At 34.5% G+C, this 72,089-nt stretch overlaps 5 protein-coding genes across 5 annotated transcripts; 3 read left to right on the forward strand and 2 right to left on the reverse strand.

Moving 5' to 3' along the window:
* Positions 1-22,771: 22,771 nt before the first annotated feature.
* On the forward strand, positions 22,772-24,697 carry LOC140877338 (uncharacterized). The gene has a single exon (XM_073280875.1). It carries the CDS (start codon positions 22,772-22,774, stop codon positions 24,695-24,697), a length of 1,926 nt encoding a protein of 641 aa, XP_073136976.1.
* An 8,816-nt stretch (positions 24,698-33,513) lies between these two features.
* On the reverse strand, positions 33,514-37,381 carry LOC140881823 (double-stranded RNA-binding protein 2). Its single transcript, XM_073287421.1, has 3 exons — positions 36,863-37,381; positions 34,461-34,680; positions 33,514-34,389 (listed from the first exon to the last, which is right to left on the reverse strand). Exons 1-3 carry the CDS (start codon positions 37,106-37,108, stop codon positions 33,773-33,775), a joined length of 1,083 nt encoding a protein of 360 aa, XP_073143522.1. The 5' UTR covers positions 37,109-37,381; the 3' UTR covers positions 33,514-33,772.
* Positions 37,382-48,729: 11,348 nt separating this feature from the next.
* LOC140885535 (aquaporin PIP2-2-like) lies at positions 48,730-52,104 on the forward strand. The gene is made up of 4 exons (XM_073292520.1): positions 48,730-49,054; positions 49,604-49,899; positions 51,436-51,576; positions 51,673-52,104. Exons 1-4 carry the CDS (start codon positions 48,757-48,759, stop codon positions 51,784-51,786), a joined length of 849 nt encoding a protein of 282 aa, XP_073148621.1. The 5' UTR covers positions 48,730-48,756; the 3' UTR covers positions 51,787-52,104.
* A 7,522-nt stretch (positions 52,105-59,626) lies between these two features.
* LOC140884479 (uncharacterized) lies at positions 59,627-60,522 on the forward strand. The gene has a single exon (XM_073291252.1). The coding sequence runs from the start codon at positions 59,844-59,846 to the stop codon at positions 60,324-60,326; it is 483 nt and encodes a 160-aa protein (XP_073147353.1). The 5' UTR covers positions 59,627-59,843; the 3' UTR covers positions 60,327-60,522.
* Positions 60,523-62,922: 2,400 nt separating this feature from the next.
* LOC140880198 (4-hydroxy-3-methylbut-2-en-1-yl diphosphate synthase (ferredoxin), chloroplastic-like) lies at positions 62,923-69,948 on the reverse strand. Its single transcript, XM_073284422.1, has 20 exons — positions 69,763-69,948; positions 69,120-69,369; positions 67,378-67,535; positions 67,086-67,192; positions 66,899-66,999; positions 66,730-66,806; positions 66,408-66,527; positions 66,081-66,311; positions 65,768-65,884; positions 65,593-65,667; positions 65,422-65,499; positions 65,203-65,262; positions 65,056-65,118; positions 64,746-64,890; positions 64,522-64,660; positions 64,350-64,427; positions 64,058-64,217; positions 63,874-63,972; positions 63,678-63,782; positions 62,923-63,244 (listed from the first exon to the last, which is right to left on the reverse strand). Exons 2-20 carry the CDS (start codon positions 69,331-69,333, stop codon positions 63,143-63,145), a joined length of 2,229 nt encoding a protein of 742 aa, XP_073140523.1. The 5' UTR covers positions 69,334-69,369; positions 69,763-69,948; the 3' UTR covers positions 62,923-63,142.
* Between the last annotated feature and the right edge of the window lie 2,141 nt (positions 69,949-72,089).

Here is a 72,089-nt window from a genome sequence, read left to right on the forward strand (position 1 = left end):
TTCTGATTCTTTACTTCCAATCTTTTTTAAAAACACAGACATAAATATGAATATTAAACAATTTTACTAAATGGAAAAGTTGCACCAAAATAATTGTTCCCTTTTACGAGGATTCGGTATAAAGAAACATGGATTCAACTCAAACGTCAAAAGGAAAGATTTTCCCAATATCCCCCCGCTCCCCCGTAATGTCTTGCTAAAATATGCCAATAAAATTCCCCCAAAAAAGAAAAAGAAAATGACAATAAAAAGATTCCATGACGCCGAAGTCAAAGCTCATTTTTCATCCTCTTCTCAATTTGTTTGGGAGACTGAGAATTTTTTTTTTTGTTGGTAAATCTTGTAATGTCTAAATCTTTTCATGTTTAATAATGTTATAATTTCTTACTGTAAAAAAAAATTCAAATGGCTCAAAATATTATCGAGTTGATTATTTTGAAATTGATAAAGGTCATCACTATCAACAACGATACACCATATTTGTTATCAAACCCTAGGATCAAAGACGGAACCAAGATTTTCATATTGGAGGCGAAATTGTATAGTGCAATATAATTAATTATTAAAATTATAAATATAATATTTAATGAAAAATAAATAATGTTTGAATCATCATAAAAAAATGTTACTAATAAAAAAACAAATTTTTTTGTGAGACAGTCTCACGAATCATTTTCGTGAGACGAATCCTTTATTTGCGTCACCCATAAAAAAATATTACTTTTATGTCAAAAGTATTACAAAAAAAATATAAATTCGTTTAGCAAAATTTAAATTCTAAACTATTTTTTAATAATAAATTACTTAGAATTTAGAAGTAACTATGTCAACATTTTTAAATATTTAGAATACTAAAATTAAAAATTTAATCATTAAAAAGAAAATATTGACGTAAAATTAAAATTAGAAAGGATATATAAAAAATTTTCATTTACATGTTGTTACAATTATATATTTTATAATATGCTCGAATTTTATAAAATTTTGGAAAAAATACGTGTAAATAAATATATATTACCAAATAATTAACTATTAAGCATAGGGTTTTTTTATTTGTAATTTAAAAAAAATAAAAGAATATAAAAAATAATGTGTGCCACAGCGAATTGCAAAACTACTGCAATCCGCTGTGGCAAAGAGCGGACACTGACGCTGACAACATATACATAGGAACTTGCAATTTGCACGTCCCCATGTGCAACCTCTTTTTTTTTTTTTTATTTTATAAATCAATTATATAATTAATTATATTTTATAAAATTATTATTTATTAAATATCGGTATGATAATTTTTTCCTCAAAAATCTGAATTTTAATTATAATTTTCGAATTCGATGATGGGGCTGAAAAATTATTAAGAAAAAAAAACAAAAAAAATTATGGTTAAAAAAATTAGATTGATTAAATAATTTTTTTTAAACATATATATTTATAAAAAAAATTATTTAATTTAAATAAACATATTTTCATTAAATATATTTTATTTTTTAAATATAAATTCTATTTTTAACTTAAATTTGGATAGCAAAGTTATACATATTCTGCCGTTAGAAAATTTTTCAACCCGAACTCGAGATGAAACAAAATCATTTAGAAAAATATGAACTCAAAACCGACCCAAATATATCAGAATTAATCCTTTAGGTCTGTCCATATAACTAAAGGACTTGCAGAGATCCAAACGAATTAAAATAAGTCAATAAATTCGTTAACCAATTATTAATACAAAAAATAAAATTTCTATTAAAAAATATGATATAAAATAAATTTATCAAAATATGTTTATTTAATTTAATTAATTTGTTTTATAAATATAACTGATTCCAAATAAATTTATTTAATCAATTGAAATTTTTTTAATCATAATTTTTTTATTTTTGACTCTTAATAATTTTTCGATGTCGTCAAATTCGAAAATTAGAATTGAAATTTAGACTTTTGATAAAAAAAAATTTATTATACAAATAATAAATAAATAATAGTTTTGCAAAATATTATTAATTATATAATTTATTAAAAAAACAAAAACTAAAAAAAAAAAGAAAATGGTGTATATGAGTACTTTGTGATCAAAAAAATTAGTTAACCTAAATAAACATATTTAGATAAATATATTTTATATCATATTTTTAAATATAATTTTTATTGTTTTATTAAAAAATTGATTAGCAGAGTTATTGACTTATTTCAATTTGTTTGGATCTACGCAAGTCTTTTAGTTCTATGGATAGACCTAAGAAATAATTCGAATATATTGGAGTTTACAATTTTTGAGATGATTTCGTTTCGGGAATTCGGGTTTAAAAATTTTCTAATAGCATTTTTGAATCAATTCGATCCGAATAGATATGAATTAACTCCTCTAGATTTATCCACAGAACCGAGGGACCTCCACAAATCCAAACGAATTAAAATAAATATATAACTTTACTACCCAAATTTAAGTTAAAAATAGAATTTATTTTAAAAAAATAAAATAAATTTAATGAAAATATGTTTATTTAAATTAAATAATTTTTTTATAAATATATATGTTAAAAAAATTTATTTAATCAATATAATTTTTTTATTTTATTTTCTTAATAATTTTTCATCCCCATCATCGAATTCAAAAATTAGAATTAAAATTCAGATTTTTTAGGAAAAAATTATATATCGGTACATAATAAATAATAATTTTACAAAATATAATTAATTATATAATTAATTTTAATAAAACAAATCAAAAAACAAAAAACAAAAAAAAAAGGTTGCACATGGGGACGTGCAAATTGCAAATCCCCATATACATGTTGGCAGCGGACGCTGCCAGCATAAGAGGACGCTGCAAAATATTGCAACGTTCGCTTTTTCCCATAGCGGATTGCAGTAGTTTTGCAATTCTTTATGGCACGCATTATTTTTGATACTCTTTTATTTTTTTAAATTACAAATAAAAAAAACCCATTAACATACATCTTCTACTGTATTATGTACGTGATTTCATATTTAAAATTTTAAAAACTAAAAACTCACTCTATTGTTATAATGAATACCGAATTAGTTAAATAAATTTAATTAATATAATGATAACATACTAAGTAAATATGCTTAATTTATATAATAGTCGTTATAATTTTAATAGTTTAATACATTCAAAATTTGGAACTTTGTCACCCTTGGCAAAATACATTCAAAATTTCATAAAACCAGCAGCGATCTACGGATGTTACATGCACAAGAGGATCAAAAGAGAGAACTCGAGAGAGTGAGCATGACTGAGATGGAAGTACAGCCTGCCCAGCTAGAACCTGGAACCTTGTCACCCTCTCAGCCTAAAAAAAAAAAATTATCCCTGAAGGGACCCCATCCCACATGAGTCAAAAGAGCACGAACAGTTGGGCTCAAGCAACGATAAGTTCCGAAACTTACTTGATAGAGACTGAAATTGGTAGGAAGGGGTTGGATAATGCACAAATCAGTAAGATCCCTAAGAAGAAACGATCCTTTGAATAGGCTGAGGAGTTGTCAGATATTTTCCAAACGGTGGCGCTTGCTAAGCAACTCCGCCGACAGTTATGAGTTGCATAATATGGAATGCTCGTGGGCTCTGGAACCAGCGAGCATTCCGAAAGCTAAAACGGCTTTGTGCCGAAAAGAGCCCAACCCTATTTTTCTCTCAGAAACAAAAATGTGGGTTTCAAATTGTGAATGGTAGAAAGATTTGTTGGGATTCACTGGTATGTTTGGGTTTAACTGTAACGACAGAAGTTGGGACTTAATGCTCATTTGGAAGGACCCTCTTGACGTAACTGTACATTTTTACACATCCGGGCACATTGACATTACGGTAAAACACGAAGGAAAATTTTGGAGATTTATGGGGTTCTATGGACATCATCCAGATCCTTATTCTCAACACCTCTCTTGGGATCTCCTTTGCCACCTGGGAGGCATGCGAGAACTACAAGATAACCCATGGTTAGTGGGTGGGGACTTTAACGAAATTTGTTATGATGGAGAGAAGCGAGGAGGAAACTCAAGGCTCTTTCACCAGACACAAGCTTTTCGGGATACTCTAGATGAATGCTCACTGCAGGACTTGCATGGGCCTGGAGAATTTTTCACCTGGGTTAATCGGAGATCTACTGAGGATCTAATACTTGAACACCTAGACCGGTTCGTGGACACGTTTTAATGGAGATTGATTGTAGTAGCCCGTACCCGAAATCAGTGATTAAGGTGTTAATTAATTCATTAATCCTACTAATTAAGAGAAAACATGATTAAGGAAACTCTTAATGGGTTAACGGAGTCCGGAATTTGATTCAGAACACTTGAAAATGGTTTGAGGGTCATCGAGTTCGGAGGCTCCGAAGTCAAGGTTCGGACGGTCCGAAGTTAGGGTTCGGACAATCCGAAGAGTGTTTCGGACGCTCCGAACGTGCTGCCGACAGTCGTCATGGATGACGTCATTGTGCTGATGTAAGAAATGATGTATTATTGGGTTCGGACGACCCGAAGTCGAGATCGGACGGTCCAATTGTGTTCGGACGCTCCGAAGTCCAGTTCAGATGATCTGAACTCCGTCTATAAATAGGAGGGCCGAGATTCAGATTTAGACACACCAATCACCTCTTCTCTCTCTATTCCTTAGCCTTCTAACTCAGATCTAGGGAATTCTAGGCGTCCTATCGGGAATCCGGAAGTGACATAGCGATCCAGGCGTCGTAGCGGAGATGTGGCCTAGTTTTGAGGCACTCGACAGCAAAGGGCTAACGACGGACAAAGGTATAACTTTTGCTTTCTAAAAATATTGAAGAGTATGCTTTAGCTTAGTTAAGGTTTTTAGAGCGCTATAATGATAGTAGTATCATTTGGCAGTGTAGCGCGGATTATAGGCGTGGACCTAGGGCTAATAGCACTTGCCTAGTATTTGAGGTACAAAAGTACTGTTCGAGATATCCTGACTGAGTATGCATGTATTATGTGACTGCATGATTTATATGTCATTGATTTATGCTGCATTCATTTGCATACTGAGCTTTCTCCTTCAAGATGTCTGTTAGTAGGGTTTTTCCCTATCCTGTTAGTGGTTGGACTTCCATCGATTTGGGTTCGGCATATCCACTGGTATTATGGTATGGGAGCCACCTCCTGAAGCGACGGCACAGCGTGCTACATACCAGGGCCCGGTCTGTCTCTGTTATCTGATCCTTGACCTCGAGTTTATAGGGAGTTCACTTTGCATGCATGTATACTTATACTCTCGTACTAAGCGTTTTATGCTCATGTCTTGTACTCTGTGTTTTTGGACACCCTATTCCATGGGGCAGGTTTGCGATTGGATGAGGCGGGTGGATCCAAGAGGGGCTAGGCAGTGGTTGACCAGCTGGAGCTTCGCCTAGGTTTTATTTTGTTGTTATTGGATTGATACAACTATTCGATTTGGTTGTATTATATTTGGATATTTACAGATTCCTTTACTTGAGATTGTATAATATTTATGGTTTCCGCAGTTTTATTCTGATATCCATTTAATTAAGTTAATTTCATGCCTAAGTTCTGTTTAGTAGGTGATCCAGGTAAGGGTCACTAAATTTATGGTATCAGAGCATGCAAAGTATTCTTGGGATTTAGATTCTACATAAAGATAACCGTTAGGTTAATTTTGTAGATGGCAGATCGTGACGACCAGAGTTCTCATGGCAATATTGGTGGGCGTTGGGGTGATGCCGACCGGGAGCCTCGTCGGGAACGCCGCCATCGTCATCGAGATGAGGACCATTTCAGTGTTCGTCGATTCTTGCAGATGGCACCTAAGCCCTTGGTTGGAGGTGAGTCTCCGGAGGATGCGGAGAATTGGTTAGACCACATGGAGATGACTTTTCAGACTTTCCAATATACCGAGGAGCAGAAGATGGAGACACTGGGTTATCTTCTGGATGGACGTGCACGCAGGTGGTGGAGATTTACTTCTGCACCTTTTGTTGCGGCGAGAGGAGTGGCCACCTGGGCCGAGTTCCGCACAGCTTTTCAGAAGCTGTATTTTTCTCCTGCACTCCATCAGTCGAAGGCGGGCGAGCTACTGAGTCTGCGACAGGGAGCCATGTCTATTGATGAGTATCAGCAGAAGTTTTTTGATCTGCTATCCTATTGCCCCAAGATTGCCGACAGCTCCGAGATGAAGTATAATCTATTCCTTCAGGGCCTTAACCTTGAGATACATGACCGTGTGGCAGTTGGTGATGACATGTCCTACGAGGGTTTGGTGAGCCGTTGTCACCAGGCGGAGGACAGCATTCGACGGAACAGGTCTTTCTCTCATTCGAGACCTGCTAGTTCTTTGGGTCCCCGTGCCCAATCTTTCAAGAAGTCTGGATCTACTTCTTCTTCCTCTGGCTCTGCTGGTGTTGTCCGTTTCGGAAAGAAGGACAAGTGTGATCAATGTGGGAAGAACCATCCATCCGACAAGTGTCGTAGAGCTTTTGGAGCTTGTTTCCGTTGTGGAGAGACTGGTCATATCCGGAGGGATTGTTTACTATCTGGGGAAGGCGGTTCTGGTTCTGGTTCAGGATCTGGTTCTCAGGCCACCGTTCAGCAGAGGTCGCAGGGACAGCCTGCTGGGAGTTCTCATTTGAGGCCACGAGCTTCTGGCCAGGTGTTTGCCTTGAGGCATGATCAGGCAGTGGAGGAGAATGAGAAAGTCATCGCAGGTACATTTCTGCTTTATGGTATACCTGCTCTTGTACTTATTGACACTGGTGCATCTCATTCCTTCATTTCTGCACGTTTTGTTAAGAGGCATAAGTTACCATTCATTGCACTAGACGTAGTGATGTCTGTTTCTACTCCGACGGGTCAATCTGTTTTGGCTAAGCGTCTAGTGATGGGTTGCTCTTTAGAGTTCGAAGGAAACATTCTGTTAGCAAATCTCATGATTCTTGCGATGGACGACTTTGATTGCATTCTGGGAATAGATATGTTGACTACCTATCGAGCTTCAGTGGACTGCTATCAGAGATTAGTACGCTTTCATCCGGAAGGGAGTGAGAGCTGGTTTTTCTATGGGGAGCTCCTGTTCTTTTTGTGAAGAAAAAGGATGGGTCTATGAGGCTGTGCATTGACTATCGGCAGCTGAATCGAGTCACTGTGAAGAACAAGTATCCATTGCCTCGTATTGATGACTTGTTTGATCAGCTGCAGGGCACTTCAGTTTACTCCAAAATTGACTTGAGATCTGGGTATCATCAGTTAAGAGTCCGTGATCAGGACGTAGCCAAGACTGCATTCCGTACTCGCTATGGGCATTACGAGTTTCTAGTGAGGCCATTTGGTTTGACTAATGCGCCGGCTATATTCATGGACCTGATGAACCGTGTCTTCAGGGAGTATTTGAACAAGTTTGTCGTGGTCTTCATTGGCGACATCTTGGTGTATTCGCGTAATACGGAAGAGCATGTTTCTCACTTGCGGTTGGTACTGCAGACTCTTCGGGATGAGCAGTTGTACGCCAAGCTGAGCAAGTGTGAGTTCTGGATGGATCGAGTGATATTTCTTGGCCATATCATATCTAGGAAGGGTATTTCTGTTGATCCAAGCAAGATTGAGGCAGTGCTTAATTGGTCGCGTCCGACGACGGTTGCTGAGATCCGTAGTTTTCTGGGTCTAGCAGGGTATTATCGTCGCTTCATTCTGAACTTCTCTCAGTTAGCTCGACCTTTGACGCAGCTTACCCCCAAGGGTGTGGATTTCGAGTGGTCCTTCGAGTGTGAGGAGAACTTCTGTGAGCTTCAACGGCGGTTGACTTCTGCGCCAGTGTTGGCATTACCGTCAGGATCTGGAGGGTATGTGGTGTACACTGATGCTTCTCTTCAGGGGTTAGGTTGTGTCCTGACTCAGAATGGGCATGTGATCGCATACGCTTCTAGACAGCTGAAGCTTCACGAGGACAACTACCCAGTCCATGATTTGGAGTTAGCAGTCATTGTGTTCGCTTTGAAGATCTGGCGTCATTATCTGTATGGCGAGAAATTTGAGATCTTTACCGACCACAAGAGTCTCAAGTATTTGTTCATTCAGGCGGAGTTGAACATGAGGCAGAGACGTTGGATGGACTTGCTTAAGGACTATGATTGCGAGATTAAGTACCATCTGGGAGCTGCTAATCTCACCGCTGATGCATTGAGTCGTAAGGTGCGACTATCCGCACTTCAGACTTGTTCGATGTCTATTGCGATCAGTGACTGTTGTACTTCGGGATATACCTTCAAACATAAGAAAGGTATGCAGAGTATCCAGATGTTTGCGATATTATCTGAGCCAGCTTTGTATTTGATAAGTGCATTTTGTATGCATTATTTCATGTTATTTTTATGTCTATTTTGTGTGCATTCATATTATTTTTATGTGTTTTTATGTGTTTTAGTGCATGTGTGTATATTTCACTCCTTGGGTTAATTTTGTAAGAAAATGGAATTTTGAAGAGTGAATTACGGAGCAGCCTTGATCGAAAAATCATATTTAATTTTAGAGACATTGAAATCCAATCTCTACCGTTTAGATTAAAGTAAAGATGTTTTGAAGCTGCTGTCCAAATTTCAGCTCAATCCGACGGCTAGATCTCGAGATATGAATTTTTTAAAATTGTCGCTCGGCACAGATTTTTTGTACTGCGCGCGCGCGAGAATCAAGCTCGCGCGCGCGCGAGTCCGACGTACAGGCCTCTGTTTTTATGTGATGCGCGCGCGCGAGGCCTATGCCGCGCGCGCGCGTGTTCGGGGGTCATATGTGTTCCGAAAAATCCTTGTTTTGAGAGGAAATTAACTGATAGGCGTTCCGGACCATATATATATACAAGATATAACATATTTTTGAGGGGTTGGGAAGCTCCAGAGCGCAGACAACGCAAGAGGAGGCGGCTACAAGGCTTGGGAGAGAAGATTTCTTCTTTCTTTTCTTTTTTTTTTATTTTTATTTTTGAATTATTGTTTTTAATTATTGAGTAGTTTATTTTCAACCAAGACGGCGTGATTGGGCCGAACAAATTTATGTAGAAAACTTGGATGTTTGTTTGGGATTTTTTAGAGTTGATTTTATTTTATTGATTGTCAGATTTATATTTGTCTTGTGAATAGTCTGATCAACTGTTTGCTTGCATGTTAATCAATTCCAAATCGACAGAGGAGGTTTTGATTTTGATCACTCTGATAATTAACATATTGTAAAACCGACTAGAAATAGAATTCGGTTTCAGTGTGCGGTTTAGGTGTAAACTGAATTTTCACAAATATTTAATGCATTCAAATTTGATTAGAACTACGAAAGATTAGTTCATCAATATTTGAATAGGTTTGATTGTTCTAGAAATAGACCTTTGAACAAATTAGAAGAATTCCCGTGAATTAAGATTAAATCTGAGTCCTGAATTGACTACATGTTACAAGATTTGTTCGGTACCTACGTGTGTCTTGGTTGTCTTTGTCTTGATTATTTTTATCTTCAGTTATTTTTATTCTTATTTCTTAATCAGTTTTTATTTTATATTCTTATTTTATTTAATTCAAAATCCTTCTATTATTTTGTCTAGATTAAGTAAAATAATTAATTCTTGAGAATTGACTGTAGTCCTTGTGGGATCGATACTTGGACTCTCAATCCACTTTACTATTACTTGACCTGGTGCGCTTGCCAGTAGATTTTTATCAAAACGATTTAGCCGGTCAAGTTTTTCGCGCCGTTGCCGGGGACTGTTTAGTTGATATTAGGATAGATTATTTGCTTGAGGCTAGACATTTTTTTTTATTTCTATCTTTTCGTTCTTTTCGTTTTTTTTATTTTATTTTAATTTTGATTTTTTTTCTTTTCTTTTGCTTGTGAGGTACTTGGAGATGGATCATCATCAGGTGTTCACAAGATTTGGCCAGCAATACTTGGAGCCATTCTATGCTGTTTGGGGGAGATTCAATGATTTGGCGAACAAATTTCGATGCCATAAATTTTCGAGCTACACCCTCACTCAAATTTTTTATGGTGGTTTGGATGAGATTACAAGAAGTTGGGTGGATTATGGAGCGTTGGCCACTGGCAGTCAATTGTTTAGAAGAGATGAAGACAGTGCGATGCACTTGTTAAATGATATGGCAGATTTTGACTACCATTGGCATTGTGATCCTTCACTGCAGGGTTGGAGTCACCAATATCCTCCAGATATCAACTCTAAAAATTTTGCGAACCAGCCACCGGAGCATCAAGAAGACTGCATAGGGCGTTCCGAAGATTATGTGGCTCAGTTGGAAAATCTTGTGCGACAGCAGACAGAGTCAAATCAATTTTTAGAAAGCCGCATAAGTCTTTTGGATGAACAGATTGCGCTTATTAGAGAACCAATTTTGGATATCTGCCAATTGAGTGAAGTAACTGAGCCAGAGCATGAAGAAATCATTTTTGAGGAATCTTCTTGTGAGGATGAGCCAAACATGATAGTGGAGGAGGAAGAACCATACAAGGAGAGAGATTTTACCTCGTCAGTGGTCGTTTTATGTACACCGTTAGAAGATACTTTTTTGCCATTGACGCCACCTCCACAGTATTACATCCTCTTTGAGCTTCAGCCTAGAATCAGAGTCTCTTTCCAAAGGAAAAATTTCATGCCGAGTACTGTTGGACCGACAAGCTTAAACTGCAAATATCACGCCAAGCTTGAGGGCGAAGAAATTCAAAACCCATACGTAGAATCGTATGATTCTTACTATGGGCGGCAGCCGCTCTTTGATGGTGGCTTCTGCATAGTCGGGCTATAGACTATAATTTTAGTGCTGACTGGGAGGCAACCCAGTGTTTTTGCTTTTGTTTTTATTTTGTTTTTTTTTATATTTTGTTTTTATTTGATTTTGTTTTCTTTCCCATGCCAGTTGGTCATGCCTGCCGATATATCTAGACTGATGCTACTGTCCCAGCTGATGCCGTCAAGAAGGAAGAGAATGAAACAAAAACCAGGGGAGTGTTATTTCTGTTTTCATTGTGTTTTTGTTCGTTTTGAATTTTGTTCATTGTCTGAAGCATTGAGGGCAATGCTTTGGATAAGTATGGGGGGTAGACTAGTTTATTTCATTATGTTTTGTGTTTGTGTTGCATAAAGCTCGTTTCATGTCTGTTTGTATATAGTGTGTTTTTGTTGTTGTTTGTGTTGTCCTGCATGGGTAGGATGAGTCATGATAGCCAATGATGATGAAGTTTATTTGAAAAAAATGGATTTTTGAAAAATGAATGCTCTTGACTGGACATGAGAAACTGTAGGTTGAACCGTGAATATTTTTAAGCACTAATGTTAGACCAGTGAATTGTAGCGAAAGATTTGATGAAGTTTCTATCTGTTTGACCATTGCACGACAATAGATGGTTTGTGAATCTTGATTGTGTTCTATGAATTTTGATGAGGCTCTATTTTACACTTATGATCTTGGGCGCACCTAGAAAAAATTTATATACAATTCCATCCGGGCCTTGAAAGGATTAAAATCCTAAAAAAAATTAAATTAAATTTAAGGCTAAGTATGCGGATTCAATGGGATTGATGCTCCATCCGGGCTATAGACGAGGGGATTAGAAAGAAAAAATAGAATGATTTTTCGTATCCTAGCCAGTTATAGCTAAGTCAGCGGGTAATTATTGGGGCTAATGCAATACTGGGTGCAAAATCCGGAGGTGTGTAATTCATTATCTCAAGGGAGGTGGGTTTAGTCTAGAGGTCGTTGGAAGGAATGGGCACTTAAAGAGTGAAACTTGCACTGATTTGTCATAGGTCGCTAAGCAGATTTGAGACGAATTCGGTCTAAGTTGTATGAAACTGGAATGACATTTCACACACACACGTTCACGTTCAATCGAATGTGTATTATGAAAAGTTGAGAGCATGTCTGTGTTTTATGTTTTGTGATTAAACTTCTCGGAGGCTGTGCACTCTCATGAATCATCCTTACTTATGTTTTTGTTTGCATTTTGTTTTTTCATGTCTTGCTCGAGGGCGAGCAAAGTTTAAGTATGGGGGTGTTGATAAGTGCATTTTGTATGCATTATTTCATGTTATTTTTATGTCTATTTTGTATGCATTCATATTATTTTTATGTGTTTTTATGTGTTTTAGTGCATGTGTGTGTATTTCACTCCTTGGGTTAATTTTGTAGGAAAATGGAATTTTGAAGAGTGAATTACGGAGCAGCCTTGATCGAAAAATCATATTTAATTTTAGAGACATTGAAATCCAATCTCCACCGTTCAGATTAAAGGTAAAGATGTTTTGAAGCTGCTGTCCAAATTTCAGCTCAATCCGACGGCTATAGATATGTTTTGAAGCTGCTGTCCAAATTTCAGCTCAATCCGACGGCTAGATCTCGAGATATGAATTTTTGAAAATTGTCGCTCGGCGCAGATTTTTTGTACTGCGCGCGCGCGAGAATCAAGCTCGCGCGCGCGCGAGTCCGATGTACAGGCCTATGTTTTTATGTGCTGCGCGCGCAAGAGGCATATGCCGCGCGCGCGCGTGTTCGGGGGTCATATGTGTTCCGAAAAATCCTTGTTTTGAGAGGAAATTAACTGATAGGCGTTCCGGACCATATATATATACAAGATATAACATATTTTTGAGGGGTTGGGAAGCTCCAGAGCGCAGACAACGCAAGAGGAGGCGGCTACAAGGCTTGGGAGAGAAGATTTCTTCTTTCTTTTCTTTTTTTTATTTTTATTTTTGAATTATTGTTTTTAATTATTGAGTGGTTTATTTTCAACCAAGACGGCGTGATTGGGCCGAACAAATTTATGTAGAAAACTTGGATGTTTGTTTGGGATTTTTTAGAGTTGATTTTATTTTATTGATTGTCAGATTTATATTTGTCTTGTGAATAGTCTGATCAACTGTTTGCTTGCATGTTAATCAATTCCAAATCGACAGAGGAGGTTTTTATTTTGATCACTCTGATAATTAACATATTGTAAAACCGACTATAAATAGAATTCGGTTTCAGTGTGCGGTTTAGGTGTAAACTGAATTTTCACAAATATTTAATGCATTCAAATTTGATTAGAACTACGAAAGATTAGTTCATCAATATTTGAATAGGTTTGATTGTTCTAGAAATAGTCCTTTGAACAAATTAGGAGAATTCCTGTGAATTAAGATTAAATCTGAGTCCTGAATTGACTACATGTTACAAAATTTGTTCGGTACCTACGTGTGTCTTGGTTGTCTTTGTCTTGATTATTTTTATCTTCAGTTATTTTTATTCTTATTTTTTAATCAATTTTTATTTTATATTCTTATTTTATTTAATTCAAAATCCTTCTATTATTTTGTCTAGATTAAGTAAAATAATTAATTCTTGAGAATTGACTGCAGTCCCTGTGGGATCGATACTTGGACTCTCAGTCCACTTTACTATTACTTGACCTGGTGCGCTTGCCAGTAGATTTTTATCAAACCGATTTAGCCGGTCAGTATTCGCGGATTCGAGATGCTCAGATGTCTGATTCGAAGACCCAGCATTTAGCTCGTCTAGCTAACGAGGGTAGCTCGTCTGGATTTTACTATCAGTCAGATGGCTTTCTGTGTTTGTCTGGTAGGCTTGTGATTCCGCAGGATGTAGAGTTGCGAGAGGAGATTTTGTCTCAGGCGCATCGCACTAAGTTGAGTATTCATCCTGAGAGCAACAAGATGTACAAGGATCTACGTACTCGTTTCTGGTGGAAAGGAATGAAACGCAGTATTTATCAGTTTGTTTCGAGATGTTTGGTGTGTCAACAGGTCAAGGCGGAGCACCGACGACCTGGAGGATTGCTTCACAGTCTGCCTATTCCTGAATGGAAATGGGAGTTTATCACAATGGACTTTGTGACCCATTTGCCGATATCCCCGAGGAACTGTGATGCTATCTGGGTTGTGGTGGACCGACTCACCAAGTCAGCGCATTTCATTGCCTATAGCCGGGAGTACAATGTGGATCGTATGGCTCGGTTGTACATTCAAGAGATCGTTCGACTTCATGGAGTGCCTGTGAGCATTGTCAGCGATTGAGACCCCAGGTTTACTTCTAGTTTCTGGGGGAGTGTTCAGCGTACAATGGGTACTACTCTCAGTTTGAGTACTGCCTATCATCCGGAGACTGATGGTCAGTCAGAGCGCACTATCCGTACTTTGGAGGATATGCTTAGAGCGTGGGTCATGGATTTTGGTTCAGCCTGGCAGGATCATTTGCCATTGATCGAGTTCGCGTACAACAACAGCTATCATACTAGTATTGGGATGTCACCTTTTGAGGCGTTGTACGGGCGACGTTGTCGTACTCCACTCTTCTGGAAAGAAGTGGGGGAGAGACAGGCTGAGGGACCGGAGTTTATCCAGCAGGCGATTGACATTGTTGATCAGATCAAGAGACGGATTAAGACTGCACAGGATCGTCAGGCCAGCTATGCTAATACCAAGCGTAGGCCTTTGCAGTTCGATGTCGGGAAGAAAGTGTTTCTGAGAGTGTCACCTTTCCGCAAGATTCTCAGATTTGGCCTTAAGGGCAAGTTGTCTCCCAGATTTATCGGTCCGTTTGAGATCTTGGAGAGCATTGGCGATTTGGCTTATCGACTAGCTTTGCCACCGCATCTTTCCAGTATTCACGACGTGTTTCACGTATCTCTGTTGCGACGGTATGTGGCAGATTTGTCTCATATTCTGCAGCGGTATGAGGTTCAGGTGAGCAAGGATTTGACCTATGTTGAGAAACCTATTCGTATCCTGGATTATAAGGATAAGGTTTTGCGGAACAAAGTCATTCCTTTGGTTTTAGTTCAGTGGCAGCGCCGAGGCACTGAAGAAGCTACTTGGGAGCTTGAGGACAGGATGCGTGAAGACCATCCTGAGTTGTTTTGATTTCATTCTTAAGTTGTATTCAGTTACAAACTCTGTAAACGTTTGATTTGAATAAAGAATGTTTCTGATTTCTGTTTTACATTCAGTACTTAAAATCTGTTTTCGAGGACAAAACATCTTAAGTGGGGGAGAATGTAGTAGCCCGTACCCGAAATCAGTGATTAAGGTGTTAATCAATTCATTAATCCTACTAATTAAGAGTAAACATAATTAAGGGAACTCTTAATGGGTTAACGGAGTCCGGAATTTGATTCAGAACACTTGAAAATGGTTTGAGGGTCATCGAGTTCGGAGGCACCGAAGTCAAGGTTCGGACGGTCCGAAGTCAGGGTTCGGACGATCCGAAGAGTGGTTCGGACGCTCCGAACGTGCTGCCGACAGTCGTCATGGATGACTTCATTGTGCTGACGTAAGCAATGACGTATTATTGGGTTCGGACGACCCAAAGTCGAGATCGGACGGTCCGATCGTGTTCGGACGCTCCGAAGTCTAGTTCGGACGATCCGAACTCCGTCTATAAATAGGAGGGCCGAGATTCAGATTTAGACGCATCAATCACCTCTTCTCTCTCTATTTCTTAGCCTTCTAACTCAGATCTAGGGAATTCTAGGCGTCCTATCGGGAATCCGGAAGTGGCATAGCGATCCAGGCGTCGTAGCGGAGCTGTGGCCTAGTTTTGAGGCACTCGACAGCAAAGGGCTAACGACGGATGAAGGTATAGCTTTTGCTTCCTAAAAATATTTAGGAGTATGTTTTAGCTTAGTTAAGGCTTTTAGAGCGCTATAATGATAGTAGTATCATTTGGCAGTGTAGCGCGGATTATAGGCGTGGACCTAGGGCTGATAGCACTTGCCTAGTATTTGAGGTACGAAAGTACTGTTCGAGATATCCTGACTGAGTATGCATATATTATGTGACTGATGGTTTATATGTCATTGATTTATGCTGCATTCATTTGCATACTGAGCTATCTCCTTCGAGATGTCTGTTAGTAGGGTTTTTCCCTATCCTGTTAGTGGTTGGACTTCCATCGATTTGGGTCCAGCATATCCACTGGTATTATAGTATGGGAGCCACCTCCTGAAGCGACGGCACAGTGTGCTACATAACAGGGCCCGGTCTGTCTCTGTTATCTGATCCTTGACCTTGAGTTTATAGGGAGTTCACTTTGCATGCATGTATACTCATACTCTTGTACTGAGCGTTTTATGCTCACGTCTCGTACTCTGTGTTTCTGGAGACCCTATTCCATGGGGCAGATTTGCGATTGGATGAGGCGGGTGGATCCAAGAGGGGCTAGGCAGTGGTTGACCAGCTGGAGCTTCGCCTAGGTTTTATTCTATTGTTATTGGATTGATACAACTATTCGATTTGGTTGTATTATATTTGGGTATTTACAGATTTCTTTACTTGGGATTGTATAATGTTTATGGTTTCCGCAGTTTTATTCTGATATCCATTTAATTAAGTTAATTACATGCCTAAGTTCTGTTTAGTAGGTGATCCAGGTAAGGGTCACTACATTGATGTACCCGACGGCCTGAGCCCAAACTCTGGAATTTTATCACTTGGACCACCGCTCTGCTCATCTAACCCTCGGTTTAGTCCAGCCGCGTCAAAAAACTTGTGGTAGCATATTCTGATTTGAATCGCATTGGGCTACTGAGACTGATTGATACAGTACAGAGGGGGTGGATAAACCCCGAAGCTTTGGTTTTTTTAACGGATCGTATTGATACATGTAAATACTCCATTCGAGTCTGGGTGGGTGAACGTTTCTGAAATCTGCCGTGCAAAATTAAACCCAAAAAGGACACTTTGAACAAATTAAGAACTCATGATCAGTGGAAAGTTTCCCACAGGAGATCAGGGCCTTGGAAAGGGAAGTTGAAAATCTTTGCGTAAAAAAGGAAATGTACTGGAAACAGAGAAGTAGAGTCAACTGGCTGGCGAATGTTGATCGAGAATACTAATTTTTTTTCCATATTCAGGCCTCTAAACGTCGAGCAAAGAAACTAGTTAGCGGTCTTATTTCCTCCCATGTAGATTGGTGATCTGAGAAGGAAAGCATGTCTGAAATTGTCCTAGATTATTTTACAATGCTATTTACATTGCAAGCCCCTTCTGAAGTAAATATGCATCACGTACTAGAATGCATGGAACCAGTGATCGATGGTGCAACAAACTCGTATTTTTGTGCCCCATTTTCTACTGCGGAAGTTCGAAAAGATTTGTTTGATATGACACCAGATAAAGCACTGGGACCCGACGGTATGTCCGTTTTTTTTCAGCGTTATTTGGATATTTTTGGTCATGATGTTACTTTGGTTGTGCTTAAAATTTTGAATGAAGGGGCGCCTATGATAGAGTGGAATGAGACCATTGTCAAACTTGTGCCTAAAATAAAAAAAATACATTGATAATGAAGCAATTTAGACCTATCACCTTATGCAATGTCTGGATTATAGCCCGCACCTTGACTAATCGGCTGAGACTGATCCTCAAGAAATTTGTCATTGAATTCCAGAGTGCATTTAACCGGAGAGACTCATATCTGATAATATCATCCTGGGTTTTGAGACTCTTCACTGGATCAGAAACAGAAAAAGGGCGTAATAGCTATGCGGCATTAAAACTTGATATGAGCAAGGCATACAATAGGGTGAAATGGATCTTTCTTCAGAGAATTACGCTCAAGTTGGTATTCTCATCGAACTGGGTGCATAAAGTGATAAAATATTTTCGATCAATTAAATATTCTTTTTCCCTCAATGGCGAGCTAATAGGGCAGTTGATCCCAAGTAGAGGGTTTCGACAAGGTGAACCACTATCCTTTATTTGTGCTATGTGACCAAGGACTATATTCTCTCTTCATCTCCCATGAAGCTCGCAAGAAATTATGAGGTGTCCGCATTGCCCACTTGAGCCAGTTAATCTCTCATATATTTTTCAGAGATGACAGTATGATTTTATTCAAAGCAACAATCCGCCAATATCTTACCTATTTTTCACTGATGAAAACAGTCAATGAATTCCATAGTGCTTTTATACCGGAGAGACTCACAGCTGATAATATCATCTTGGGTTTTGAGACTCTTCATTGGATCAAAAAAAAAAATGGCGTAATAGCTATGCGGTGTTAAAAGTTGATATAAGCAAGGGATATGACATGGTGGAATGGATCTTTCTTGAGAGAATTATGCACAAGCTGGGCTTCTCATCGAACAGGGTGGATAAAGTGATGAGAGGTATTCGGTCAGTTAAATATTCTTTTTCCCTCAATGGCGAGCTAATAGGGCAGTTGATCCCAGGTAGAGGGCTTTGACAAGGTGACCCACTATCCCCCTATTTATTTGTATTATGTGCCCAAGGACTATCTTCCATCTTCATCTCCCATGAAGCTCGCAAGAACTTCTCATGTGTCTGCATTTCCCCCATTGAGCTCTCCAATCTCTCACTTATTTCCCACAGATGACATTTCGATTTTCTTCAAAGAAACAGTGTAAGACTATGCTGGTATTAGGAATTGCTTGTCATTATATGAAAGAGCATCTGGCCAACTAATTAATTTTGAGAAATCATCCCTATCATTCAGTCATAATGTCAAGGACGAGACCGCTGAATTGATCAAAACAACCCTGTTTATTCTAGTTATGCAGCGAAACGAAGTCTATTTGGGCCTCCCGAATTTTTTAGCAAAAAACAAGTAACTATAGTTTTGCTATCTAATTGAAAGTGTGGTCAAAAGAATGCAGGGATGGGGCAACAAAACCTACTCAACAGGTGGAAAGAGACTCTTATTAAATCAGTGATCCAGTCGATCCCTACATAGCTATGTCATATTTTCGCAACCCACGCTCAATTTTTAAAGCCATAGAGAGTGAATGCGCGAATTTTTGATGGGGATCGGAAGGTGGGAAGAAGAAACTACATTGGAAGCAGCGGGAAGCTCTTTGTAAGCCTAAGGCCATGGGTGGTATGGGGTTTTGAAATCTACAGAGGATAAATGGTATTGGAAATTATGATACTGTAAATACTCTTATGCAAGAAGGATGTTGGAACATGCAACTGGTGCAAACCCTCTTCGCCCCACACACTGCGCAAAGAATACTGACCATCCCTCTTCACCGAAAACCACTCAAGAGAGATTTGGAAATACATATGGAGCCTATCAATCCCGCCTAAAATCCATGTGTTCTTGTGTGCTGCATAATATCATCCCATCGGCAGGTAATCTTCAAGCTCACCACGTTCCGGTGACAGACTCTTATCCGTTATGTAAGTTCGGAAACGACTCCACATGTCATGCTTTATTCTGGTGCCCAGTAGTGGAATCTTTTTGGAAGGATACTTCCTTTTGGCCCCTCCTCAAGCAGGCTCGCCACCTCGAGATCACTGATGTATACAAATGGATGAAAGAGGCCCTTGGTAGAGATGAGTTTGAGTTCTTTGCAGTGCACACTTGGTCGAAAAGACTTGGCCTAGTGCACGGAAAGGAACGGTGCTCGAAATTTTATCGGCAGACTGGTGTGTTCCCTTGATTTGTGAGTTTCACAAAGAACGCAATATCTTCGCTCTTCTCTTAGTAGCAAAGGAGCGACCCCTTAGGATAAATGGATAACCCCTTCGATAAATCAGCTAAGACTGGATGTTGAGTAGCATAAAGAGGATTGTAACCAATCTGAGATTGGTGGTGTGGTGCAAGATCATGAAAGACAATCGGTACTGGTTTTTGCAAGAAATATTTGGCCTCCCATCTTCTGTAGTGCACGGTGAATTATTTGCCCTAGATGAGGGCCTGAGGTTAGCTCATGATTATCGTTTGAAGATCGACCAAGTCTCTTCCGAATTTTTTTTGGTGGTGCAAGCAATCATCAATCCAGATGCAAATTTAATTTATATTGGTGCAGTGGTCACTTCAATCATAAAAAACTTCTTGACCTTAATCGAAATGCAAGGCTATTCCACAATCATAGAACATCTAACGTGGTCGCGCATTCACTTGCTCATTTTTCTATTTCTTCTCAATCTCCATCTGTGTGGGTGCATGAGAATTTTCTATTTTAGTTGGTAAACCTTGTAACACATTACCTTATTATTGCTTAATAAATTTACATGCTTTATCGTCAAAAATATATATGTTTTATTATCAATAGAATTAATATTTATCATCTAATATATTTGTATGTTATTTATTATCATGAATATCATAGCAATATCTCAAGTTTATTAATTTTAGTATGTTTAAGAGTTTTATATACTAGAAAAATTAAAATGGTAGATAATAAATTTAAATTGAGTCTGTGATAAAATTAATTAAAGTATGAGGTCTTTAATTAAATAATTACTAATGTGGTCCTATGAATGTGAGTGACATCTAAATGACACATTTATATGTAATGAAATTATGTATGACTTGTATCGATTTAGTCAGAAATTTCTTAATAAATTCCATATTACAATGAAATTCAAATTAAATCATAAAGATGATCGATCTCTATGAACGTATCTCAATACTGAAATGATTATAGACTTTCGTTCATTTTTCAATGTGATTCTTAGTTTGTTTGTCTAAATTTTGCAATTACACATTCTCAATACTTGTATTTTAGATTTATATTTGAAAGTAATGGTTGAGAATATGAATTTGCAGATATGAACACTACAAAAACTACACGGAAATTTGCCACGGTTTTTGAAAAACCGTTAAAAGTTTTGCTACGGTTTGTTAAAGCGTTACAAAATGTCACGGTTGTAAATATCGTTGCAAACTTTGTCACGATTTAAAAAAGCGTTACAAATAGCAACGGTTATAAGAACCGTGTGAAAAATAAAGCCACGGTTTTAATTAAAACGTTGCAAATTTTGCCACGGTTTTTAAAAAAGCGTTGCAAATTTACAATTGCAACGTTTTTAATAAACCGTGCCAAATTTTGCAACGGTTTATATTAAAACCGTAGCAATTTATACTGCACGCGTCAACACGCATTGTACGCGTCTGCATCTGCATTAATTGTTTTACGCGTAAGCTTTATATTGCAATGGTTTTTTAAAAACCGTGACAAAAAATTCTACTACAAATACCCCGACCCCGATGCTACGCATTCAACTAATATATATTTTATACTTTTGAAATAACTATAAATCTAAGGTTGTTTTGGGATTTTCTGCTTCAGCATATGTATGGTAGCTAAAAAATACGGTACGTGATATGATTATATTTTATTTTTTGTAAATGCACCCAAAAATATAGAAACGTGAATTTGGATACTATTATTATTTAAATGTCATATGATTATATTATTGTGATTTTGTGTATATATTGTGTTCTATTACGTACTTTTTAATTTATTGTATATATATTTAGCTTATTTTCACACATTTTTATTTGTAAATTTTTATTTATAATCATGTTATTATTTTAAGAGAATTGACTTATTTTTAGACCACATTAATATTGTATTTTTAAAAATAGCCTTCATTATTAAAGATTATATAAAATATAACCTTTTATAGTTTAATAATCCAAAAATGCTCTTTCCTTATTCATTCCATTATCTCAATAAAATATTACAACATAAAAAAAAATTGCTTTTCAAAAAATTAAAATAAATTTATTTCATTATATATTCATTATTCGTTGTGATAATAACAATATATTAATAAGAATAACAATAAATTTAAATATTAATAATAATTATAATTATAATTAGTTAAAAAAGTTATATTATTGATAATATTAATTATAAATCGAATAATAAAATTATTTATTCTTGATAAATAATAAATTTTTCATGATAATAATAATAATAATAATATTATGAATGATAATAAATTAAAATATTAATAATAATTAGTATGTATTAAAAACATTATATTAATTATAAACGTATAAATTATATTAATAATTATAATAATCGTAATAAATATAATACTAATTAAATGATCAAGAATAATTTGAGATTGATAATATTAATCACAAAATGAATATTAAACTTAAATATATAATCTGAAAAATATTTAACTGAAAATAATAATAAATAAAGTTAAAAACAAAATTTGAAAAGAGAAACGAATAATATTATTAATGACAATACTAACAACACATAAGGATTATACTTATTTGTGATGAATTTTTAAGTCATGAATTTGTATTTATGGATCAGATAATAATAACAATAACTATTACAATTATGACTGACTAACACTTTATAATTATTTAAAAGTTATATTATAAATATAAATAAAATAAAAAATAAATTTGAATATAAAAACAAATGCAGTTAAATTAAACACAAGTGCAATAGACCAATTATTTAATAAAATATGTATGTAGTAGTTTGATAATCATATTATCATATTAGTTCAATATAATATGTTTGTATGTTTAATCTATTAATTGTTAAAAGAATATATTTGGAAGTTAAGGTTAGTTTTAAAATTAACTTACATTAGGGTAATATTTGATTATTGGTATTTTTAGAAGGTAATTTTAAAAAATTTCTCTTATTTTAAAGGAGTTTCTAACATCTATTTATATAATTTTAGTATTTACTCAATTTTTAAACTATATATTTAATATATAATTTTATTTTATTATATAAAATAAATTTATAACATCTAATTATAATAACGTGGTGTCATTTATATTATTTAAATATCTAGACATTCTATTATTTAATATAATGTTATTGTATTAAAGAAGTCTTTGTCACAGATTTACAATAACGTGGCGTGATTATATTATAATTATACTATATAGTATTTTTTCTATATACATTATATATATACTATATAATGTTATTATATAAAATAGTCTCTGGTACCTTATTATAATACAAACATTCAATTGTTATATTTAATTTACTGTAGGACTGCATGGCTTATGATCGAAGTTGGATGGATCGGCGATATGTTAATGGATCATTGAATGACGAATACATTAATGGGATCGAGGTATTTGTTGCTTTTGCGAAGAGTAATCCGACATGTTTACCTGACGGAACTATAAGATGTCCATGTAACCATAAGAAATGTCAGAATCTATCTTATTGGGATGAGAATACGGTCAAGTTCCACTTGTGCAGGTATGGCTTTGTTCCTAACTATTACAATTGGTACTTTCATGGGGAAAATTACATCCGTCCATCGTTTGAAGGAGTTAATATGGATGCACCATCCTCATCTCGAAGTAGTCGGCGTACGAGCACGGATGATATGCCACCCAATTTTGCAAATTTACGGAATCCAAACTCATATTTTGAGAGTGAATACCAATATGAAGGCGAACAATCTTATTATGATTACCCAAATGTAACTAATGAGGCGACAGTGAACGAGGATCCTGATGCCAATGTTATCGAAGATCCCCACATCAATGTCACCGAGGAGGATCCTAACATGATTGCTAGAGCTTTATATGATATGATAAAATCGACGGAGAAGGAGATTTGGGAAGGAAATCCACATGGACATACCTTGTTGTCTGTTCTTGCAAGGTTGTTGAAGATGAAATATGAGCATAGCATGTCTGAAAGGAATTACAATGACATGTGCCAATTAATGACAGAGTTATGTCCTGCCGATAACAATTTTCCAAAGAACTTCAATGCAACCAAGAGATTAGTCAAGGATATGGGTTTGCCGGTCGAAAAAATTGATTGTTGCAACAACAATTGCATGATATATTGGGGCATAGACAGCGAGTTGACGACATGCAGATTTTGTGAGCATCCACGCTACAAACAACGTCGATCTCGTGGATTTAGGAAGAATATGAAGCAAATCGCATACAAGCGTATGTATTACTTCCCCCTTACGCCTCGTCTCCAAAGATTGTATGCCTCAGAAGCAACGGCGTCACACATGCGATGGCACCACGAGCATGTGTATGACGGAGAAACGATGACTCACCCTTCGGATTCACCTGCTTGGCGCAACTTCACAGACACACACCCTACCTTTGCCTCCGAGATAAGGAATGTGAGACTAGCACTTTCTGCTGATGGTTTCCAACCTTTTGGTCAGTCAGGTCAGCAATATTCGTCTTGGCCTGTGATTTTGACTCCATATAATTTGCCTCCTTGGATGTGCATGAAAGACGAGTATATGTTTCTGACTGTGCTTGCTCCTGGCCCAAAGAATCCAAAAGACAAACTCGATGTATTTCTACAACCACTAGTCACAGAACTTCAGTCACTCTGGCACGATGGTGCTATTACGTATGACGTTCATTCTCGTACAAACTTCACTTTGAGAGCAGCTCTGATGTGGACTATTAGTGATTTTCCAGCTTACGCAATGTTATCTGGTTGGAGCACCGCTGGTAAACAAGCATGTCCACATTGTATGTCAGACTCGGAGGCGTTCACACTAACACATAGCAGGAAAACAAGTTGGTTTGACAATCATAGAAAGTTTCTTCCCGTGAATCATCCATTGCGTCGGAGTAGAAATCTTTTCAGAAGAGGTCAAACTGTGTCGCACACTGCCAGACCTATGAGATCCGGACATGAATTACTCGACGAGTTGGACTCGTACGGTTTTTTACCATCGTACGAAGTGGACGCTGAAGAGCATAACAAAGAGTTATACAAAATGTCAGCAAGCGGGTGGAGGAAGAGAAGTATTTTTTGGGAGTTGCCTTACTGGAGTTCGAACATGGTGAGACATACTTTGGATGTGATGCACATCGAGAAAAACGTGTTTGATAACATATTCAATACTTTAATGAATGTGCCTGGAAAAACAAAAGATAACGCAAAATCTAGGGCAGACCTTGTTGACATGTCTATAAGACCATAGTTGCATTTTGATATTGGCAGCGGCAGATATCCAAAGACGATATATTCCCTCGAAAAAGAAGAAAGGCATGCCATCTGTAGATGGCTGAAAGATGTTCGATTCTCAGATGGTTACGTGTCCAAACTGTCCCGGTGCGTCGACATGAACAAGTTACGCGTGTTTGGTTTGAAAAGTCATGATTGTCATGTGTTCATGCAACGACTTATACCTGTCGTCTTTAAGGAACTGTTACCAAAAGAAGTGTGGGAGGTTTTGACAGAACTTAGTTTATTCTTCTCGGATTTAACTGCACGTAATATAAAAGTAAGTGATGTTCTAAGATTGAATGAGCAAATACCAGTGATTATGTGCAAATTGGAAAAAATATTTCCACCAAGTTTCTTCGACTCTATGGAACATCTATGCATACATCTCCCGTACGAAGCCCTTGTTTGTGGGCCAGTGCAAGATAGATGGATGTATCCATTCGAGAGATATTTACGTACTTTGAAGAAAACTGTTCGGAATAAAGCACGCGTAGAAGGATCGATTTGCAATGCTTATCTGGTCAAAGAAGCATCCATATTTTGTCAGCATTATTTCAGTGAGTCAATCAAAACTAGGGAGATGATGACAATGAGAAACAGGACATCAGTTGTGAATGAGGGAGTGACAGATACTATATCGGTGTTCAAAGTTGTGGGCAGGTCTATTGGTGCATCCAAGTCTAGAAATCTTCAGGACAATGAATATCATTCTCTTGCAACATATATGCTGTTAAATTGTGCCGAGACGAGGTCATTTGTCCAGTAAGTACCGTAATGCGATAACATTATTGTGTGTCTCATATAATATCTCATGAATATTTATTTATTATTTTTTTACTTTCTTTCGATGCAGAATGTACGAGAACCACTTGAGATTAAGTGTCCCAGGAATTAGTAACACTGACGTCGATGCACAATTACAGCAAAAAATTTTCCCGTGGTTCAAAAATTATGTTAGTCAAACCCATTTCTTCTACTTAGTGTATAAATTATTGTCATTTTTATTTCATTGACATTGAATGTTTCAACAAAATGAAATTAACATGCAGACATTTGAAAATCAAGATTGTAACATTTCACCAGATGTAAAACAACTTGCTATCGGGCCCCTCTCCAAAGTCAAGTGTCTTCGGGGTTATGCTATTAATGGTTTTAACTTTCATACGAAAGAAGATTCTACTCACAAAGCAACAGATAATTCAGGGGTCCATGTCAAAGGTTTTGCTGGTGATGGGACGTCGACGGACTATTATGGCATCATAGATGAGATACTAGAGGTAAAATACTCTAGAGATTCACCAAATAAGACTGTACTTTTCAGATGCACATGGTTTGATACGCATCCCAGATTGGGTACGAGAGTTCATCCGAAGTATAAAATAGTGGAAATCAATCGGAAGAGAAGGTTACGTTATTATGATCCTTTTGTTTTTTGTACACAAGCTTCGCAAGTTGTGTACTTAACTTACCCTTAAACAAAGAAAACAGTATCCGATTGGGTCTACGTCAGTGGAATGAGAAAACGCGATTACGTTCCTCAAATCAGAGGTGACATGGACCATGGCGGCGGTATTGCAAACGAGGCATTTCAAAACCACGAGAGTCAAAGTCATGGATTGGAGACACAACTACTGCTAAACACACAAAGTCTTGTTGACGTCACCGTAATGTACGATAACGACATCGACACTGGAACTCAAAATAGCGATACAGACAATTTTCAAGCATCCACAGATGAAGAAACAATCAATCAATCTGAAGATAGTGAGTAGTATCGATCTAACGTTTAACATGTAGTCCAGTGTAAATATATGCTTTGTATCAATAATGAAATAATTTATCATATAACAAGGTTTTTTTTATTGTACTGTATCGAATTTTATTTATAAAGTTTGCAGAATAAATAATACATTATATAGAAAAAAATTAACAAAACATAATTGCCACGGTTAATATCACAGTTTATTGCATCTGTCAATTTAATTTATTAATAAATATCACAATTTAATGCCTTTAATTTTTCTCGGTTTTCATTAGAGATGCATATTAGTAGTGTCGATTATACAAAAATTTCAAGCTATTATTTATACATAATTATGAATGATTAAATTAAAACATAATATACATTTGCCACGGTTCAATAAAACCGTGACAATTTTTGCCACGGTTTATTTTTAACCGTGACAAAATTTGTCACGGTTTTATTTTAACCGTGGCACTTTTAATTTATAAATATATTTAACAATTTATTACCTTTAAATTTTTTCTGTTCCATTATACATGCATATTATTTATGGCGATTTTACAAAAATTTGAAGCTATGATTTATATAAAATTTTGATTGATTAAATTAAAACATGGAATGAATTTGCCACGGTTGAATAAAACCGTGACAAATATTGCCACGGTTAACATTAACCGTGACAACATTTGTCACGGTTTTATTTTAACCGTGGCAATTTTAATTTATAAATATATTTAACAATTTATTACCTTTAAATTTTTTCTGTTCCATTATACATGCATATTATTTATGGCGATTTTACAAAAATTTGAAGCTATGATTTATATAAAATTTTGATTGATTAAATTAAAACAGGGAATGAATTTGCCACGGTTGAATAAAACCGTGACAAATATTGCCACGGTTAACATTTGTCACGGTTTTATTTTAACCGTGGCAAATTTGCTACGGTTTTGTTTAACCGTGGTACATATTAATATATGACCCTCCACCTAATCTCTTCTTCTTCCTCATCCGATCTCTCCCATTCCAGACAAACCCTAGCCGCCGCACGTAAGTAATCCGGCCGTGTTTTTCGCCTAGAAAAACTCCAATTTAAACCTAGACCTGAAGTCTACACGATGTAAGCTGCAATATCATACCAAATCTCGTGGTTTTCCTACAAGTTATTCGAACATAGCGCCGCCGCCGCTGCCTTAAACCCGTCGAACCGCCGCCGCCGCCGAACCCTACATCGTTGGTAAGATTATATACTTCGAAATTATCTCTGATTTGTTAATTTCATGTTTAGTTCAAAAATTGATGGATTTATTGGTTGTTATACGAGATCCGACCGTCCGCCGCTGTCTCCGCTTGTCGCCGCCGTCTTCCGCTTGTCGCCGCCGTCCGCCGCCGGTCGCCGCTGGTATTGTTTATATTTTTGTTGGTTATAAATATAAATACAAGTTCACAAATAATATTGTTTATAAATGATATTAAATTTGGTTATTTGGTAGAGTAATAATATTATAAAGAATGTTTAAGGATTATTTAAATTATTTTTAGGTTATATTAATTGTGATATTTGATTACAAATTTTATAAAATATTTGGTTATTTGGTAGGGTAATAATATTATAAACAATGTTTAAGGATTATTTAAATTATTTTTATGTTATATTAATTGTGATATTTGATTACAAATTTTATATAAAATATAAATGTTTAGATATATAATATGATTAATAATTTTGTTTAAAGTATGTTAAAAAATTAAAAATCATAGTTGTTTATGGATTTATTAAGTAGACGTAATTACAATGTTAATATTTTAGGTTTAATACATTATTATAAAGAAATATTAATATTTAAAGATTTATGATCAAACTATATAATTTATGAGTAGAATTATTTAACTTGTGATTATGTGACAGTAAATAAGCCGTATTTTGAAATTAAGTAATTTATGCTTTGCATAATTTGAATAAATTGATAGTATATTAGTTTTATTGTACTATCATTATTGGATGTTAAAAGTAAGTTAGTTGTGATAATTACTTAAATTTAATAGTTACATAGTGTATAAAATTTAAATTGTGTGTTCATAGCTTAGAAACATTTATTGTGAATAGATCTAGAATTTTAAGTTTAGGGATGATGATTTTTTAAAATCATTATAAATGTGTTGCAATTAATAAATATAGTTTCTATTGCGTTCGTTTAATTTTAAAATACATGTTTTATTATTTGATGTTTTTTTTTTATCTATATACATTTTAATTAATTATTTGCCTTACTTACAATTATTTAATTACATTAATTCTTTTTATTAATATATAAAAGAATTTTATTTATATTTAGTCAAGTAAGATGGATCTCAATGGTGCTTCTGGTTCAGTGAGTAATCCTTCCCTCCAGCCAGATCGTCGCATACTTATTTGGCCTGAGTTTGGAGGGTAAGTTACTAGTCAAATGATTTCTAGCAGTTATTCGATTAATAAATTTTAAGATTTCATAAATGTTTTTGAATTTTTTTTGCAGTTTTCTTCCACCGAAGAACGGCGTGGCTTCTTTCATCAAAAAAAAGTTTAAAGAACAAATTTTTTTGGGAGCCTACTCCTGGAGATATTTGACTAAGACTCAGCGTGACTACTATTGGGATCTATTTGTGGTACGTTATTTTTGTAATAATCAAAGTTGGTTACATTATTTATATTCTTTATTATTGATCTAAAATGCAATTTGGTTAAATTAACTTATTTTTATTAACAGGCCAATTATAGGTGGCTTCCGCAACATGAAGACGAAATTAGAAAAATTTGGAAACAACAGTGTGCTGACACATACCGTCAAACCTTACATCGTTGGAGGAAGTATGGCAGGTTGCCTCCTACGATAGATCAAGCGATATGGGCGACATATCTTGCACATTGGGAGAAAGAAAGTTGGCAGAAGATGGCGGAGGCGTACGGAAAGAACAGGCGTAGCGAGCCTGCTGGTCCAGGGACTGGTTTGACCAGGCACATCGCGGGCTCGAGACCCTTTGCCGTACATGCTGCGAGTATGGTAAGAAATATTTGATTACATAATATAAGAAAGTATTATATAATAATTATTATTATCATATTAATTATTTGTCACTTAAAATTATCTATGTATGTACGTTCAATGCAGCGTGAAGAGCTTAACAGAGATCCAAACAGTTATGAGCTACATCTCAAGACGCACAAGCGGGCGGACGGGACCTTTGCCGATGGCAAGTCCCAGCAGATCAGCGTACGCATATATATATATATATATATATATATATATATATTCAATTATAATTTATATTTTACAAAATGTTAAATTTGAATGCATATTCATACATATAAATTTATCATTTGGTAAAACAGGAAGAGTTGGAGCGTCGTATCGACGAGCAGTTTCCACTGAGGCATACTGGAGATGCCCAACACTCTCCCACCGCTGAGCAGGTGAATGCGATATATTTCGATGTCGTCGGTGGTGTTAATCATCGACGGGTATATGGTATCGGTTCCATCGCACATACCATATACCAGGATGAGATGACACCTCGTTCTCGTGGCTCTAGCCAAATGAAGTCGTCGATTGCCGCACAGAATGAGGCGATACAGGCTGCCGTAGCTAAGGCAGAAGCTGCGAGTGCGGAGACGCAAGAGCTTCGACAGGAGTGCCAGCAGTATCGGACACGCTTGTCTAAGATGGAGGAGCTCTTGCGTAAGATCTTTGCTGCGGCCAGTAAGAAGAAGAAAAAAACTGCAAAGGATACACGTTCTGCTGATCAGTCGTCCTATCCATCTTATTCATTGCATATTCAGGAGCCTTCTCAGACTGACCGCGATGGCGGAGACGACGACAATGACGACGATGGGGATGATGATGCAGACGGGAGCGACGCAGACGGGGGAGACGCAGACGGGGGTGACGCCGACGGAGGTGACGACGATGAGACGCAGCAGGCGTCAGATTGGTCGCAGCTTTTCTATCATTAGATTGCTGTTTGTTTTGAGATATTAGATTATGTGTAAAGTGGTTTTTGCTTTTGGATTAGACATTTGGATGATTGGTGCGCGCTTTTGTCTAATATATTTTGGAGTAATTAAATTTTATGTATAAATTTGTTTAGATTAATTAGTATATTTTAGTTAGTAATTAATAATATCATTAATAATTAAATATATAAATTTTTTTTTATACAGTTATTTATTTTTGCAACGGTTGTTAAAAATCGTGTCAAAGTTTGCTACGGTTACTTTAAACCGTTGCAAAATATTGTTACGCTACAATTTAAACCGTTGCAAATTTTGTAACGGTTTACTTTTAACCGTCACAAATATTTGCAACGCTTTATTTTACAACCGTTGCAAAATATTGTCACGGTAGTTAAAAAACCGTAGCAAACATTGCTACGGTTTTTTAACCGTTGCAATAAAATTGTGACGGTACGTTTTGCAACGCTAGAATAAACCGTGGCAAAAGCGTTGCAAATTCAATTTTGCAACGCTTTTTGTGACGCTAAAACCGTGGCAAACCTCCGTGTTTTTTTGTAGTGGAAATTCATTCCTTCCTGCAATAATTAGAAAGATTATTATCTCGTGATTTGTTAAGTCAAAAACTGAGACTTGAGTCCAATTAATTTATAAATATATTATGAATTGAAACACTAACTAGTGAATCAATGATAAATGATGATGAGAAATAATTGGAGAGACAAACGGAATATTTAGCTTCAGTTACGAATTTTCTATTGAAGAGTAATTAATGTACAATGATTATATCAATGAATTATTCTTTTTATATAATAAGATATTTTATAATGAAGGATAGTGCAATCTATATTTTTAGTGATCATGAAATTAATTAATAACTTGAGTAAATTAATTTTAAAAATTTCATATAATTTATGGAAGCTTCTAATTATGTATCAGTGATCTCCAATGCATATTTCAAATTAAAAACATGCTAGAAATGCGATATAAAAATCATAGACAAAGATGAATTGTGTCTGTAACTTCAAGTATATAAATATAATAGAAATAATTAAAAATTAGATATTAATTAAGCATAAATTATAATAATGAGATAATTATATATATTTTTAATTATTATGATTTTTTTAATAAAAAAAATAATGAGAATAGTGGGTTTATCAAGTACCGAGCAACAAAGCTCGAATGATGAACATTATTAGTTTTTTTCAGTAGTTAAAAATTTATTCGATCAAAATACGCTATCCACGATTTAAAAATATGTTTTAATTCTAATTTGGATAAACGATATGTAAGTACTAACAAGTTACAATATCAAATAAAATTATTTTTAACTGTCAAAGTAAATTACGAAAAAGACTGTATGTTTAAAATTTGAAAACACGCGGATGTACGTGCTGACAAGGAGTTAATAGATAATATTTTTCATTGATTTTTTTTTTAATCTCGGAATTTTGCAAAAAAGTGTTGTATATAATTAATTTTTTTTATTCAACCAAACATGAATAGTTTTACCACATTTTTCGAGAAAATTCTTTTGAAAAGTTTTCCATAATAAAAATATAAAATGGATGGGGGGTTTCCATATCTCCCTTTTCCCTCAACTTCAATTGCTTTGTGATTTGCGAGAATATATTTTCAGTTGCTTCCTTAATCACAGAAATGACCCATTCCAGAAACCACTTTGTGGTGGGCCCAATATGCCGTCTGGGCTGGGCCCACTAAAGAATTGTTTATATTTAACTTTGCTGACATGGACATTTTCTTGATGGGTGGTGTTTGGCATGGTCCAAATGGAATTTTGGGCCCATTTATCTGGTCCCTGAGGCTCCCGGCCCATTTACACACTTATATCTATCTACTTTGTCTTCTGAACCATACCTTTAGGAAAGACCGTAAAAAACGGGCGGATGGGGTGTGGTGAGCCGGACCGATCCAACGAGTTTTTTCAAATTTTTATTTGAATCCGTTGGGATGGGGCAGCCCACATTTATGCGGTGTCGGTGTTTTATCAACCCAACCCACAGATTTTAAGTTTCATCGTAAATTGAATAAATTTGTTTAACTCATTTTGACAACTCTGTCTCGTGGACACCAAATAGCCTCCATAATCGAAGGAGTTTCTTTAGAAGTTTTGCTAATTTTCATATATAATTATTTCGAGATTTTGACATGAATATAATATTAAATTATGTAACGAACTAATGATGAAAATCAGACCGTCTAAAAATTAATGTCATGTCGAATACCTTTTTTATGTGCATTTTTATTTGCACTATAACATAAAGTTGCAACCACCAATATGGATAAAGTCGAGTGATTTGCAAATGCATGCCCCGTTCTTTTCACCATAATAATAGCTACATTTTAACCCTCCCCAATTCAATTGTAATAAAGATGTACGAAGGCATATGTCATGAGACCTATGAGAGAGTTAAATGATAAGTGTTTGATTCTATAATCGATATGATTAGAACTAAATTTTACAAATCTTGCAATTCTATTATTATTAGGAGGCATGCAATAATGTTCAAACATAGATAGTCAAAGCACGACACTTGAGTTGCGAGAGAATCTGAATGACTCCGTTTCCATGACCACGACATTTCGTAAAAAAAAATCGAGATTAATAAAATTTTCGAATTTTGAGAGAAGTAATTTATGCATCTCTATGTTATACGTGATAAGCTCTAGTGTGTCAAGCACTAGTAATTTTTCATGTAGTGAAAAATAAAAATTATCTCCCAACAATATTCACATTTTCTTTTGTATGAAGAGACAACGAAAGCACGATGACAGGAATGTATACTAATCAAATGTAGTAGTGGATCATGCACTCCGAGCCTAAATTGAATACCATTAGGAATGCATTCGAATTGTCGAAAACAATTAGATATAATTTATTTCACTAAATATATTGAGTCGATCATACATATTTTTATCCCATCTTTCCTTATTGGATCACTTTAAATAATGCTTCAAAAATTGGATAGGGATCAGGGATAACGAAACTGCCTAGCTTATTATACTGGATAGATCAGGGTGGATAATCGTGGTTCATTCGATGCTAGCAAAAAGAGAGTACCCTTGTACGAGGCGATTCGGGGATGCAGCATGATTTTCAAGAACTTTAGGACATGATAGCTAGCCTGTATCCATAACAAATTTTAGAAAATCCACCCACATAGCTTCAAGCTCGAGGAATACAACCAATGGAAAAGGGAGGAGGAATAGGCTTACATAATAGAGTGTCAAGTACACAGCCAAACTACATATACAACAACAAAAATGTAGCACAGATACTCGCATCTAAATCACATCTCGAGTTGTTCAAGGCATTTGACAACGGTGGATTCATCTGCTTCACACGTGTTCTGGTCGATAGTCTTCTCTGAATCAGCTTTTATGCTTGTCGGAGCTGCGAAAACTGGGACAGCCTGCCGGATACAGACTGGTGGGGCGACTTGCACGGGTCGGGGTTGCATCACCTGAGCCGGCCTAGCAGTGACAGGTGCTGGCGCGGAGAAAACTGGAACCGAGGTTCTTATTGTAACTGGTGGAGCAATCCCACGGTAGCATTGTTGTCTGAAAGGGACATAAGGCGACGCAGCAGGGAACTTTGGCATATGCATTGCCTGAACTTCAGGTGGATTGCTGCTGTTTGTAGGTGAGGGTTGCCTGACTTGAGGAGCGGTTTTATTGGAAAACAAGGGCAGGATTTTGGATGTGGACGCGCCACGGCTCTGTGGGCTTGAGGGTCGAGGGGCGGGAGCATAATACTTCTTCGGGAATGGCATGGAGGTGGTGGTGGTGGTGCTTTTCAAGTTCTCTTTCAATCGATAGCTCTGCAATGCCCGTGCGATTCTGATCTGCTCTTGCTCCTCATTATTTTCATGTTCTTGATACACCAAACCACCCTCTTGCTGCGCCACTGATCAAATTCGAATAGTCAGATATAAGATACATGGTGCAATCATAAAGTTATGAAAGACTAAAACGTACATTGTTTCAAGGACACCCAAGCAGCAAATGCAGCATTCTTTTCAGCTTGTTTCTTGTTCTTGGCGGGTTCTCCTGTGAAAATGATTCCAGCTAGCTCCGCGGTTCCCGTAAATACGGGTAGGTGTCCTAAACCTGATCTGAAAGTTGTGTACTGAGGCAAAGGAGATCCAACTCTTTGTGCTATCTTCTGCAACAGGTTTTTGTACACTCCTGATTCATCCTAAACAAATGTTCAACAAGTGATCATGAGGAGAAGAAGATTCTTGAATCTTGCTAACAAGTCATAGAACTAGTGAGGTATAAACATGCCCAATGATCAATTAATTATTATTATATAATAAAAGACCAAATAATTCGATTTGAAGTTTTATTTTCGTATTTTTAGCAATAATCAAACCGATCCATTGCTCACCCCAAATTACGAGCGTAACGCATATTATAGGATGATATTTCACGTTGAATGAAGAAATACAAGAGTGAATTGCATTAGTTCCATCTCAAATAAATAAATAAACACTAGTTTAAGTCTAGTGAAGTAGACAGGCACATGGTATGGTACAACATGGAAGCAGAGAAGCACATTAAATTCGAGGGAGACAACACCATCAATTGTACCCTTTACTTTCTATTCATTGCATTTATATCACCTCTTTTTCAATACCCAAAACCTAACCCCTAGTTGACATCTTAATGCACAACACTATTTCAAAATAATAATTTCTACTGAAATCCATTAATCACTCTGTGAATAACTCCACTTACTAGCAAGTCATGTAAATTAACCATGTGATATTGACTATGTTATCAATTTTTTGTGCTGAGTGTTTACCGTTTTACCCAATATTTTAGATCATAATGTGGCTCAAACGCGATGTTTTGATCTATCTCCAAAGTAGGAATAACAAATGCGTCACATTTCCTATCGAGTTACAATAACCCATTGCACGCTTTCACTTCTATTTTTTTGCTACAATTATATCATACACATACAACACATGCATCCACTCACAAATGCATGCAGTTTCTCTGACGTTAAGCATGTAAAAATCATATGCTTCATCCGTTCAAAATATGTAAACCCTTTTGTTTTTATACATGGATTAAGAATATCATGAGAAAATCAATAATAATTTCCTCCTTTTCATGGTTAAGGGGACATGCAGCGGTCATCTTTCAATGCACACTAAAGCATTGTTTGCAGCCTTTAAATATAAGTGATTATAAATTTTTCTTTCATAAATTTGTTAAAAAATATCTATAATCACTTATGTTTAGATATTGAAAATAGTACCTCAATAAATCCTAGCCGAACGCAATAGCCTGCAACTAAATACGGGAACTAGACTATATTTGGGATAAGTGAACAAATAACCTACATGTTTGAAACTTAGGGATTCCAAACATATCTTTATAAAACCGTTAACAAATAAATTGACTAGCAGAAAATTGAAATTAAATTCCAAACCCAAAAACACTGCACCTTCATCATGTGTCACACGTTAAGTTGACCAATTTTGCAACCAAATCAATGAAACATATTTAATGAATATTAGGTATCCATCCCCTGAAATTTCAACGTATTCATACTTATTCCAAGTCCCTAAAATAACAAATATCGGTGAAGATATTATTATATTAACGATGATTCATAATTTTCGCCTTTCCCACATGCACCACTTGTCAAAAGTAATTTGGATACAAGGAGACATTATATGATACACATTTTGAATGTCAATTTTACCTATATTCGAACTATATATATATTTGAATGATTTTTTTTTAATATAGGTGATTTGATTTCATGAATTTCATTTTACTCCTCCATTCTTGAAAAGAAAAAGGTTTTTTTATAAATTAAAAAAAAAAGATTGAAATGACGAAAGTGCCCCTAATTAAATAGAATTGATTGCAGCAATATCGTAGACTGAAAAAACAGCTGGTAATGAAAGGTAGAGACAAGAGGGCATTAATTCCATTAAATATGGTCCCTCCTTTAAACTTCTCATTTCTCAATATTTTACTTTTCCCCTGTCTGCCCAACCAAAATTAAATCCACACTTTATTGCTCTAATTAAATAGATATTTATTGACCAAACTTCCGACAGGGGCTTTCTTGTCATTTCACAATAGTCTCCATTCATTTTTCACCGGTGATCAGAACACCACCCGCGGCGGCGCATGTGAAGCTCTCTCGTTCCATTAATCACAGGCGCCGATCGGAAGATGAAATTTTTGTTTTTTTAAGTGAGATCGAACAAGAAGATACGAAATGAGAAATGCCCAGTACATTTATTCAATCACACCAAATTGCAATAAATGGATTTACGCACGGAGAGTTTTTTTTTTAAAAAAAAAAGAAATGAAAAATGGAACGAGCGGCGGAGGAGGGAAAGGGAACGTACGAGAATGCGGGCGGCGAGGGAGTGAGAAGGGCCGGTTGAGCAGAGGGATACGAGGGCCGCCTCCGCCGCGGAGTGCTCGGCCTGGCGGAGCGTGGAGCAGTAGAGGGGGCTCTCGAAGGCTTCTCCGTTGAAGTTGACGATCGCCTTGAAGCGCGGCGCGTGGTCGGGACCCTCCCTTATGCAGGTGTACGAAGGCAGGTTGAAGCAGCTCCTCTGCGCCAGCTCCTGCAGTTGGTTCTTGTACATCTCTCTCTTTCTCTCTCTCTCTTACACACAAGAACACGCGCCGGGCACCGCACACACGTTCGAGCTCCCTATGTACGGTTTCTGTAAGTGAATCGGGTAAACGGGTACGGGTTCTGATCCGGGTTGGGAAGACGGATCATTTTTCTGCGGAAGAATGAGACTCTGGCTCTGGGCGTTGGAGAAGAAGACGGTTGTTTTTTTTTTTAAAAAGATTTCTTTAGTGGGTTTAAGCCATTTGCATGTAATCATATCAGTGTATGTACAGTATTTTATATAACTATCTAATATAATAATTGTGGGGACTACATTTATTGCACACTGTATTATTTACATTTTTATTTATTTATTTATATATTTAATATAAATTTCAGTAAAATTTTTAGTATATTTCCATTGAGATTGAGACAGATTATTGTTTAAACTAATTTAAATTTAAATTAAACAAACATTTAATTTTCCTAGAAAAACGAATCACTTATTTGCAAACATTATCTTAATGACTTAATCATCACAACCTTCGTTTGGTACGGATGATAGGATAAATAATATATGGATAAGTAATGTAATATAATAAAAAATAAATAAGAAGGGATATTGATATTTGATTTGATTTGATTGATATATTATAGTTTATTTGATTTTATTGATTAAATTTTATATAAAAATGATAAATTAACATATTATTCTTTTAATAATAAAAAAATATATAAATAATATTATTTATAAGGGGTAATATAGTAATTTTAATTAAAATGATTTGATTGATATAAGATAAATAATTAATGATTTGATTGATGTAAAATTATAATTAATAGATGGATAAATAATATGATGAGAAGAACGTGTGATTAGATAGGATAATTTTATACATAGATTATTAATAATGGTACCAAACGAAGCCTTAAACTATAAAATTGATTACAGAGGATTGTAGGGGTGTTCATTTAAATCGAACCCCGAACCGAAATTCACCAAAATCCGAAACTGAAAATCGAACCGAATTTAACGGTTCGGTTCGGTTAAAAACCGAAAATATTTCGGGTTTTCGGTTCGATTTTCGGTTTTAACCGAAATTTATTTTTTTTACTATTTTCGTTATTTTTTATATTTATTATTATTTTATTTATTAATAAAAAATAAAACAAATGATTTAAAAAATTAAAAATAGAAAAAATAATTGGTTTTTCGGTTCGGTCAACCAAGAGAAAAAACTGAACTAAAAATCCAAAAAACTAAAAACCGAAAATCGAATCAAATTTTCGGTTCGGCTTTCGGTTCAGTTCGGACGGTTAACCGATTCGTGAACACCCCTATAGAGGAGTCATAAATTCTCCTACGCTCTGTTATCTATGTTATCATCTCATCTCACAAATCAAACAATCCGGTTTATATTATTATTATATATATATATACAAAGATAGTATATATATTGGATTGTTGAATGGATAAGTGAAACCAGGGACGGCTACACATATGGCAAGGGGTGCAGCTTAATTTTTTTTTATATAAAATTACTTATATATTTATAGTTTAAAAATTGTAATTTATGAACATAAATTAGGAACCAAACACGAAAATACAAAAGAAGATTAAAAAATTTAAGTTAATCTTCATCGTTTAATGTGTGAAAAGTGACCCGAAAATTTGTGGCTCATAATCTTTAAAAATTGTAGCACAATCACTATGTTTTTAAATCTAAACACAAATGGGTTTTAAGTTTTTTAAACCTAAAAAAAATTAAGTAATTAAGAATTTTTAGCTTATAAGTTTGTGAGTTTGACTTTTAATTTACAGGTGGCAACAACTGCAGTGATGAGAAAATTTTTTGTTGAGAAGATTATTACGAATATTAATTAATTATACGAGTATATATATATATATATATATATATATATATATATATATATTAGTTTGTCGAATGAAGTTATTATTATTTTGAGAAATGTCAAGTCGTAGGGGTAAATTGTAAGGAAAATTTGAAATCTAAAAAAATTATTTAAACGAGAGTACTATATTTAGCTTTTGTTATGTGATTATTATTATATATACATATACATATATATATATATATATATAATTTGTTATTTTGTTTGACTGTCTTCTTTTAATAAAATTTCTAGATCCGCCCGATAGTTAAACTAAGAAATTTGGAGAAAATAAAACAGAAAAAAAAAGGTCAAACCCTACTAAACGTTTAGGTTCTGCATGAGTGAAAGCGAATGAGATTCTCTGCGGCCTCCTAACACCATTTACTCTTTCTTGATTTTCTCAACATCACATGCATTTTTTTTTAATATCTTCCCCTTCTTTTGCTCTAATTTCCTCCATTTAATTCACAATACACACAAATTTATAACCAATTCACTATATAAAAATATATTTTAAGCTTCCTCAGTATATATATATATATATATGTATGTATATATATATATATATATGTATGTATTTGTGTGTGTGTATAATGCTTTTTCTGTTGTGATCTTTCAGATCTTATCACTTTGGGATCAATAAAATGTTTGTTGTCTATAGAATTTAAAAAAATATGGCAAGAAAGTCAGACAAAAAAATGTCGAAATTATCACTTTGGGATATATGAAATTAAATATGTATTATGCGTGTGTAAAATATTATATATATATATATAAATCAAATATATTTTTCTACTTTCAATATTATATATATATATATATAATATTGAAAGTAGAAAAATATATTTGATTTTGGGTAAAGTAAGCGGAGCTTGGGGGAAAGACAAAAAGGTATGTGCACACTTGCCATATAACATATGCATATATAGCATAATATTACGGGTCAAACATAAAGTCAATGGCAAGAAAGTCAGACAAAAAATGTCATGCCATAAACTCAAAATTGGTGTTTGGTTGGTGTAAATGTGATTATTAAGGTTATTTACTTAATTACAAATAATTTGCATTTTATATGACATAAAGTAATATTTTATATTATATATTTTGAGATATTTTGTTACAAGTTTTACTCGAGAGACTGTTTTAAATTTTCATGTGATCGGATAATCTAAGTTTTTTGAACAAATATTTTCCTTATCTCCCCGTGATTAATCGTAATTATGCACCATTTAATTGACTAAGTTGTGGTTAATGAGATGTTACTTTAGAACATTTTCCTATAAAACATCATTTGGTGGAGGATAACATATTGATTGATTATTTATCATTGATTTGTCCAATGTTTGACTCAAGTTTTTCAAGAATTAGTGTTATTAATCATCATTCTATCCAATTATATGATTTATTATCCTTATATTATTCATAAATCTCATCGATTATCAAACGGTGCTAATGATACATCTAATTGTCCACATTTTTCTCACATATGTGGTCCACATAAAAATAAGAAAAAATCAAATACCTCTCATATGAGTTGTCAAAATTGGTTGAGCCTCTCGAGTAAGAACATCGATTCTCACTAAATAGACAAGTTAGATTGACAATTTGTTTATAACTCTGCTTGTGGGGAGAAATTTATCAAGCCATAGAAACCATTATAGTGGCCATTGTCGACCAAGGGATTTTCGTTGGATGAGCTATTTGCAACCGAATGAGGATGCTTTTGGATTAATGTGCACTCTGTATTTTATCCTATACATCAAAATTATAGATGCTAAAATGGGACAAGTCTGTCTCTGGTTTTCGTTTTAGTCTTATGACTTTTCAAAGTTTGATTTTAGTCTAGTAACTTGGATTTTTGTTTGGGTTTTGGTCATTTTTTCATCGAAAATCATTAAATCAATCAAATATTACTTATTTGACATTGATACTCTCATATATGACTCATTTGACAAGAATTACGCAAAAATAAAAGGAAAAATAAAGAAAAAAGTAAAAAACGACACCCAATATTTACAAATCGGGGAAAAAAACTTGTTGTTTTGTTTATTTTTGATTATGTATATTTTAATGAGTAATATAAACTTAATTATAATCACACGAGTCTTACAGGAGAACATCGAAGCCAAACAAGTAATATTCGATGGATTTAGTGAATTCCGATGAAAAAAAGACCAAAAACCAAACAAAAATCAAAGTTACTAGACCAAAATCAAATTTTGAAAAGTTATAGGACTAAAAACAAAACAAAACCAACTTACAAGACTAAAAATATAATTTTTCCCAAAATTAATTAAGTTTGTTTAGTTGGCACACCTCAAAATCTAAAGTATGTGTATTTGGTTGGTAATGTTTCAACCCACTAAAAAGATGGTCTCATCCCGCCCCATCTAATGACGAGTTGTGAGTCTGTCCACTCCTAGCTCGTTTTGACATATATGATCAAAACACCCTAATAAAAACATAAGGTTCTGTTTGGACATATACAAACGTTTTTAGTGTTTTATAAGCGGAAAAAACTTAAAGTATATGTTTGGATAAAATTTTTGTAAAATTTTGTAGAAACAAATTTTAAAAAACTTTTCTCTAAGTATAAGTTTTAAAGAATACTTTAGAGATATTTTTAAGTGTTCTTACAATGAAACTATGGAAGATAAAGATGAACAACATTACTTTTGTCATGTTAAAATATTTTTATAGAATAATTGTTCAAAAATATATTTATTCTTAAAATAAATTTTAAAATATTTTTAAAAAATTTAAAAAAAATACTTTTATAAAAACGTTTTATAATTATATGTCCAAACGAATCGTAAGTAAATGCATTTTTATGTGTCGTTTGGATCAAGCTACAAGCCTACAAATAGATCAGATTAAGGGTATTATCGAGCCGAGCCGAGCTCGAGTAGCACACTACTCAAGCTCGAGCTCGAGCTCGTTTGTAGTTCGAGTACTCGAGCTCGAGCTTTTATATTATATATATATATTATAAAATAAATAAATAAAATAAATAAAATAAAATATATAAATATTATAAATAAATTAATATATAAATATAATATTATATATATTATATTTATATATATTTATTTATATTATTTTTTAATATATATATGTGGCTTATCGCATAGTTTCAAAACTCGACTTGAGCTCGATTGTATGCTCGAGCTACTCGAGCTTAAGTTCGGTCAAATCGAGCTCGAGTCGAGCTTTGACCGAGCTACTCACGAGTTGCTCACGAGTAGCTCGGCTTGTTTACACCCCTAAATCAGATTGTTGCAAACCAATTGACTGTATTGAATAAGCTGCATTAGGATCCAAAAATTTTATTTAAGGAACATTTTCGGAAAAATAAATTTGAGACAACTTCAATAGTTGAGTATCATGAAATTATTTTCGGTTCAAGAAATTACCTCGAAGTCGAAGGATTCGAAATCCACAAATTCACAAATTTGTTTACAATCCTTCCAAATTCTTATCCTGAGTATCACTCCATGTTAATGGGTAGTACTAATAAATAACAAGTATCCAGATCAAATGAATAAAATTAAAATTTTGATTTTATATATTTATCTTTTTGTGCATTGTTTCAAATTTCAGTATTCGTTTATTATATTTGTTTGTGTAACTTTTTTTCTGTTTTTCAAATTTGGTCATTTTGCTGACATGACACTAATGTGACGTCAACATGTACATTACAACATCAACATATTGAAATATAAAGATAAAGTCTCAATTTTAACAATATTGAGAGCCAAATTTGCGAGAAACACATATACACATACACGAATACACACTGATCTTAATGGGAATTTTGCATACCAATTATTTCAAATTGGTGACTTATGACTCCAATATCCTATTGATTTTTAAAACATTTCAAAAGTTTACAAACAATATATATATATATATATATATAATCAATTATATCAATTTATGATTTAATTTATAGCTCTAAAAAAGAAGTAGAATTCAAATATCTCGAACAAGTTAACTGGAATAACCTCCATTAAATTGAAACCTCAATACTTCAAATGACAAAGTATTAGTGGTATCTGATTTGTGTGATATATTGTGACCAAACAAGCCTTATTCTACCATCCTAACAATTTCCAAATTAATTTTTTGGGCCCCAAAATTATTATTACAAGTGGTGGAGTCATTATGGTGTTGGTTGAAAGCAGCACTACACCACAGAATCTTTTGATTTCCGAAGTTGGTTTTCCATTTACTTACCCTAGTGGGATCTTTTTCTTAATTATCATCATCATTATTATTGTTGTGGGATTTATACTCACTAATTACTTAATTATTCATTTGATTAGTAAATATCATATAAAGACTCCAATTAATCAAAACTCAACACAATTTTTTTTAAAAAAAGAAAATATAAATTATATATATACGCCTTTGAAAAAATATATACGTGTTGAATAATCTTGAATTAAAATAATGGATTGAAATAAGTCTCACATAAATAAAACAATAAAATAGAATAGAACGTGTTGACTCAATTTAATGTGCATGAAAGCGTTAGTGGATGGCTACTTTAATGATTTCCGCATTTGTTCGAGTTTGACTCCTTAATGCCCACAAATATCCTTTTATACATCTATAGATGAATATTATTTTGACACTACGATTATCTATTATCTTCGTTTTAAATATAAAAATTATATTTCATTTTTCATCGTTCCAAATTCATTATATATCTTATCAATATATCATCATAATAAATATATTAGATAATTCAAACAATATCTTTATGTTAATAAAACGCTAGTTAAATAAGGGCCAATAACTTAGTATTCTTTGTGAAAACACAAATAGACTTATATATATGAAATCGAGGAGTATATTTTGATGAAAAAAATTATAATTAACATCGATGATACATTTCAATAATTGTGAGTCATATAGGAGAGAATTGTCAATTAATTGTCAATGTGTTATTATATATGCAATATTACATTTTTAAAATTTGTCGATGCAACGTATATGAAATATTACCATTTATGGGATCACGATGATTTTTGGTGAAATATATATTTTAAAACTGAAACTAGAATGTTATATGGGATTCAAATGTTACACATGAGTTGTGTAGTGAATATATTATTCCTACTAGCTTTGGGCTTTGGATTCAAATGGATAGGTCCCATGTGGCCATCTCCTCTTGTTAATTTAGGGCCTATATTTCTTTTGTGTCTTTCAGTTTGCTATTTAAATTCTGGACTGAGATAATTAATGAATCGGATCCCAGAAGAATGTATTGGTACAGCCCAATGATTTGACCCTAAACCGAGCCCAACCCGACAAATTTTCTTTAATCTTTATTTACAAAGTTCTTTTGCCAATACGTCATGCGCGTTTCTCTTCCAAAATATGAAATCCATATATTTTTTTTGGGCAATGTTTTCATAATCGGACCGGTGATCGAACCGATTTACCTTGAAAAAACGGTCCAATCGATCGAACCGTTTTAACCGAACGGTCGGACCGAAAACCGTTTATATAATATAATATAATTAATAATATATTTTAAATTTTAAAACTTAAAAGATGTATATAAATATTAAATAGACAATAACATATATTTATCTTTGAAAAATAAATAATGATATAAATATATTCAAAATATTAATTATAATTATATATATATATATATATATATAAAAGTAAATAAATTAATTTAAAAAACCTTTAAAAATACTAAAATAATATTTTTAACGATATAAAAATTACAAATAATCATTTATAATATATATAATAAAATATTAAATTAAAGTTTTAAATTTAAAAAAACTAATTTTTTTAAAAAAATAAAAAAAATTCGAAACCCGGTTGAACCGGTTCTTTGGCCGGTTCGACCGGTTCTTGACCGGTTTCGAGCGGTTCAACTGTTGAAACATTTTTTGGAGTGTTTTTGGACCGGACCAGTGACCGGTTCTCGATCGAACCGGTCGATTCAATTTTAAAACATTGCTTTTGGGTTTTTGAAATCTAAAAGATGATGCATTGTGTGAGATGGTCTTATGGGTCTATCAATGAGATGAGCGACCCGATCCATATATGCAGTGAGGAACAATATCTTTGGCATTAGATTCGTCAATTCGGGTTTGACCCGTCGAGCTAACCCGTCCGCCATTAAAAAAATGGTTGGTTGGGTCATGATTTTGGCGGCCCGTCAGGAGGAGGCGGGCCGAAACGGGTTGGCCCGTTTGGGCCACGGGCTTGACCCAACCTATCATTTTTTTTTTACATTTTTTAATTTTATATTATAATTAATATTTTAAATATTTATGTTAGATTGATAAGTTTTGAACAATATTGTTTGAAATGTTTTATAAATGATGATTATAAGCTCTAAAATGATTTATATGATTTTTTATAATTTATGTTTAATTAATTAATTTTAAATTTTTTTATTATTTATAATGTTTTATTTATTTTTAATGATTTTTTAAATATGTATATCATTTATAATTGTTTATGTATGATTTTTTTAAAAAAAATTCATATTTTTTTTAAATTTGTTTGAATTTTTTAAATTTTTGATAGATCAACCTGCTCAATCCGTAACCCATTACAAATTAGATTGGGTTGAGGTATTTCTAACCCGCCATCAATTCGGGTCCGTACAGTAACGCGACACGTACGATGACGTATTAAATATTTGCATTTCAAACTATAAGAAATTTAAGCAAAAACAAATTAAGACAGCTATTAGCGAGTATACGGGGGCCCTGCAATCCAAGAAATTCGACGTGAATTTTGTCGGTCGGCAATAATAATTCGATTTATCCTACAAATTAATTTTTTTTAATGATATAGGTGGGTGGCTACGAGAAATAGACACCATGTGGCCATGTGGGTAACGATTAATAAAATTAAAATTTTAAATTTCCTTTTTAAATATATATCTGAAAATGAATAGGTTCGCTGAAGCTAAATATATTTGGTGGACATTATCAATAATCACAAAACTTTTGTACGAAGAAAATTATTTTTTATGTTAAAAATATTATTTATAATTACAAGATAGATCGGACAATCGATCTCACAAAATACTTACGCATGAAGATTAGTTTTGATCTAGTTTTTCTGTCCAAGAGAGTTTGAAAATGATACCATGCCAGAATCGGAATACAACATCAACTCGACCACATGTATCTTGCAATTCAAACAAAGATAAAACTGCATTATTCACACATCAATTGCATTTATGACTTTTGAGAGAGTCAAAGCAACAACAGTGAACCGGTAATCCACTTATTTTTGAGTTTGCTTAAAAAATTGAAGTTTCTTTAAGAAATTTTGGGTGCGTATTAAGGTAGTGTTCACAACCTCGAAATATAAGTAATTATGAATTTTTTCTTCAAAAATTTGTTAAAAAAATTTATAATCACTTATAGTTAAAATTTACAAACATCAATTAAATAACTTTTCGAACTTAACGGGGCGAAACTCTTGTTTCGCCTGTTATACCTGTCTGCCATATTAATATTTGGTACATCAACCAAACATTATTTACTTTGACTTTTAGAGCAGGTGACGATGTCCTCTTAACTCACATCCACCACATGCACCGTGCACAATTACAATTCAGCAGCAGTTCACATGGACATAGACGAGTTGGTAAGATTCGAGGTGACGTGATGATAAATTTCTCAGCGTTGCGGGTTCGATCCTCGTGTGGAGCATATTTCCTGCTGAAATATTGTGGGGTATGCTCTGGGGGTTGGTCATGTTGCTCCCTTCCTCAGGTCCCCGTCGCTCGTGCACATCCCTCGATTTAACACTCGCATGAGCCAATGAGCTTCTGATTCATGTGGAATGGAGTTTCCTGCGGGGTCAACCCCTTTTTAATTACAATTTAGCAGCCATAATGAGCTTTATCTCATCAGTTTATGATAATTAATTAATGAGTAAGGCAATGTTTAAGATTTCTTTTAGGATGTATATTTAAGATTATTTTCAGTTTGGGAGAGTTTCTGGAAAATACTTCTCATTTTTCCTTAACAAAAACTTGAAATTTTATGAAATTTTGTTAACGAAAAGTTGAGAAGTACTTTCTAGAAGCTCTCCCAAACACTACCTGTCTATCCCATTGATATAGACAAGTATTTATATGTTTACAGACAAATTAAGAAAGTGCTTGAGAAAATAAATTTTAGAAATCAATTTTTTATTTATCCTTATTTAATGAGTTTTTTCAATAGAATAAATTAATTGTACAAGTAGTTAATAATGATATTAATTGGAGGTAAATTGGTAAAATAATAGGAAATAGAGAATTAAATATAAAAACTAGATTATATATTTAGGATGAATGGAAAAGAAAATGTAGCCTAATTGAGTCCGATGGAAGGAGTAGTACTATCTAAGTATATTGTGAAACGCTGTCATAGATTTATATCTTTGTGATGGATTGAATAAATCATATTCATCATGAGTAGGGTGAGATCAGAAATCTGTCTCACCAAATTGATCTACTATCTCACAAAAAAAATTCGTAAATTAATTAAGATGTTTCATTTAAAACAACAACACACACCTGATATTTCTAGTATTCAATAAAGTTACAAGTTTTCATGTCAAAAAATATTTACGAATCCATGGCATTATCAATTTAACATTATTAAGTCATCACAGATTTTTAATATCTATTATCTATTACTACATATAAAAGGAGAGGACAGAATGAAAACCATCATTTGGTGAAGTATTTTCATATTCCAACAATACCTTTCTAACTTCCCACTCCACTACCACTACACACATTTTATTTTTATTTTATTTTAAAAAAAAACTCATCCAATCAAGTTAATCCACATATTTTTTTTCTCACAACCTCAGCATTTTTACATACCTAGCATATAATTTCGATTGGTTAATCACTAAATCTATGAGTGAATTTTCAAATTATAAAAAGAAAATCTTATGTCAATGATGTAAATATTAAAATTTTTATTATATGTGGATTTAATTTCGCTCAGAATTTATATTAATTAGTACGTACTTATATAATTCAGTTAATAAAAATTTATATAACAAAATGAAGAAATTGATAGGAGGTTTTATGATAATAGTGTGTTTGGATGCTTAAAAAATAGAATTTGGAATCGGATTTGGAATTGAAATTGGATTTCAAATCCATGGAATTGAAATTCCATTTTGAAGTTTGGTAAAAATTAAAAATATAACAACGTTAATTGATAATATAATTTTTTTAATAAATGATATTTTGTAAAATTCGTAAATAAACTTTTTTTTTTAATTGGATTAAGTCGCCACAAACTTTTGTTTTTTTTTTTAAAAAAACTTTCATTTTCTTTAATTTCCTCCTACATCCCTGCAGACTCTTTAATTTAAGCACAAAAATTTCTCGCAAACCCCTGCTAATGCTGCATATATACTTGGTATATTCAACATTTACATGAGATCAAGTGCGAAAATCATAACATACAAACGAGATAATTATAAGTGTCAAATTAAATACAATACAAGAGCATATATCGTTTATTATATACCATATAAATAGAAAATATAGGAATGGTTTGGTGGTGAGATATAAAAATATAACGTAAAAAAATAAGAGAGATGTGGAGGTAATTAATGGCAATTAATAATGCATGCATTCTTACGTCCAAGTTCACCAGAAGGTCCAGCTAGGCGCTAGCCTCGAGCCTTTAATACCATTTGCTACCAACTCTTAATTTGAATTTTCTATAAATTACGTGATCTCTCACTTATATATAACGCATACTAGATATTTCCATGGCCAAGCACGACGCCGAATCTGCTTTCCCGGCCAAGGATTACCATGATCCGCCGCCGGCTCCGCTCGTGGGCTTCGACGAGCTAGCGAGATGGTCGTTTTACAGAGCCGTGATCGCCGAGTTTGTCGCCACCGTTCTTTTCCTCTACGTCTCCGTCATGACGGTTATAGGGTACGAGAGCCAGATAGACCCCAACAACGGCGGCAGCGGCTGTGACGGCGTCGGCAGCCTCGGGATTGCTTGGGTTTTTGGGGGAATGATTTTCGTGCTTGTTTACTGCACCGCCGGGATCTCGGGTAATTAAACCAATTTCAACACCTTGATTTCATTTTGTATGTTTATTTTTCTGCGGTTTTTGGTTTATAATCGAATTTGTGTCTTATATCTTTTGATTTTTCTTTTTTGTTAATTTTATTTTGTGGGAGGTCATGTTGATATGACCACTAGACACATCACAATACATAGTAGAACGTTAGAAATGTCTGTTTATAGCACGTTAGCAATGTTTTGCGACATGTCAACACATGAATTTCTAGACAAGTTGCGAAAATATATAGTTTGACAAATAATATAGATGTTATATATTCATGTATTTTAATCCATATAATAATAATATTTTTTGGTTCTAAATATTTTTTTTAGAATAACACGATCGAAAAACATTTTCAAAACTCGATACTATGAATCCAGAATATTGAATGGAACTTATAATTTTGAATTCAAATATATAACATGAATATCTACAATCGAGAATCCATATATATGAATTTTTTTTTCTACATTAATCAAACATTAGATCATGTCATATGATGGCCATCGAAATTAATTAAAATATATACATGCAGGAGGACACCTGAACCCGGCGGTGACTTTCGGGCTGTTCTTGGCCCGCAAGGTATCGCTAATAAGAACGTTGATGTATATGGTGGCACAGTGTTTGGGTGCAATATGCGGCGTGGGTTTGGTGAAGGCATTGCAATCATCTTATTTCAACAAATACGGGGGCGGGGCGAACCGGTTGGCCGTCGGATACAGTAAAGGCGTGGGTTTGGGAGCTGAAATCATCGGCACCTTTGTTTTGGTGTACACTGTTTTCTCTGCCACTGATCCCAAAAGAAATGCTAGAGACTCCCATGTCCCTGTGAGTACCTTTCTATTTTCTTTATTATTCCAGTGCATACACATGATTTCCCCCCAATTTAAAGTGTCTTTAAATAATAATAATAAAAAGTTTAATCGTAAAAAATTAATTAAAAAACAAACTATTTAGACTTGGATATCGTTGACTTCTGTAGTATGATTAAGACCCAACGGCAAATGTTTACTAATATTTTTTTTTTTTTTGCTCGAAAATGCAAATCTTTCTACTATTAGTGACATAATTAGTTGAATAATGGGGCTGACAGTTATGATTCCACGCACCCTAGAGTGCAGGGATCCACGTGCATTCATGTTTAAAACTACTCAGACTGTTTTGAAATTTTTACGGTAGGGTCGTCTAAAAAATGCAAATCCAACGATGTATTATATGATACAAATTTCAATCTCGGTGGTCGGAGATTTGAAGATGGTCGGAAATTGCATATTTCACCTAATTTCCGGTCATCTTCAAATCTCCTACCACCGAGATTAAAATTTATATCATATGATACCTCGTTGGATTCACATTTTCGAGACGATCCTACAGTGAAAATTTTTGGGCAATCGAAGTTGTTTTGGGCACGGGTGTACGTGGATCCTCAGCACCCTAAGGTGCGTGGGATCAAAACTGATGGGGCTGATATATATGGGGCTGATATATATATATAAATTTTCAGCTGCCCAACAATTCCTCCTCACTTCATGCCCGACCACTAAAACCCGATGGTGGATTTTAGTTTTGCAAAAAATCAAAATAAAAAACAACTAAGACCCATCACCTCTCTATATATATATATATATTTATGGGCTTATGTTACGGGCAGCTGAGATGCAATGTAGTCGTTGTTAAAAAATCATGAGTTTGAGCTTAACTTCACTTTAAAATCTAGTTGAAAGCAATAAGATGGTTCAAATCTATGGTTTCGTTTGAACATGTATCTTAAAATTTTTTTAGTGTTTTATAAGCGAAAACAACTTAAAGTATGAGTTTCAATAATTTTTTTGTAAAATGTTTTTGAAAAATATTTTTTAAAAATTGTTCTCCTCTCCAAGTATAGTTTTTAAAAAACACTTGAGATGCATTTTTAGATGTTTATAGAATGGAACTACAAAATTCAGATATGAACAACATTGCTTCTCAAGTGTTAAAATGTTTTTATAAATCAGCAGTTGTCCAAACACATTTATTTTTAAAACATTTTATAAAAAAATATTTTAAAAACAATTTTATAAAAACGTTTTACAAGTATATGTCGAAACGATATATGATTAAATTCTCTAAGATCGAAATTATGATTTGGAACATCCATCTCACGTTACCCATTAATATTTATCAATTTTGTCTCACTTTTGCCCATCAAGTTAAGTGTGAAATGGAAAAGTATCGGACCAATTTTGAACTAAGTGGGCTTCCATTCCATCAACCAAACCGACCCGACCCATTAGCAAACCGGATCACAAAATTTCCAACCCGGCCCATTCCAATTAGAGTCCTCATTAATGTTTTAAATTTCCTGATTGAATTGAACTGATGCAGGTCTTGGCTCCACTGCCCATTGGATTCGCCGTGTTCGTGGTGGTGCTAGCCACCAGCCCCATCACTGGCACGGGAATCAACCCGGCTCGGAGTTTCGGGGCCGCGGTGATCTACAACAACAACGCTGTCTGGGATGATCAAGTATGGGATGATCATGCGTGAATATTATTAATTAATTCCTCACATAATTAATTTATATGATAAGATACTTAAATGTATTTTGTGTACGTAATACAGTGGCTTTTCTGGGTTGGACCATTCATTGGAGCTGCAATTGCTGCATTCTATCACAAGTACATCATAAGAGCAGCTGCCGTTAAAGCTTTCGGATCTCACAGGAGCAATGCTTAATTGAGGCATATATATTATATATATGTTGGATTTCGATATCGATCGGTTACAATAATTCGACTGTAATTCCTGTTTCCGAGCTGCATAAAACATGCATGAAACTTCCGTAACAAGACGAGTTTTTCGCTATGTTAGAAGTATGATTATTTATGTTTTTTTTTTAGCTGTATGGATTGGAAAACAAGGTATTATATGATCGATATATAACTGCATGAATTGCCCGAGTGTGTTGTGTAGTAGTATGTAGTGTAATTTAATAGTTGGAGACATGTAATTTGAGAAGTTCATATATAAATTAACTTGGTCATAAATGTTATATATGTGGAAATTAAGGGTTTAATTTCGGTTGCACACCATTAATTAGGTTTCCTTTTGTGTATTTTTTTAATAATGTTTGTTCTTGTATTATAATACTAGTCATTGAGCCATACGCAATAACGTAATATATTAATATTTTTTATAATATACATTTTACTTTGATATTTAACGAAAATATTAAACAACATTATGGTAAAACATATATAACGTCCTGACATCGACAAGTTCGAAATCAAGGAATATAATAATATCAATACATATAGTACTGTTCAAGTTCAACACCTAAAAAATGCCCTACGAAAGAAGGATTAAACATAATGCCGATCAAATCCCAATTAAATTTCCAAGCGCATGCGACAATGTAAGCCAAAAAATTATTAATAGCATTGTAACAAATCTAAACTACAAATGAAACATAGCTTCATGTTATAGACTTGAAGCAATAAAAATAAAAATAAAATAATAATGTGATATACGCGAATGTTGGAAAATTTGATGCTACAGACGGATAAGTACCTCTTCTACAACATCTACTTTCTTGTGAACTACATAGCGTAGTCGAAAAGTTATTTACGCGAATGACCTATAGGATAGTTTATTTTGCTTTAGTTTGTATTTTTTCCGTTTACGTGGCCGTGAAAGCAACGAGTATTAATTAATATGACGTGAACACAAATGTGAGTTGATCATGCTAATTTTGGAAGTGTTTTGAGAGGTAATTAACGTGTTCGAGCTGGAGAGGGAAACTGGAAGAACACGGGTAGAGGAGCATTTTCGGTGAATTTGAAAAACAAACCCAAAACACCAATCAGTTTACTATGAATTTAATAATTTTCATTTTACTTTGTTGACTAATAAATTTGTTCATAAATAAAAGAATTATGATATCTAAAAAATTATTAGATTACAGTTTCATCACATCCAACAATCGGACGCGATTTCTTTTTCGTAATTCTGATACATATGATTACACTTTGCAGCAACGTAACATTCAAAGAAGGAAAACATGGGTTATGGGCTCTATATTAATGTTTGGAAACAGAGGAGTTAAACGATATATGCATGTGAAGTTGCGTGCAAAATGCAAATGGTCTTGGAGTGGCCAAAACAAAAGAAACACGTATTATTTATTTGTATAATTAAAAACTGTTTCTATATAAAAAAATATCGTTATTTTCAAACAAACCGATAACAATACTCTGTTTTTTTCTTCTTTTCTTCCAACATTGCTCACAAACTTTATCTAATTTAAATCTAACTATTTGATCAAATCCATCTAAAAGTTCGCGATTTGATTTATTCTCTAGATATACAATAATAATAATAATTAATGATTTATCTGCTCAAACTCATTACATCAGAAGAAGTTGTAAAAACTCGAAAACAAAAAAAAAAAACGAAAGGTGAATAACATGATCATAACAATAACTTGAAATCTCTTCGACACTGTCCTCAAAACTAGGTCTTTTCATCGTGATCTTTAAGTTCTTCCTCACTTTTATGTGAGAAGACGAAGTAAGTGATAAGTGTTCGTATAAACACTCAGCAAATAAGGTTTGATCGAACAGGATATACATAACTTTCTAGCAAATATCAGAAAAGAACATAAATACGTAAACACTAGAAATTTTTTAAATTCTATAGTTACGAGTTCTTAAAACTCGACTCTCCTATAAATAAAGGTCAGAACATCGATCAATCCACCAAACAAGAGACTGAAGTCTGAACGTCATAACGACAGCTTTTCACCCCGAACAACAACGGTTATCATCAGCCTACTGCATCAAGGTCGCAAAATGATTCGAAATTTCCTTTACACGATTTTTTTTTATTAAAAAAAACAAATTCTTTTAAAAGAGTTTATTTATTTTTAGAGACGGGTTCATTCACATAGGTTGAGATTCAGAAAAAAAAAGCCCAAGATCTTATCTTCCTTAGAACTCAAGGATCCACTGGAATCCCCTTTCTTATTATATATTAGTCACTTTGTTATACAATCAATGTAATTCAAACCAGAAGTTTCCTCGAACAACAAGAATCTCAATCCACCGTGATTAATCAAACACCAAGATGAACAAACCAATCTATGCACATACAATCTTATAGCAGATTATCACAAACAAATAGGAATTAATCAACACACAGATTACGTGGTTCGGCACTTTAATCTGCCTACATCCACGGGGAAATAGAACCAATCTTATTACTGGAATCTCAAGTTTGAAAGATACAACCGTAGACCAATCTCTTCCGATTACAATCTAAAGAAGAAAACAAATCTTATCAGAGCTCCAGATTAACTTGTTTATCCTTCTTCTTGATCGACGTCCTTGAGTCTTGATTTTCCGCTGGTGATCCTTGAGATTGCAGACTTAGAGAGTTGAGAGAGTGCCTTCCCTGATAACCGATCCTCTAGCTTATAACCGAAGCTTGAGATTCCTTCTTAACGGTCACAAACTCTTGTTGGGCCATTTTCCTATTGGGTTAACTTAAACTAATGGGCTTTAAATCAATATTATCCCTTGGCCACCGAGATAACATAGAATTGACCCATTAGTCAAATTATAAAGCCCAATGAACCAACTTTGAAGACACATACTCAACAATCTCCACCTTGACAAGAAGTTGGTTCCATTCCCTTATTCCATTCTGCACCTAAGTCCTTGTAACCACACTAACCAGATCCAGACAATGTTTGAATTTGGTGTGTGGTAGTGCTTTAGTTAATGCATCGGCTGGATTATCATCAGTCTTGATTTTCCTTAGCTCCACCTCTCCTCTTGCAATGATATCTCTTACAAAATGTAGTTTCACATCTATGTGCTTATATCTCTCATGAAATACTTGATGTTTAGACAAATGTATGGCACTTTGGCTGTCACAGTGAATGGTTACTATCTCTTGTTTTAAACCAAGTTCAGACACTATTCCCTTAAGCCAAAGTGCCTCTTTCATTGCCTCAGTCACTGCTATATATTCTGCTTCCGTAGTAGAGAGTGCTACCACTGATTGTAGTATGGCCTTCCAGCTTACTGCCGTTCCAAAGACAGTAAATAGGTAGCCTGTAAGAGACTTCCTTGTATCAAGATTAGCTGCAAAGTCTGAGTCTACAAATCCTTCTACTGGTTTGTCTGAAATTTCTTGTTTTTGGAACATGAGTCCTAGACCTGTTGATCCTTTTAAGTATCTTAGGATCCATTTCAAGGCCTCCCAATGTTCTCTTCCAGGATTTGACATAAACCTTGAAACTACACTAATAGCATGTGCTAAATCTGGTCTACTACAGACCATCCCATACATAATACTTCCAACACCATTCGAATAGGAAACTTTATTCATTTCTTGTTTCTCTGATTCACTGTTAGGAGACTGATATGAAGATAGCTTTATGTGCTGGCCTAAAGGAGTAATCGTTGCCTTTGATTCATCCATATTGAATTTCTTCAATACTTTGATGATGTATGCTTCTTGATTCAAGAAAAGGCTTTGCTTTTCTCGGTTTCTTTCAATATCCATACCCAGAATTCTTTTAGCCTCTCCTAAGTCCTTCATTTCAAACTCCTTGCTGAGTTTTCTTTTCAATTCTTCTATATCTCTTTTATTTTTGCTTGCAATAAGCATATCATCAACATATAGAAGAAGATAGGTATTAGATTGATCTTTCTCTGTCTTATAATAAACAAAACTATCAAAACAGCTCCTTTTGAAGTTTATTCTTTCCATGAACTCATCGAACTTCTTATACCATTGTCGAGGGCTTTGTTTAAGTCCATATAAAGACCTTTTTAGTAAGCAGACCTTATTTCCAGCATTGATGTACTGATGTCCTTTAGGAAGTTCCATTAGAATTTTCTCTTCTAAATCTCCATGTAAGAAAGCTGTTTTGACATCTAGTTGTTCTAGTTACAAATTCATCTGTGTAACTATGGCCAAGATTATCCTTATAGAGGAGTGTTTAACCACTGGGGAGTAAATTTCATTGCAGTCTATCCCTTCAATCTGAGAGTAACCTTTAGCCACAAGCCGGGCTTTGAACTTTACTTTCTCTACTGCTGTGGAATCCTCTTTAAGCTTATAAATCCACTTACATCCCAGTATTCTGTCACCTTCCTTTTTTTCTGTTAATTTCCAAGTTTTGTTCTTTAAGAGTGAATCTAGTTCTTCCTTCATTGCCTTTTGCCAATGATCTTTATTTCTACTGGAAATTGCATCTTCATAAGAAGAAGGTTCAGCATATCCCACCTTTCCTGCTGTGTGTAGGGCATATGAAATCATATCTGCTTCAGCAAACCTCTGAGGAGGTCTGATTTCTCTTCTCTGCCTGTCCCTGGCCAGTTTATAAGAGCTAAGATTGTCATCATTGTGTGTAGGATTACTTGGAGTAGATTCTTGCTCAATATCATCACTTCTTTGATCTGTATCAGCAATTTCTATTTCTGATAAGGGCTCCACCTCAACTTGCATATCCAGATTCTTGTTTGACTCATCAGAGGCATCAATGTTCTTGAGTTTATATGCCATTTTTGATTCATCAAAAGTGACATCCCTTGTATTGAAACATCTAGGACCTGTTTTATCCAAGTTCCAAACCTTGTAGCCTTTTACTCCTTCTGGATAACCTACAAAGATGCATCTTGTTGCTCTTGGTTCCAACTTATCTTGTCTTATATGAGCATAAGCCAAGCATCCAAACACCTTCAACTTTGAATAGTCTTCAGGAACTTCTTTCCACAATTCCATAGGTGTTTTCAAGTTCAAAGCATTTGATGGACATCTATTAATCAAATATGTTGCTGTTGCCAAAGCTTCACCCCAGAATTGTTTTGGTAACCCTGCATTCAGAATCAAACACCTCACTCTCTCTAGTAAGGTCCTATTCATTCTCTCGGCTACCCCATTTTGTTGTGGTGTGCCTGGAACCAAGAGATGTCTTGTGATCCCTCTCTGTCTACATATCTCATTGAACTCCTTGGATAGGAATTCCAATCCATTATCAGTTCTCAAGAACTTCACTTTCCGATCTGTTTCATTTTCTGTTTGCAGCAACCATTCCTTAAACTTAATTGATGTTTCATCCTTTGTTTTCAGAAGATAGGTCCATACTTTTCTTGTATAGTCATCAATTATGGATAAAAAATAACAGCTTCCTCCATGTGTTTGAGTTCTTGAAGGGCCCCAAAGATCTGCATGTATGTATTCTAGAGGTCTTGTAGAAGTGTGCTTTCCTGAATCAAAAGACACTCTCTTTGACTTTCCCAAAATACAAAATTCACATAGCTCTGATCCTTTTATTTTGTCTCCACACAGTAAGCCTTTCTTCGATAGTTCTTCTAATCCTTTTTGTCCAACATGCCCTAGTCTCATATGCCACAGTTTAGACTTGTCTGTCTTATCTTGAAGCATTGCAGAACATCCAATCACTGTTTTGGCTTGTAATACATAGAGTGAATTCATTCGATTTCCTTTCATCACTACCAGTGATCCCTTGGATACTTTCATTACTGCATTTTCACATTTAAAAGCATATCCACTGGACTCTAGAGTACCTAAAGATATTAGGTTCCTCTTGAGCTCAGGAACAAACCTAACTTCTTTAAGAATTCTCTCTATACCATCATGCATCAGTAGTCTAATGTTGCCTACTCCTTTTACTTTGCATGATTTCTCATTTCCCAGTAATACAACTCCTTGATCTGATTCATTTAAATCTTGAAACCAGGATTTAATAGGACACATGTGAAAAGTACAGCCTGAATCCATTATCCATTCATTCTTCATATTATCATCTGTCAATACCAAAGCCTCTGCAGATTCATACCCTTCAGATACCATTGCTGCTTCACCTGATTGGTCTTTGTTCCTTTCGAATGATTTTCTTTTCTTAAACTCTGGACAATCTCTTTTGAAATGTCCCTCCTTATGACATAGAAAACATTTAAATTTTGTTTTGCTTTTTGATCTAGATCTGTTCCTGTTAGAGTTATAATTTCTCTTTTCTGTCCTGCCCCTAGCAGTTAACCCTTCACCAAATATCTCCCCAGTAAATTGCAGCTTCTTCTGTAACTCTTTAGACTGAATTGCAGACTGAACTTCGTCCAAAGAGATAGTTTGATCTCTCCCATAGAGCATAGCATCTTTAAAGTTTTCATATGACTTTGGTAAGGCATTCAACAGTATGAGTGCCTTATCCTCTTCCTCGAGTTTAACCTCCACATTTTCCAAATCATCCAGAATTTTAACAAACTCATCAATCTGATCTTGAATGCCCTTACCATCTTGTATCTTGAAGGAGTACAATCTTTGCTTGAGATACAATCTGTTAGCTAATGACTTGGTCATATAGATACTTTCCAGTTTGGTCCACATAGCAGCAGCTGATCTCTCTCGACATACCTCTCTCAATGGTTTATCTCCTAGACATAAGATTATAGCACACTGTGCTTTATCCAAGATTTCGTCCTTCTGTTTCTCATCCAAAGAACTCGGCATTTCCTCCTTTGTCTTGAAAGCATCTACCCATCCCTGCTGCACAAGAATGGCCCTCATCTTAATTCTCCACAAGGCAAAATCATTCTTGCCCGTAAACTTTTCTATATCGAATTTCATTGACCCCATCTTGTCTTCGATTCCCACAGACGGCGCCACTGTTATACAATCAATGTAATTCAAACCAGAAGTTTACTCGAACAACAAGAATCTCAATCCACCGTGATTAATCAAACACCAAGATGAACAAACCAATCTATGCACATACAATCTTATAGCAGATTATCACAAACAAATAGGAATTAATCAACACACAGATTACGTGGTTCGGCACTTTAATCTGCCTACATCCACGGGGAAATAGAACCAATCTTATTACTGGAATCTCAAGTTTGAAAGATACAACCGTAGACCAATCTCTTCCGATTACAATCTAAAGAAGAAAACAAATCTTATCAGAGCTCCAGATTAACTTGTTTATCCTTCTTCTTGATCGACGTCCTTGAGTCTTGATTTTCCGCTGGTGATCCTTGAGATTGCAGACTTAGAGAGTTGAGAGAGTGCCTTCCCTGATAACTGATCCTCTAGCTTATAACCGAAGCTTGAGATTCCTTCTTAACGGTCACAAACTCTTGTTGGGCCCTTTTCCTATTGGGTTAACTTAAACTAATGGGCTTTAAATCAATATTATCCCTTGGCCACCGAGATAACATAGAATTGACCCATTAGTCAAATTATAAAGCCCAATGGACCAACTTTGAAGACACATACTCAACACACTTTGTTGCACGCATTGCGTACTAAATAGGCCATTTTTATAATAAAATTATATTTCAATTAAAACTTTCAAATAAAATTATTGTATTATATATTAAATATAAAAATTGGTGAGAAAATAAAAAAAATATTTAAATGAAAAAAAGAAGAAAAAAAGAAATCATAATTGAAAAAAAAAATGAAATAATGGAAAAAAGTGGTGGTATTTTTTTTTTAATTTATATATTATTTTAATGTACACACAGTCAACCACCAAAGAATTCTTTCATAATATATAGGAATAGATATAATATAATATATATAATATAATCTGCCCTCCCCTAGATCCGCTATTTCAACCGCCATCTTCTCGTCTCTCTTTCAAAATTCTTAGATCCCAAAGATTATTTTATCACATTAATCCCATCACGTCTTCAAGGATTCAACTCTCCTCCGGATTTTTAATCCCCCATTCTTCACATCTTCCTTCTTCTACAATGGCTTCTTCATACACTCTGCCCCTTTTCTTCACTGCATTCCTCCTCCTCTTGCGTCCTTTTTCCGCCGCGCCGGAAGCTTCACCATCTCCTTCCCCACAACCGCCTGCACAAGTCCTCCCACCCCCGCCGACAACCCCTTCACCGTCTCCAGCCAACACCCACTACTCCCCTCCCGCCCCTCCGCCGCAAGATCCCTCCCCCACCCCTTCCCCTTCTCCGGCTCCATCCCCGGCGGCGGACGAACCGAAATCTCCTCCACCTGTGCCTCTGGGGAGCGGCGGCGTTAACCGTGAGAATCAGACGGACCAGTCGGACGATGGGCCCTCCGGTGGGATGAGCGGAGGGAAGAAGGCCGGTATAGCGATCGGAGTCATCGGCGCGGCGGCCATTGTCGGGGTCGGGGCGTTTGTTTACAAGAAGCGGCAGCATAACCTCCGGCGCTCGGAATACGGCTACGCCGCCAGGCGAGAGTTCCTGTAGTAACTCCAATTTTCCATTATTATAGATCAGATTACACATGGAGTTGTTCTTTACACACCCTTTGCTCATCACATTCTACAGATCTCATTCATCCTTGAAAAAAAAATTCCCATTATGCTTCCGATTTGTTTCATTAAATTACTGATTCAACGCAGACTTTTACTTTATTTCTATATATAATTAATCGATTTACTCATTTTTGTAGATTGCCAGTTGTTTGAATCTATGATTTTTTTTAATCTTTATCTTTATTATCAGCGAATCATGTTCAGATTTGAAAATCTCTTGATATAAATAATCGAATTGATTAATGCTAGAGTATGACCCACAAAGTGTCGGTGAGACTATTTCTTGGGGAAGTTTTTTGAATAGTAGGCTGCATTTTCATGTCTTTTCACAAAAAGACCGTCCACCAACGTTTGTGAGACGTATATCTTATTTGATTTTAGGTCAATCTGTTTCGCAAACTATTCTTTACTTTTGCTTATAACATGAGAATGATGGTTTGATTAGAGATTATTCATAACACAATTTATTCCAAAGTACCATCGGTTTTTCATGTCGCCCAATTGAATTATATGACGTTTGAATCAAATGTTAGAACGTTGCTCGTGTGCTAGCATCGATCGAACCAACCTATATTGGTATGAACAGTGGGATGCATTGATTAATTTGTGAATTTTGTATAATACATGTAATTCTTATGTGGGATTAGATTAATTTCAAGTGAAAAGAAGTAGAAAACATGGATTTAGTATTTTAGTAGAATGATTTTGTTCAAAGTGGGAACAAAATTGCACGTTGTGGTGTGTCACAACTCAGGACGAGGCTGGCATGAGAATGAAATTTGGATTTGTGGTCCATGACGTTGTGGGTCCAATAATAAATAATAATTCGTCTTTGTATTATATTATATATACATTTTTTTTATATAAAATAAAATTTGCGTCTAATTTTTTCTTCTCAGATGAACCAACTTCGCCCTATTCATAATTCTATATACACTGATGTCGCTATACATTACACGCCTTGTATGCTTGTTAAATTGATATTTTTTGTGGCTCATTATTTTTGGAGTTTGGTTAATTTTTATATAAACTATAAACGATTAATATGTGACTATTTTGTGATAATGTTTGGGTTTTTTTTTTTTCAAGGGAATAACAATGTAGACATGATTTGTGAATTTTTAAATTTTGAAATGTGGAGAAAATTTGATTGTTGTGGGTAGAATTGATTTTGTTAATTTTTTTATGCTGGATCTTATGAATTTGATTTGAGGGATGAATTTGAAATGATATTTATTTTGGTGTATATGAAATTCATTGCGGTTATTGTTGAAATTTCATGATTTGATACGGAGTGCTCATCTAACAGTGTCTTTGGCCAAACATATTAAAAACAATTCATAAAATTTCATGATTTGACACAGAGTGCTCATCTAATAGTGTCTTTGGCCAAACGTGTTAAAAACAATTCATAAGTTGTTTTAAAAGTTTATAATCTGTCAGGATATTTTAAAAATATGTTGATAAAATGGATATGTGTTTTTAATCTTGATAAACCATTATTTATTTATTTATTAAAAAAACACGACTTTATGTAGTGTGTTTCAAATAGACTTAGGGAGGTATACTTGGGGAGGTCATTTTTTATTTAAAAAAAAAAATAGTTGACCTAGGTTATTTTCCAAATTCAAAGTGATTGAATAAATTTATTTTAAATAAGTTAAAGATGATATATTTGGTACTAGAAGATATGCTAGAAAATGAAAGTAATGTAAATAGTTGTACATATGTATTTATAATAAAACTATATTTAAAAAAACTGTTTTATATTTTATTTAGAAAAAATGATTTTCATGGAAAACACTTTAAAATAATATTTAATGGCACGACACAAATTTATGAAAATATCCAAAGATATTTTAGAGAAATAAAATGTTAAAATAAAAAATTTTAATTTTTTAAAAATAACTTCAAACAACTTATTTTGATATCTTATAAGTTGCTTGAAGATGGTTTTATCAAATAAATTTAACCGCTTATAATTTCAGTCAAACATCCCTAAATAAGTTAATAAATTTGAAATCTATCTTATCAAGTCCATCAATCCAGAGAGAGACAAGTTAAGATTTCCGTAGATTAGGAAACCATCTCAATCTTTTTTAAATATATTCCTAAGATAAGATTTGTTCTAATCTTATTTTGATTTTGAATTTGAACGAGTATATCACTTGATTATCAAATATCATAGATATAAAATAGTTAAAATTATCATACCTATTTGAATTTAAATGAGTAGTACATCACTTCCTCTAAAAAAAAAGAAAGAAAGTATATCACTCCAAAAAATAAGGATTATCAAATATCATAGATATAAAATAGTTAAAATTATCATACCTAAATAAATGTTAGTCAAAAGCCAAGAAAGTATAGCTCGATAATTTGGTGAGTCCTTTGCTTTGTGTGCTCTTTTGGTGAAGTCACTGAAGCCAGGTCTACTTCCTGCTCGACGAGGGTCATCGAGTCTGGGTGGTAATCAAGCCATGGCTCGGAGCAAGGAGAAGAAGAAATCAGTTCAAACTAAGCAGATATATTTGAAATATCCAGATTATTAATCGAATTCAATCATACAACCGATTCAGTATACATATAAAAGTGCCAATACATCGCACAAACTGCAGATTTTCATGCAGCAACTTGCTATATAGCACCTGACCTCTTCCCACATCTACATGCCTATGAAATGGACAAAATGGACAAAATTCTTGTAATGTTGTTGTAAAAATTACTGGCGAACTCGTGTTACTCCTCTCATTCTTCTGCAGGTGGATCCACCCATCGCCCATGATCTTTAATAAGTTGGATCAATGCATTTGTTGCCCCTTCCATAGCGATGCCTCGTTTCACCACCGTCTGAAAATTAGGCATGGATAAGTGGATATTGGACCTTATGACTGAGCATATCATGCAAACAAAACTGATAATAGATTTGTGATTGTTCCTTCTACCCACTGTTTTCTTGAACGCCGTGTGATCCATAGGCTTCTACCGAAAAGTAAAGGTGTGAAGCGCCTAGTTAACCTGATTTTTTGCTAAAGGTTTATTCATATTTCTCCAAGAAAACTGGAGTAAAATAAGAGCTATTGCTCATATGGCCCAAGATTCACAAGTTGCTGCTTATTTTCTTTTAACATATTCAACACTTGAGCACAAGAGAGAGCCTCTCCATTGCGTGCTTTTCGCACGACGTTCAGGTATGTGTATTTTTTGTGGTGGATCAAATTCTGACCTTGAAACACTACGTCGAAAACACATTTCTAATATAAACAGGAGTGCAAAATGGTACCTTCCCCACATAAAGATCGATCTTTCCAGGAGCACCACCAACATATCCAAAATCTGCATCCGCCATTTCTCCGGGACCGTTCACTATGCAACCCATTATTGCAATCTTCAGAGGAAAATTAAAAAAAAACGGCAACATGTCACTCACTGGTTTGCTTTAGATCATGGAACTTTAACCAGGAGACTAGGTAATTTACCGAAACACCAGGCAAATGTGATGTTTTATCTCTAATTTCTGCACTTATTTCTTGAAGGTCGAATAGGGTCCTTCCGCAAGATGGGCACGATACATATTCCTGATATAAGTAATTACACAGAAAAATCAGTGAATAGTCTGTGATTTGATTGATCAGTGCAGCTTTCCTGATGATATTTCCTTACCGTTTTTGTATTCCGCATTCTACAACCTTGTAACAAATTAAAAGACGTATTTCTAAGGAACTCGAAGTCCTGATCTGCAGTGTCCAATAGGATACCGTCGCCTAGTCCATCTACCAGAAGTGCTCCAGCATTGGCTCCTGCTCCAATCACTAAATCATCCCTGCATTCGAGAATAGCAAATGTCAGCAGATATTTCAAATGTTGATTTTCTCCGAAACCATTTGTCCTAAAAACTAGTGTTCATTGGAGTTGGTCCAACAACAATCTTATGCTTTAACAGGTTCTATCGTACCTGTGAATTTCTTTGGGAAACTGTATATGGTGGATCACAGGAAAGTTCAGCGAGTTCTCCGAAAGATACTCAAAAAGCCTGCAAACATAAAAAATGCCGAAAGGGGTGATGAGCTATAAATCGATATGAGATTTTATATACATATATAAAGAAAATTTAGGAGCAATTATACCTTCTAGCAGCATGAATTCTGCTTGCATTTTCTTCTTCATAAGGTAAATTATGAAGAATCATCAGAGCGTCAGAGGTCTTCAGAATTTCCAACTCTTCCTGGGGTTCATCACCACGAATTGAAACCACCAAACGAGTGCCTAAAATAAAATTACCAAGTTAGCATTATTGTTAATATCATCGAATGTGAGATTTTTCATAATCGAGGACTTAAAAAAAACGCACCTTCTGGAAGAAGCTTGTGAGCGCCAGTGGACAATTCCTGTATTGTTACAAGGACCACGGCATTGGGTAAAGGCTTGGTTAATTGCTCGGACAACGGAACTATGACTCCCATGCTAACGTCTATCAAGCGTTTAAGAGCTAGTCTCTGGTCATGGTACAAGAATAAAAATCAAGACCTTCACTTTTTAGATGTTTTTACAAGAATGAAAATCAAGACCTTCACTTTTTAGATGTTTTTAACGGTAATTAAAGTTTCTTGTCATATCATAAAAGAAAGTAACGTGCTTTCAAGTAAAATAGCGACGCTTACAGCATCTTTATCATGTAGAGGTGGAAGCTCTCTCAACAATATTGAGTCGACAGTAGCTAGATCCTGAATCAAATCAACTTTCTCAAAACCCTTCCCAAATGGAAGAAACAGAATAATGTTTTCCATGCGACTAAAACTTATATGTACCTTGAATGGCATTCCAACTACAAGTTTTGCTGCTAGAGACTTGTACAGAAGCTCAGGTGCCTGAATGGAACCAGGGGAAAATATTTTGAAATGAAAATAAAGAAATGACAGAATCATGTTCAAAATAAAAGAAGCAAAGGAACACAAACAAAAATATTTGTAATTGTAACTTAAAATTTGATGGGAGCATAGCAATAGCAAGAAAGCACAGCATGATACCTTCAACTGATCTAGGGAAACGGACATGAGAACAGAGCCATCACGATGAAGTACACCTCTATAATCAACCTCATCCCCCTGTATAAGAACAACACCAAGATCAGCGGCTTTTAAGGTGCAGAAGTTTCATTTAATCAAGTGGTAAACGAGGGAAAGTATAAAGTATCACACCTCCTTCTGAACCGGTAACTGACCACTTCTTCTTTGGAAATCAAAATACCGTCTGTGCTTTTCTTCAAATGGTGTCTAGTAAACATGAATAAGGAAGAAAATAACTTTAGAGTCTACACAATCAAAATTTGAAACTCCGTTCAAATTAAGAAGACGAATAATGTTGAAGTTATACCACTCCTTTCTGAAGCTTAGATGCTCGCATACCAAGATTAGCCAATCTTCTACAAGGATCTATCTCCTTTTCTGGAGGTTCAGTTAGAGAAACTCTGATGGTATCCCCAAGACCATCCTGCACGATCAACAATGTCATTATTCGAAGCCACCAAAAATGTGAAACAAAATACAAAGACTGTAAGAGGCTCAAAAAGTATTGAAATGCTCAAATGGCCAACACCTCGCTAAGATAATTGAAAATTTTAAATTTAAAACTGAAGGCACTGAAATTCCACAATCATAATTTTATTGATACGGAGCAATGGACATACCATAAGAAGCGTCCCTATACCAATTGCAGATTTCATCCGTCCATCTTCACCCTCACCAGCTTCAGTTACTCCTAAATGTAATGGGTAATCCCATCCTAGGACGCTCATTTCAGCGACAAGAAGGCGGTATGCCTCAACCATAATCACGGGATTGCTTGCTTTCATTGAAAATACGAAGTTATGAAAGTCCATTTTTCGGCAAATCCTTGCGTACTCAAATGCAGATTCGACCTATCATGTGATCAAATGGACATGGACCTTCATGTAAGAATTCATAAGACTGATGATTATACTGACCTCTTCTTAAAGTGCTGCTTAAATACTTACCATTCCCCTGGGCGAGTCCCCGTAATAGCTCATTATACGATCAGAAAGGCTACCATGGTTTGTGCCAATACGCATTGCCCGACCATACTTTTTACATTTTTCAACCAATTTTGAGAAAACCTAAATCAGATGCAATCAAATTCCATATAAACATCAGAATGTAATAGAACAAGACATGACTTAAATGGAAATTAATAACAAGAAAAAGAAATTGGACGAATATTTTATGCATGCAGAGAATTTTAACCACGCAACATCAAGCCTCTAAGTGATCTCAAGAACCCAAGAAACTATTGCAGAAAAGCAGCTAATGTTTAGGAACCTGCTCAATATGCTCAAGCTCTTTCTGGTAATCATCTTCGGTGTACTCGAGCTTCTCAAATTGTGCCCTCCTGTCAGCTGAAATGAATCATATAGCTGGATTAAACCACAATATCATACGTTTCTTTCCTCAACTAAAGGAAAGACGATTCAAATCGCGAATTAATTACCAAAATTTCCGGGGTTGACACGGATTTTATCAAAGCATTCAGCTACTCTTATAGCAACAGGTGGGGCAAAATGAATGTCTGCCACCAGAGGGATGTTGTAGCTGCATAAATGAAGAATTTATAAGCCCTTTATGCTAATAAAGAATACCGATCTAAACTTTTTATGTGAAGCTCATCTAGCACTTACTTCTTTTGAACAAGCGAATTTTTTATTTCAAAGCACGCATCTGCTTCTTTCTTGCCCTGAACTGTTATTCTGACAATATCTGCTCCTTGATCTGCTATTCTCATTACCTGCAAATTCAAGAATTCAACATACAATAGATATAAAACAATCAAATCTAGTAGGATTATATGGTTCCCATTAGTCCAATAAAGTTATTTTTCTAAGATAAGAGCAAGATCACATGAATGAAATCAAAGCATGTTTATTAGTACAGATTAAGAATGGAAAATAAAATTACAGAAAGTAGTCAGACCTGTTCAACTGTTGCAGCAACATTCTTTGTATCTGTTGTGGTCATTGTTTGAATCCGAATGGGATGCTCACTTCCAAGAGCCACGTTTCCAACCATCACCGTGCGGGTTTTTCTTCTAATGGTTTTATGTACAGATTCACAGTATTTCTGTCTGGGAACTACATACCAAAAGTAATCAAAATAATTGAGATAATATGATGACTGGATCTAAAATATGCATCATTGGGCTTTATCCAAGGACAAAGGTTTAAAAAGAACAGAGAACCATTATTTACCCAGATCATCGTTTCGTAACAAGAGAACACTTAGAAGGGTGACATACTTGAGATAACATGATGGTTGGAAACTACTTGGATCTAAGATATGTTCCATTGTGCTTTATCTAAGAACAAAGGTTTAAAAGAAACAGAGAAAATAGTTATTTGCCCAGATAATCGTTACGCAACTAGAGAACGCTTAGAAGGGTGAATATTTCATATTTTCCATCCCGCACCTACAACGGAGATTGCGTGGGTATAAGTAAGATGCATCCGAGCCTTAGAGGGTTAATGGATGAGATTTTTAAATGCCATAATTTCCAGGATTTGGTTGTGTATACATATTATTTTTATGACATTCCTTCAACCATAAAACTTGCCTGGTAAGCTTTAGATACATTATATTGCTCCAGCTTCTCTTTAAATTGGTAGTTTTGAATTTTAATCCCCTAAAATAGACGATTCAACCACGAAATAGTGATCTACACATCAAATGCTACATTTTGATGTAAGTTTCCCTTAATTTCCTTGGAGTTCATCTTGGGGAGAGTTCATTCATGGTTTGATAAATTATTAACTGTGATGAATAGCCAAGACTGGACTATTTTAGACATCATTTGCGAAGGAGCTAAATGCTATAATTAAGTCTTTTACGTGACCTTAGCTTATAACACTCAAGTTCTTGTGCGGAGGAATGCTTGAATAGAATTGAAAAACCAAGTAGACACAGCCTTAAGAATTTCTAAGGTATGTTACAACCTAGTAACGTATCAGAAGCAAATTTGAATATGTGATTTGAATTCAATTGCATGAGAATATGGAACTGTTACACACATTGAACTATTGAAGCATTATTTATTCATTGAGTATATTCGATTTGTAGGCCAATTGGCAGGTGTGAGAACTAGGGAAATGTATGAAAATGTTGGGTTGGTACAGATAGGTCATCGTGGCCAATTAGCATTTTCTTGATCACGCATTACATATATATTTACTTCATGATTATATTTTATACTGTATTTGTCGTTTTTATTAGGTGATTTCACATTAGGTTTTTCTAATCCTTCGGGCTATTCTGTGACGCCTTGCACTACGTAAGGACTAAGGAGAGACTGGAGAAGCCTAGGAGCCATACTACACGGGGAGGGGAGGAGTGACCCTACTGTCAATCGAAAGATTGAGATTTCTATGTAATTTTTGTAAGTTTTTAAACTTCACACCCCCAAAATTAATTGAGATCGCCTTCTTACCCTGCCCTACGGCTCTCACGAATTTATGCCTGTCCAGGATTCTTCCTACAGAAATCACTAAGGTTGTGCTTGGATTTCAAATTCCTTCACTTGTTTGGACAAATAAAATTCAAGTAAATTTCAAATTCACTCCATATTAGATTATGCAATTTCAATATCCAAATCAAATCCATTAATACGATCGTAACCTAAGACCTCACAGAACATAAGCATATGAAAGCAATAGATGTCATACCCAACAGTGGACTTCCCTCGGATGCAGGCTCGAGTTCAACAGTCTCCGAACCGGGAGTTGTAGAGTTTTTTATTACAGGGACCTTGGTTCGGCGAAATTTAACCCTTTGTACCTCTGAAACTCTTACAAAGCTAGAACTTTTTGCAAACCCCAACCCATGATGATCCCTGCTTTTCAGACCCGAAAATGAAGACGAAACAGCTCCAGCTGCCATTTTCTACTCCCAAGTGTCAAATTTTATCCTCTCAAACTACAAAAGAATCAACAATTTAGTTATCAAAACAGTACAAAAGTTACCTATAAGAAAGGTTTCTTGAAAGATGATGCTGCCAAATAATTACAATAATATAAATCAAAACTAACAAATCGCCTAGATTGATGCCCATGAAAAAGTCATCACTTTCTGTCAATTGGGTTCCGTCCAAATCAACATCACCCCCCCAGATTTTATGTTCACCCGCCAACCCTTGCTCCAAAACACATACAAATACACCCACACGGCCACACACACCCCAAAGCATGGAGAAAAACTCGACCCAAAGAAGACATTATTCAAATATTTGTATTAGATTTTGTTGAATCCCACTTCCAAGAATTGACAGCAACAAAATTTGAACTGAAGCAGGCTTGATCAATCACTTACAGAGATTATTAATGGCGGTAACAGAAAGCTGGCAAGCAGAAATATGGGCCGAAAAATCAGAGCTTGAAATGCAAATTTCAGAGGACAAATCGCTTTTATTGAGAGGAAAAACAAAAACTTTGATACAAGTTCGGTAGCAGGTGCTTCAAAAATATTCTTCACCCTGTATCTATCCAAGTATCCAATATATATAAACATAATATAATATTTTTCCCAACAACGATCAAAATACTCTGATCAAAAAAACATTTTTTTAAAGCTTTTAATTTTAATAAAGAATTTTGAAGTTTTATTTTGGTCAATATGCTCAAGCAACTGAAAATAAAAACTGTCTTTTTCCATTTTCAGGACTCTGTTTTTACCATTTTTTTTCATCTGATTTTGTTTTCTTTATCAGTAGAAATTCAAAAGTTGAATAACTACTGTTTGTTTGTTGGGTCTTGAATATTATTATTACCAACAAACCACTAATTTTTTTTAATAAAAAAAACATATCTTGAATAAAATTATCTTTTCTTGACCAAAACAGAAAGTTGAGTTGCCGTATTGAATTTACATGCGGACTCGTAGAGCAGCACCAACCTTGGCAGTCAATTTCGAGCGCTGAGATACAATATTTATCTGGCACTCAACTCCGATTTAATTATATAAATTTTCTTATTTTCTCGGTTCATTCAAATATGTAGTTCAGTTTCTATATTTAATATTATATTTTTTTACTAATATATTGTTATTAATAGAAAACATGTAACTATTTTTGAATAAATTAAATAAACATAGAATAGGATGTTTGTTAATAAAATTTGTTTTTCTGAATGAATTTTTTAATATGTATGATATTTTTTTTAAAAAAAACACTATATATTTAAAAGGTGGAAGGGAATATTTAATTAGGAGTCAGAATTAAAAAAATCTTACGCGTAATTTAATTTTAACTCTATTTAGTTTCCAAATTTGCATTTTTCTTCAAAATATATAGATTTCTCATTAATTAATAATTACTAAAATATAAGTCTTATATGGCAGCTGATTCCTATGTTTTAATTGAAGCAACAACGCTAACATTTTAAAATAAATAAATGGTTTTTATGGGTCAATTCAAAATTTTTAGAATATCGTATGGTCAAATTAACAAGGGGTGGCGATTAATAATGCATGGATATGATAGAGTATTCAAGCCGCCGGAATTAATTAATTAATATGAGCTAGTCGTTATTTATTATTATTATTATTATTATTATTATTATTATTATTATTGTTATTAGGACAGTAGGCGCGCAGTAAGAACATGATTACAATATACGAGGAATTTTTTGGACCGTAGGCGCGCAGTAAGAACATGATTACAATATACGAGGAATTTTTTGGACCGTAAGCGCGCAGTAAGTACATGATTATAATATACGAGGAATTTTTTGGACCGTAGGCGCGCATGCAGTAAGAATATGATTACAATATACGAGAAATTTTTTGGACCGTAAGCGCGCAATAAGAACATGATTACAATATATGAGGAATTTTTTTTTTAGTCTCATAAGTTGTCATTTTACGATTTCGATTTATTATATTTTTATATTTTAGTTTTAGTCCATTATCTTTTTTTGATAATTTTAATCATTATTTCGACGTAGCGCTGATGTGACATTAATACAGTGCTGATAAGGAGCTAACGCATATAATATCACATAAACATTTCGACGATAAAGACTAAAACTGCAAAAAAAAAAAAAAAACATGCGAGACTAAAATTGAAATCTAAAATCATAAAAAAATTACAAAATAGCAAAATTATCGTACCAAATTAAATTGTAATTTTTCCTTATATACAAAATACTAGACATACTCTCGATATGGAAAATAACAAAAATACACACTTACACTTTTATTTGGGCCTACCACGTGCTATAGATGGGTGCATATACGAGTTATGTTTATAGAGTGTCTAAAAAAAGACAAAATACATCGACCTTTATAAAGTTTAGTAGTGTTTGAGTTGCTTACAAAACGTGCTTATGAATTTCTCCTTCTCAAAATTTCATTTTCAAGGAGAAGCTATTTGTATTTTTTTCAAATAATCTCAAACACTAATTTAGAAATGAAAGCAGAGAAGATAGGCTTGATCTAGATCAGCCTCAAAGCAGAATGCACCCACGCCTATTAGACATTATAGCAAGCATCATCCTAATTGTCTAGTTAATTACTTTGACAAATAATTTTCGCATTAATTATTGTACTTTGGTTCTTTCCTTTGGGCCTTTAATGTAATTTTCATTTTCTCAATGAAAATACATTTTATCCATTGCTATTATTTATTATGTTATATAACT

Source organism: Henckelia pumila, chromosome 2 (genome assembly GCF_033568475.1).
Source record: "Henckelia pumila isolate YLH828 chromosome 2, ASM3356847v2, whole genome shotgun sequence".
In the NCBI taxonomy this organism is placed as follows: Eukaryota; Viridiplantae; Streptophyta; class Magnoliopsida; order Lamiales; family Gesneriaceae; genus Henckelia; species Henckelia pumila.

Excerpts from the sequence above, each read along its gene's own strand:
- LOC140885535 (XM_073292520.1), top strand. The coding sequence starts at position 48,757 with ATGGCCAAGCACGACGCCGAATCTGCTTTCCCGGCCAAGGATTACCAT. Across the intron at positions 49,055-49,603 it reads CTGCACCGCCGGGATCTCGG|GAGGACACCTGAACCCGGCG; the intron begins GTAATTAAACCA and ends ATATACATGCAG. Across the intron at positions 51,577-51,672 it reads ACGCTGTCTGGGATGATCAA|TGGCTTTTCTGGGTTGGACC; the intron begins GTATGGGATGAT and ends TACGTAATACAG.
- LOC140881823 (XM_073287421.1), bottom strand. The coding sequence starts at position 37,108 with ATGTACAAGAACCAACTGCAGGAGCTGGCGCAGAGGAGCTGCTTCAAC. Across the intron at positions 34,681-36,862 it reads CCCTCGCCGCCCGCATTCTC|GATGAATCAGGAGTGTACAA; the intron begins GTACGTTCCCTT and ends ACATTTGTTTAG. Across the intron at positions 34,390-34,460 it reads TTGGGTGTCCTTGAAACAAT|TGGCGCAGCAAGAGGGTGGT; the intron begins GTACGTTTTAGT and ends GAATTTGATCAG.
- LOC140877338 (XM_073280875.1), top strand. The coding sequence starts at position 22,772 with ATGGCTTATGATCGAAGTTGGATGGATCGGCGATATGTTAATGGATCA.
- LOC140880198 (XM_073284422.1), bottom strand. The coding sequence starts at position 69,333 with ATGGCAGCTGGAGCTGTTTCGTCTTCATTTTCGGGTCTGAAAAGCAGG. Across the intron at positions 67,536-69,119 it reads CGAGGGAAGTCCACTGTTGG|TTCCCAGACAGAAATACTGT; the intron begins GTATGACATCTA and ends TTTGGTATGTAG. Across the intron at positions 67,000-67,085 it reads AATTCGCTTGTTCAAAAGAA|CTACAACATCCCTCTGGTGG; the intron begins GTAAGTGCTAGA and ends TCATTTATGCAG.
- LOC140884479 (XM_073291252.1), top strand. The coding sequence starts at position 59,844 with ATGGCTTCTTCATACACTCTGCCCCTTTTCTTCACTGCATTCCTCCTC.